At 42.9% G+C, this 72,089-nt stretch overlaps 1 protein-coding gene across 1 annotated transcript; it reads left to right on the top strand.

The window, feature by feature from the left end:
* Nucleotides 1–25,877: 25,877 nt before the first annotated feature.
* On the top strand, nucleotides 25,878–71,912 carry LOC104460678 (probable guanine nucleotide exchange factor MCF2L2; the record flags this gene model as incomplete). Its single annotated transcript, XM_010079016.1, has 10 exons — nucleotides 25,878–26,019; nucleotides 42,229–42,312; nucleotides 51,854–51,968; nucleotides 58,029–58,123; nucleotides 59,329–59,444; nucleotides 64,802–64,918; nucleotides 68,129–68,278; nucleotides 69,318–69,442; nucleotides 71,004–71,118; nucleotides 71,793–71,912. Coding segments are annotated over exons 1-10 (1,179 nt in total), but the record flags the coding sequence as incomplete, so codon positions are not given.
* Nucleotides 71,913–72,089: the final 177 nt, after the last annotated feature.

The following is a 72,089-nucleotide window of genomic DNA, read 5'->3' as shown; positions in this document are numbered from 1 at the left end:
AATATACCTGGCACTTGAGCATTTTATCAACTATGTGTGAGCCTCAGGTTCAGTTCAGCAATAGAAATTCCTGTCTGCTGCATTAACTTTGCTTCATAACACAGCTTTTTGTTTCATTACCTTAGCAAAAATTCCAGAAAGGAGTAATCAAACTCAGGCTATACAAGGACTAAAAATTACACTTGCTCTATTCTATTGAATTACATTCACTCACCATCTTATGGTCCAACAGATCAAACTCAGGTGGTTGTGATGTCCTCTCATTTGCTTGCCTCCAGCATTTCCCATGGCAAAGACTTGTGTTCTTCTCTACCCTCCTCAGTGCTCCTCAAATGTGGCCCGTAGAGACTGCTAGTCTAATGCATAGAAAGGGAAATTTAGCTTTAAAATGCTAGTCATTAGGTGCGTGCTGGATTTGTTCTTATGTAAGACTGGTTAAGAATATTTATTTTAATTTATTAATCTATACAACCCATGATGCGTTGGTATTTAAAAACTGCAGTATCCCAGTGGCAAATGCCTCATTACTGGTACTGATTGAAGGCAACCTTCTTCATTCTCATCGTAGACAGGTCCTTCAGCCACCCTTGAACCCTGGTATCTTCCAAGTACCTCAGGTCTAGTTTCACAGTTTCTAGTACAAGCAGATCCAGCAGCTCAGTGAAATCACACTGCTACTACAGCAGACAGGAGGTAGAAGTGGGAGCGTGTTGTGGCATGGGTAGGGGGGTGAAGACTGCATCTTTTGGTGGCGGGGCAATTTTTTGGCAGCTTGAGCTGATCTGAATGGGAAGCCTGGTCCCCTTCCTTCCCAGTCTTCTTATGCCAGCATTTGTAGGTGCACAGCCACAGAATGAGGGTCAAGAGCTCATCTGGTGGGAAACCAACATGTCAGGGGTTAGGGACAGTAGCAGGGCAGAAAAATTGGTTAGGGAGAGGACATCTGCCTTTATAAATGACTCTGCCTTCTGCCGTGGAGAACTGCCCATGCATCCATCAATCTAGACCTTCAGCCAGTTGACATTAATGCTTCCTGGGTTTTTTTATGACACTGAAAGTGGACAAGTGGCTTCCTTAAAATAAACTAGATGGGGTTTAGGAAGTAATCTGACCCTAATAATAAGAGGATCACTGCCCAACAGCTTTGTCTAAAATTCAGGTTTTGTTTTAAAAGAGGAAAGATGCTAGAAAGTGTTGAAAGACATGATTGCAATAGGAATAGGTATATATTGATTTTCTTAACAGTTTAACAGCGAACATTTATCTAATAACTTTCAGCATTGGAAGACTTCTGTCAGAATTATGTAAGCAACACAGAGCAGACTGAAACTGGAGGTTTTCACTGTCCTAGTTGCGTAAGCAAGAGAAGGTTCAAAGCAAGAAGGCAAGAATGTTGAAAGGTATGAATTGTCCTTTTTTTTTAAGAAGAGACAGTAAGTAGGACAGTATTCAGCTGAGCTCAGGAAAGAGGGACTGAGGGATATGGTCATTATATATAAAGCCATGGCTAAGATGACTTCTCAAGATGCAGGAACCAGAGGCCTGAAATTGAACTATCAGGCTTCAGATTTAAAACCGAAAGAAGTTGGGTCTTTTTCACACAACGCATATTTAAATTGCAGATCATGTTGCTACCAAACTTTATGGCTGTCAAAATTATAGATTGTATAAAAAATAACTAGACAGATTCATGAAGAGATGGAGTATTAAATATGATCAGGTAAATGCAAACTTAAGCTCAGGAAGTTCATGAACTACAGACCACTGCAATCTGAGAGGGGAATACCGGAGAGGGACTCTCTCTTTAAGTGTTTTTCCTCAGGCTATATTAATGGTCCTGCTCACAGATGGGCTACTGCCCTGGTCTGTGCCAGGACAGCTGTTCTGAAGCACAGCCAGTGAATGATTGATGTAAATTATGGTGACAAAAAGGTTTATGATGGGGAAGGAAGAAAGGGAGAGGAGAAGAGAGCTTTGCTAAAACTAGTGTCTTCAGCAGCCTCTTTTCCTTCAGAATGGATTCTAGAAGCAGCTGTGCTCCTTTTCAAGTAAAGTAGCTGAAACAGCGTCTGAGGCAAAGCAGGTCAGGCTTTGCAAAGCTTAGCCAACAGGCTAAGCATGAAGGCCTTGCTGGGAGAGCTGTGTGTGGGAGGAAAAGGGGGCATGCAAGTTTCGGCAGAGGAGCCCGGATTTGTCACAGGAGGTAACTAAGAGGACAGTGGAAATCCAAGAATAGCCAGCGAAGCACTGGCACTGTGACCCTCTTAAAAGCTAAGCAAAAGCATTGTTGCCTGAAGTGTTCCAAAAAGAACAAAAGTAAGAAAACTTGAAATATGGAGTGGTATTTTCCTTTGCTACATGATTGATGTTACAAAAAGGAAATGACACTCTGTGTGCCTTCTTTGTAGGTATGCATCAAAGAAGTATGTGGCTCATTTACCAGTTTCTTCTACTAATGGAAATGTGTTGCAGATCTGAAGTACTGCCATAAACAGTCAGAGGTGGTGACAGTGTAATTACCTTTCCTCATTGTGCCAACACTGTTACAGTGCTTCCCAGCAATTAATAGATCCCCAGCTTTTGATATGGGGATCTTGCAGTCTATAGGCAAAAGTTAAGGAAGAAAGAGGTGTGTTACCAAAGCAGCTTGTTTGCAAAAGAAGAAAATTGCGAAAGAGATCCTAAACTTTTCTGTTGTTCCGTCAGCCTGCCTTTTTTTTCTGACATGAAAGTGTCTTTAGATGCTCCCTGTACTCCAGAAGGTTGTGATCTTGTTCTGGAAGGAGATTTGCCTGAAAAACTAAGAGATGGGTGAGCCTACAAAAGTTATGTAGGACTTGGAAAATTGAGATAATCAATACAGTGAAGAAGATAGGCTAGTTTCATGGATGGATCTAAATCTTTAATAGCCCTTCAGTTTCAGTTGTCTGAATACTTTTTAGTGACACAAGAAAGAGATATATAGCTATATAAGATGAAAAAGAAGGAAAGATTAGATTAATCTCTCTATATATTTTGCTGTGATAGTTTTCCCTTCCATCTGGCCAGGCCATAGGATCTTGTAAACATTTTTTGTTTGTGGTGTGCAATTTATTGTTTATTAAAATTGCTTACAATGCTTTGGACTCAGCTGTTTGAGTCGGGATCTAATAAATGGCTAGTGATTTGTCAGGCTGCCACTCTATGGAGAAATAAAATTCTTCTGCCTGTTGGCCATCATTTTAATAGTGGAATCATGGTGTTCAAACAGCCCCTGGCCCTGCTTTCTGGCGAGATCCTAGCTCGTGCCTGAAATGTGAATCATCATCGTCTGTACCTCTGGCACATGTATATCAGCAAGGGCTTTTATCCTTCAGAGGGGAAGTCTGTATTTGTAGTAGTGAAAGCGCTGGCTCAATTTCACAAATATCTGCAGCACTGGAAATTGTTACCATCATAGTGATGGACTAAGTTGCTTCAGCATCTTTGAGCCATTCCTCAAGTGACAGGCACAGGGCTTTCATCTCTCTGTCTCCAAGAGATCCCTAGAGTCCAGGCTCCTGTTTTTCCCCTTCTCAACTTGGGTCATGAACTATGGATCACCAGTGCTTTTGCAATGTTTCTGGGTTGGTCGAGACCCTGTGGCTCTTCCATTTGGGAATTTGTGATGGCAGTACACAATATGAACAGCAGCCTCTTTTAATGCAGGCACTGCTGAATCTTGTCTGTGTGAAGAAATCATCCTGTGACTGATAAAACTAGTGGAGTTTGCTGTCCCATGGCTCCATCCTGCAGCCCAAACCTTCCCACCAAATAACACCAATTTCCCCCTTTTCGTTTTTTCCCCAGTTTTCGTTATAACTCACATCATAGGACACCAGCCTCAACTCCGGCTGAATCCTGTGTAACCCATCCCACAGCATAAGCTGGGCAGGGAGCAACCACAAAACATAATTATTCAGTCCCTACTGCATCCCTTCCCCTTTCAGGCTGTGCATGCCTTGCTAATTTTCAGTGATCCTGTAAGAATGAATTTCTGTCTCCTGAACTGGATTGCAATAGACCAACAGGTTCAAAAGTTATTGAAGGTATAGTGGAAAACTGGAAAGTGGACTAACATAGCAAGAACAAATAATAAGAAAAAAAGGATCTTAAAATAGCAAGTGTACACGTGTCTGCAGTTACTGATGCTGAATAACAATGTTGGTATAGGAATTATATGGCCTTAAAATAACTGAGAATAAATTTAGCTGGAAATCAGACAAAGGTTCTTAGCTATCTGTGGTGTTCTTGAACAGCCTTACTGTGGGAGTAGTGAGAGCAAACCATCTACACTGCTTTTCAGTGGAGATTAGTTCATTTATGAATGGGATTATACAGTGTGTCTGCCTGCAGAAAAAAAAAATAAAGAAAAAAGAAAAAAAATCTATTAGGTGTCTGGAAACACAGTGACTTTTCTAGTCCTGTGTTCCAACTTGCAATCTGTGACACTCCAAGATCAAAATAAAGCATCCCAGATCTTTCAGACACCTCCAAAGATTATGTCTGGGTGTCAGTCTGCTTCCCATATGCTTTTTTTTCCCCGATGATGGCATCTCTTCAATGGTTGAGGGAATCCTTTTAACATTAGTCATTAACTTTACTGCCCAGATGGGCAGTAAAAAGAGAATCTCAGAAAAAAAAATGTTTTTTACTTTAAACCCAAAAGGTTGGCAGGTGGGTGGCTCTTAAGTCATCCTCCTCCTCCTCACTTGTCAGGCAGACTTGCTGTTAAACTGACTCAACAGAAGTCTGCAAGAAACCTCTCAGCACAGTTGGTCAATCATCCAAAAATGAGGACAACAGCACAGATACTCAGACTGGCTTGTAGGTCAGCCAGCTGATTGTAGGATTTTCCCATCACAGAGGCTGATAAAACCTTTTGCAACACCAGGACTGATGCACCAATTGTGCTATAAGGTTCAACGAGCCCACGGGGGCATTTTACAGCTCCAGCTTTGTGTATACATGATTTCATGTTCTTTGGCATGTTCATGTCTGGAAAGGTGGACTCAAACAGAATCCCATGGGTAGGGAAATCTAGAATTAGAGCTGAATCCATTCAGTGGCAATAGATCAGGTCTTGCAGGTAGCTACACCTTTCTCTGTTTTATTTCTTAATTTTTAGATGCGTAATACATTTTCCTGTTTCTAGAAGTACCTTGCATGGAGGTTCAGGTAGGATTCAAAGGAGGTGCAAAGAGGAAATGGGGACATACAAGTCTCTGGCATGCCCTGCCCTGTTTCACTTTCTTGCCTGCCTCGCTTTTCCTCTTCTCAGAGCCCAGCTGGGGTCTGTAGCCGAGAGGGCTGATGAAGCTTTCCTGTAGCTAAGCAGTGAGTTGCCCTATGGCAATCACACATCCAGGCAATGCTCAGCTGTGCCCCTGGCACCCAGGGGCAGCTGCTCCCTGCAGACCTGCTCTGGCGCACTGAGGTGTTCCAATGCCTGTCTGCCCACGAGCACAGCTGAGCTCTGTGGCCATGATCACAGGTGATTCAGCACTCAGGGCTAGTTAATTCACCCTTCTTGTACACATGCAGCTGGAGAGGGTCCTGTGGGCTTGGTCACACCAGGATCCCAGGGATCCTGTTCATGCAGGAAGGCAACAAAGCCTCTGGTCACAACACCCCTAAAAACCCCACTGACCCCCTCTCTCTCCATGTATGCAGCAGCTCCATTTGTCAGGCAGGGGGTTTTAGAGGGGGAGGAGGGTCTCTGAGGATGTTGGGGGCTTCCACATATGGACAGCTTGCACTTACAAGGCGTCTGGGCCCCAGGGGCCAAAGGGGAACACTGGCAGCTGCGGGCGGGTTGTTCTCCACTCCCAGGCACGCTGGTGAACAGAGCGTTGCAGAGCATCTGCTGCTGTTACAGCTCTCTTGCCAGCTCCACTCCTCCCGATGCCATTCCTACCTCCAGGATTTTTCCCTGACTCACAGCATCACCATCCAAAAGTCTCCCTGGAGGAAGGTATCTGCCTGCTGGTTTGTCTCTTTATCCTTTGCCTCATCCGCGGGAGAAGGAAGAAAAAAAGCCATAAGAAATCAACTCCCCTGCTTCTTTTTCCTTTTTTATTTCCTCTCTCCTGCTCCCTTCCTGTTGTCAAGGGGAGTAAAATCCCCTTTTGGAAGGAGCTTTTCTAGGTCCATGCATGGACGGCAGCAAATTGGAAGAGGTGAGCAGCCGGCAGAAGATGTGAGAGCTGGAAGGGCCGTGCCGTGGGAGTGGTCCTTGCTTTGTGTGCAAGCGAGGCAGTGAGTGTGCAGCCTCCCACTCTGGGTGCATCTTTTTTTGGATGCTGTGCAGTTCCCTGTGTGAAATGCTTTTTTGGTTAAAAGAAGAAGAGATGTCACATCAGGAGCTCACCCAGCGACTGACTACGGTTATCACCCATGTGGGTAAGACATCTTTTTTTTTTCTTCTCACTACATTTGTGTAAATTTGGGGTCCCTCTTCCCCCAGGAGGTGCTGACGCTCTGTACAGGCAGGAAGCCTTTGTGTGACAATATCACACCTGTGCATGAAAACCCCTGGCTTTGGGCAATTAGACAGCCTTTTATTGGTGGTTTGTTTTTCATGCAGTTCTCTGAAAAGCAGAAACAATAAAGAACAGCGAGTGTCCTACCTGTGAACTGATCTGTGTAAAATACCCAAGCACAGTCCTTGCAGGGAGGTAGTGGAGAAAAGGGGATGGTGGAAGGATGCTACAGCAACAGCAGTGCTAACGTGCTTTGCATTTCCTTGTGATACTGGAATAGCAGCCCATTCTCAAGAGTCTTTTTTATTGCCATTGCTGTTTCAAGGATTCTGGAAGGTGCTAGGACAGGATCCCAAAAGCTCTTCTTTATGTCAGGCTTGATTTTACTATTTGCTAACCTTCATATGCTGGTGAATACAGGTAAGGCTCTGTACTATGCACTGGCATCCCTATAGGTCTAGGCTGGCTACCCACTTGCTGGCATTGGTGACCAAACTACAAGGAACCAAATAACCTGAAACTAGCAAGACAGTAGGAGATGCCGGTGATTAAAATATCAACTGAGAAAAGCTTTTGGGACCCTTTTTTGTTACATGCAATTGAGTTAAAGCAGATTGTGGCTGTGTTGCATCATGTAAAGAGAAGATTTTTAGTTGAATTGCATGGGAGCAAATTTTATAGCTGTCAGTGTTCATAATGGATTGTGTGATGTGAATGCCAAAGACGTTGTACAGGTTCCTGAAATGCCTTTGTCATTGACTTTGCTCAATCTGTATATGAAACAGAGTGTAACAAAAAATGTGGCTTTTGGAGAATATAAAATTAAGATTTTAGACCAAAATTCTTCTTGGGTTTGATATTAGCTCTAGCAGCTGAACTAAGTTTAAGAAAGCAAATGCAATTGTTACCTTGCCTAAAGAAATAGCACAAGAGCAGATTTAAACTGAATGCAATTCTTAAGATCAGGTCCCATCTCTCCCAGCTCTTCTCCAGGGGTCATGCTTGGTGCTCCTGGTAACCTCAGGAGGGACTTTGTATGGGAGACAGAGTATGATTGCCAGCAGAGCTTGCAGTGTCAGCTTCTTTGACCCAGTGATGCCAACACAAGTTGCTTTGCAAGTGTACGAATTCAGATTGGCATAAAGTCACGTGTATTCAGATTTTTATTATGAAGATTTGGGATTCAATATGAGGCACGCATAATTTTTTTTTTTTTAGGAGGAGTATTTCAGTGGAGCCAAAGAGATTTGTGCATCTCCAGGTTTTCCTGTTAGACAATGCAGGTCCCTATCACCCATGTTGAGGACCCTCCTTGATGTCAGGAGGGATGTGTTAGAGGTAACAGCATTATGTTGGCATTTAGCAATGTAGGAAATCATTATGGACACTAGAAAGATGTTAATGAACCTTTCTGGGTCATGTGGCTGAGGCTGGAGAGTCTCATTGGTTTCCTGGATGTCAAGCAGCAGGTCAGTCCTAGGAAGAGGAATAAAGCTCACAGATCTTGGCTTTTTTCCGTTCCACGCTGAGGCGAGAGCCTAGTTCACCAGGTTCCAACAGGGAAGGATAATCCCACCATTTTCCCAGCCATTCAGGACCTAGAAGTCAGACCCTACTTGTGGAGTCTGCCTGCCTTTTTGTAGACTGCTCATTTTTTATCAAATCATATAACTGCAAAAAGCAGCTGTACAAAAATGGAAGCAACTAATGTTTACAAAAAAATTGTTACTGGCTGAAGGAAGAATGTTTCTTCCGAACCCGTTGATGATGCACCATATTTATGAATCACACCTTATAACATGATTTGCCTTAGCTGAATCAGCAACAGCCTATGGAAACAGTAATTCCTGGGCAGCTGTAGGGATCTGTTCAATGTTCAGTGGGAATCTTTACAGCTCAAACAAGGGCTCTTATCCTTAGCAAACTGAGGGGATCCCTCACTATGAACATACTTTATAGTGTTTCCTGTTTTTGCAGCATCTGTCACCCTCATATTACCTCTTGGACTGATGGCATTCAACATGTCTAGAATGTGAGGGAAGAAACTTATTCACAAAATTTGCAAAAAGCCAAACAGTAACTTGATGGGAGCATTAAAAATAAAGTCCTTTATATTTGCAATAAAACCTTTATGGGATCATTTTGGTCTGTGTGAAGTAAATGACAGACTAGTTTATTTTTAATGTGTCAATAAGAGTGTCACAAACATAGTTAATTGCCTGGAGCTCCACTTATCTGTCCTGGGCAGAAGCTTTGATCTGTCATTAGCTGACTCATGTTGTGTTAGACAGTTCATGTGCTTGTAAAAAAGCCTCTTATCCTGCTACAGACTTCATAAATTTAGCTACCTGCTTCACCCAGGTTAAAATTAAAACATTGAAGTTATTTACCTACTCCACAATAGGTATCTTAACTTGGTACTTTTCTAGCACCATGCACTCTGCCCTGTAGCACATCTTTACACAGTGTCAAACAACAGAGGACCAAATTAGATCTCTTAAATAGCCCTGTGCTCCCTCAGCCTCTCTGGGATTATTCCTGATTGCCCTGGTGTGGGTGAGGTAATGGGGCCACGACAGGTGGCTAGGACAGGAGCAGTTTGTGAATGCCTGTAGGCTTTCTGCTTGCTATCCAAGATTTAGCACAAAATGCTACCCAATCTTGCCACCAAAACTGTGTCAAGACTCTTTTTTTAATTTAACCTGCTTTCATTAAACTTGATTGTGGGGAGGTGTTGGGGAAACACTCATCTCGTCTGAAAAAAGCTTGTCCTTTGGGTAGGTGGGCAAGTGGCAGCTCTTCTGTGATGAGGAGGGAAGAAGCTTTGCGGGGTGACATCCCTGGTGCTGACAGCAGGATTGTTTGCCTGTGGGAACGATACAGCTCTTCCAGCTTGCGAAGCCCACCAGAATATGCTTTTGTGCACTCACCACCCACCCACACTTGGCAGTTGGGTCCCAGAAGTCTGATGCCAGCTTTGCTGTGTGGGGGCAATGTTCTAAGCACACTTACGCACACAAGCACCTCCACCCAGTGCCCCATTTTCCATAGATTTTTATTCTTCAAATGATTTTATAATAAGATGGAGCTGCCAGAACTGACGTCAGCTGTCTTAAAAGGAAACAGTGGAGCTTGGCTCCTCTCTGTTACCAGTAAAGAATTCCGCAGCACATTAGAGGCAGGGTTTTCTTAGAGGCTCCCCTTAACTTCCAATTAAGTTGTAAGAGCTCTTCACAACTTCAAATGACAACTGGATCCAGATGAGCTGTCTGTCTGTATCCCTGGTAGGGGAGACACTGATCTGAAATTGCAGAAGGCAGTACATTGCACAAATTTTATATACAAGGGAAAAAACATACGTTCATGTCAGTTTTCATCTGGTTTTACACACTCTTATTTGCCCAATCTCCCATTCTATTTAAGCAACTTGATGGAGACCGAAAGGAAAGTCGGTGGCAGAACTTCGTTTAGGATGGACATGTCAGGACTTGTACAATCACTTAAAAATCCTGGCTGTTAACCATGGTGGGTCAATTCCTACCACTCTTGGTTTAACCACCAACTCTAAGGAGCAGTGCAAAATACCTCAGTGTGTGAAGAGAAGCTGTGCTACAATTTGGGACAGGAAGTGAGGGATGATACTGCATCCACTTGACTGAGAGGAATTTAGGTCAGCAGAATGGAATAACCCGAGCTGGCTGTTGTCCGAGGCCAATGGCTTAGCATCACAAGTCACAAAATCTGTTTTATGCTGCAAAGCCACAAATAATCTACTATGTCACAGCTGGATAGACAATTACAATGTTTCTGATCTGCGTCTCTGTACATCAAGAACACTCAAAAGAGATCTTTTAAGAAATTAGCTTTCAAGGTACCATATCAAATAGGCTTTCTGCTACTTCTATGCAAAGGGTTAAATCAAGGCAATGGAAATTTCCCTGCCTGCAACAGAAAATTCTTCCCTTTGTTTTAGAGCATTCATGCATTTCATGAACTCTTTTCGAACCACTGATTCTACAGCTCTGTCCTACTTTCAGTTTTCTGGTGAGCAGCTAGGGATGACTGGTCTTTTCCACCAACCACAGCACACCAGGTTTTCTTAACCAAAAGTGAGATACAGGCGTGGGATGTCCATCTATCACTGCATTCCCAATGAAACAGGACAATAGAAAACTGCAGAAATGTGTTTGCTAAGTTTGCTTGGGATCTCATGCTAATGAGAAGTGGTAGTTTGGAGTTCCTTTCCCCATTAAACTACTTCTATTAAAAAATTGACCTTCTGTCATGTTATCTACTTCTTTCTCCCTGTACCCCACTAAGGCTTTTGAATTGTTGGCCAATTTTTACCAAATGTGGAGAAGGGACAAAGGTCATAAAATATTAAGTTCATGCAAAATATGAAAATAGTGACAGAACAGAAGAGAAAGATGCAATTAGTGAAGAAAAGGCTAATAAGGTCTATCAGACTTCAGAGAATCCACATGGGAAAGTGGAATGGGGGAAAGGAGAGGTAATAATTTAGCTTTTTCAGTTTTGCAGCTTAAAAAAGCTACTTGTTTACATTTTTGCTCCTGGATTGTGGTTATAAATTTTATCCCATTCTATATGGCTTATTCTGTGCAGCTGTTTCACTGGGAACTGTTTAATAAAGAACTATCTAAAAGTGTTTAGTTAATGCTGCAGAATTTGTGCCTATAAAAAGTGGAAATCAAGCTTTCACAGAAACCCACGAAAAACATACAGATGTGCCTAGTGCACTCTCCAAAATGTGGAATATTACAAGTACACTACTTGTTTAAAGCCCACATTCTAACCTGGTTTGTTGTGGCACAGTCAGAAATAAAGACCATAAGAAATTGTTATGAGTTGGGGATCCAAACCACTAGTTTGTCTTTGTTTCAAGGCAAAATGTTTATGCGATAGTTTGGCCTTGAGTTTAGGGAGACAGAGGTGACTAAAGAGCTTCCCACAATCAGTGGAAACAGCAGTCTGTGCTAAGGCTGCTCCTTCTTTCAGGAAAGAACAGCTTGGAGGTTTTTTTCTTCTACTTTCCATCTTTTACTTTAACTGAATTTTTTTTTCACATGGGATGTGACTCTGACTCTATCATCCTTAACAGAATTCAAGAGAAATTTAGAAAAATCGTGCAATGTCCAGGTGTGTTACCATTTATCATTTCTCTTACAGCAGCGTGCAATAAGCAGCGCCATGCAGAGCCCCACAGAACTGAAAGGCTGCTTACAGCCCTAGCTGTTTTCTCATTTATTGACATCCTCCCCAAAACTGGCTGTTAAACTCTGAGCTTTCATTCTCAAGCTAGTAAGAGACCAGCATGTTGGGAAGAAAAGGGAATGGGAGGAGCTGTCATCCACCATCTGCTTGCTGCAGGGTTTTCACACTTTCTACTTACACATTTTGTGATGGCAACTGTTGGAGACAGGATACCAGGCTGAATGGAATTGAGGTGTGATCCAGTCTGTCAATCTGTAGGTCACTGTTTGTTTCGAAAGCCTCCACATGGCTGCTGTTAAATCTAATGCTGTAGCAGTTCCCTCTGTCCTTTATTTTCCATCCTACCCCAGTAATGGCTTGTAGGTGTTTGTTTCTGGGAGTGAATGCATGGAGGAGTGTTTAACATGTGGGAAGATGACTGAAGGAAAGTCAGGTGGCAGAATGTCAGTTTTGCTGTTAGTACTGGTAGTGCCCATGGTCCCTTCCATGGCTGTGCATGCTGGGCGCTGGGTCCTGTGCATCCTCAGAAAGCTCTACTGGGCTCTGCAGTTTGTGGCTGGGACAAAGTATCTCAGTTGCAAGGAAGTCTGTATGTCTGCTGTTTAGATGAGGTCTTCTCATGGCTTTCCTGAACCCACCTCTGTCTCAGGACTGTATTTCATACGATGTTAGCTCTCTATGGCAGTTTTAATACAGCAGCAAACACGAACTTCTGATTTCCAGAGCAGGCATTTTTAAAAACTGCGTGGTGTTTTTCTGTTGGGTTTTATTTGTTTGATTTGCTTGGGTTTTTGTTTTTGGTTTTGGTTTTGGTTTTGGTTGGGGGGGGGTGGGGAATGGGAGGCTTGGTTATTAAATAATAATTTTTAAAAAAGAAGAAGGTAGCTTAGGTCACAAACTGGGGGAAAATTACTTCTTGCAGTATCATTCAATGAGCTACTCAGACTGTGGCACTTCCCCTTTTCCTCTTAAACACCCCAGAGCAAACCCAGGGCTACCTGGAAGAAGGAGGCAGGGGGACCCTCCAGAGGAAAGCAAGTACAGGAGGTTTCCTTCTGTGTGAGGTCTCTGGGTCAGGCACAATGAAAGCTGCTGGTGCTCACAGAAGTCATCACTTGCTCACAGGGAAGCAGTTGTGACCATTCTGCACTGCTAAGCCCCAAGATTAAAAAGCAAATAGGGCCAAAAGGAGGTAGAGAGGAGCCCCTGTCTGTTCCCATCTCTCTGTGGCAGAGGGAAGCTCAGATGGCCTTGATGGAAATTAAACTGAGCTGACATCTATCACAATTCCTGGCAGCTCATTAAATAAAAGGGCCTTTTCCCACCACTTGCCTCATCTTTTATTTAATTGCTTTTCTCACCTTCCATATGGTGCCTGAATCCAAGAGATCCCCTGACAGGACATCTCCTTGGGGGAAACAGGTTCAGCACATGGGAAGGTACTTGCAGCACTAGGCCCTCTCAATGAGTAGAGAATAAGCGAAGCCATTTCATTGCTGTTACTCCTTTATCCATTCTTCTGCACCGTGTTTGAGGCCTCTCTTTGCCCCTGAGGAATGACTCAGCATTCAATGTAGGATGAACATTTCTAAAATAATTAGAACATTTCTAAAATAATTTTGACAGGACAGTGTCTGGTGCATGATACTAGCCCCTTTTGTATATTTTCTCCTGTTTTCAGTGCTGGGCTTGTGTTCAGGCATTTGGGAGAAGATAAACCATAAATGTTTTGTGTTAACGCTGATGTTTTGTAGCCCACTGACTGAGCCTCTTGTACCTCACTTTAGAATTCAGCCCAGTAACATTTGGATTTCCCCAGGTGGTTAATTGGTCAGTGACTGGGAGAAATCTGAGTTCTCTACAAAGCTGCCTGCTCCTACTCACAGGAGGAAATGCTGGAGAACGATGTGAAATGGATAATATGGTACATGGATTGTTATTAGTCTGTCAGCTTTGGTGACTCACACTAACCAGCGCAGCAGACATGGCCAGAATTGAAACTGAGGAACAGGAGGGAGACAGGGAGAAGAAACAGCCAACTCTTACATTCATAGATGGAAAAACATAACTTGTAAATACCTTAAGTGATTTCTAAATCATGGCATGGAGAGAGGTACTGCTCTGAGAGCAGAAACACTATAAAGAAAAGCTTGTGAGTTTAGTGGAGGAAAGGACAGCAGGCTCCACTTCGGCATAGGGGCAGATGTGTAGGGGATAATTCGGTTGAGATCACAGTAACTTCAGGCTCCACTGTCATGTAAGTACAACATAGATAACATCTGTGAGTCCAAAGACATAACTGCCTCTGAGGAATGATTGAGCTCATGTACTGGAAGAGAGCCATGTCCAGCATGTGAACTCAGGCTGGTGTAAGTTTGAAGCACCAGCATTTACTCAAGGGTGAAATACATTTGTATGCATCCACTTCTTGTCATTTGCAGTGCAACATTACAGAAGGCTGACACCTTTTCATCAGAGGCCTGCAAATAATTCTGCATTAATGAACAGTCCTTTATCCTGTTTTCTGTTAGAATATTCCTTGCAGTGTATTAGGGAACGAAGCACTGAACTGAGACAGACAATCCCAAACTGCAGTGGACCCCAAGATTTGATTTACAAAGCTGCTGTGTTCTGTCTCCATCTTTTCCAGCCATTGGAGGGACCTGACAGTACAGAACAATATCCCAGACAATATGGCCAAAGGAAAGACAGGCTACCACGATCAAAAATCCATGCTGTCATTAAATGATTATCTGTTTTGTTTACTAGAACAACATGCACACAATAGCTCAAAAACAGCCTTGCATCTGCTGTGCACTGTATTTGGAGCGTTCTTGAAAATGTGTTGTTCCAAAATCACTGCTGTAATGAAATTTGAGTTCTGAGTCCTTTAGGTAGTCAAGAGCTAAACAAGCACAGCCAAATCCTGATTTTCCATGCCTTCATAAAGATACTCTGCCACCATTTCCGTATTGTTACCCTGCCTGCCTCAAAGATGGATTGTGCTCATGATTTGGCTCTGGTATAAGGTACTACCATCTAGTACCCTCTTGATTTGAGGACCTCAAAGGTCCTTGATTTGACACCTCAAGGCAGCCAGCCCAGCCCTCCCTTATGTTGGCAGAGCTTCCCTGATTCCAGAGCTACATGAATGCATCAGAGATGAAGTTCTCTGAGGACTCCGTTGCAGTAAGTGCAGGACTATTAAGTGAATGCAAAGCTGACTCTCTGGAAGCTTAAACAGAGAAACAAAGGTCCTTTTTGGGATGTTAGTCCAGCTTTTGATTTTAAAGTCACTGATTCCTGACCTGGATTACTCAAGCATGGGAGTAAAGGTTAAATTGCTGCTGAAGCCAAAATCCTTTGAAACATTGCAAAGAGGTGATGGGAAATGATCTCTCATCAATATCACAAGAGAGTGGTTCTGATCCAGAAAGGTGCCGAGAGCTCTATTTCTGTGTGAATAAATGGGAAGCTGCTGGCACTCAGCACTCTGCAGGACCAGATATTTTTGTCTGAGTGTACTCAGCTGTAGCTTACCCAGCTGTAGCCCCTGCTGCAAACAGGTTTAAGAGGCAGCACAGTGCAGGCACTGCCTTGGGAGCTGAGACTTATGACCTACTGTCAGAATTGCCCTGAGTACATTTGAGGAACTCGGCTCAGATCCTGTAAGAGCTCAAGGAAAGCCAGGCTGAGAGGATCTTGAAGTCAGATGCCCCACATCCACGAGCGCAGGCTATAATCTCTGTGCTTCCAGTTACCTCCATCTGTGTCTCAAAGATCTTGGATGGAAACCAGCAGCTCTTATCCTGGGACTGTTTATGCACCCACCTGTATCACCTAATATGTGAGCCCGACAGTAAGGCTTTCATAGTATCAATCCATACATTAACACCATATGTTACAGACTTCATATGAGAAAGGCTGGATCTGACACTTCCGCAGTGCAGGCTGTTGCCTAGGGCAACGAGATATGAGGGGCTGCAAACCATTTAGCTGTTGCTGTCTCTGCATGACTGTATGATTTCCCGTTTCCCTTGGGCAATGAATTCTCTACAGCTGGCTCTAGATACAAGAGCAGTTATCTGCAGTTCCAAGACATAAATACAAGCAAACAATGCTAATGTACAGCATTTTGGTCTGCCTGGCAACAGCTGCTGACAGGATCTGATCTGACTCTCCTCATTCAATACACGCCTTGAGCTCCAGAGATTTTGTAGGAGTTATTCCCAGTTAACACTGGAGAAGCACTTCATGATTCTGGAACGTGGAGCGGTGAAGAAAATTTAAAGCCAGAGGTGGTATCTTTCAGTATTTCAGGAGACTGATTGTTGCCTTTAAATTCTGAGACCTTTAAGGTAGCAGCCATATTTTAATTATACACAGGTAGAGGATTAGCCCATAGTTACTGGCATCTCCAGTTATTATTAATGGAATATCTATAGTTTAGTTAGGACTTTCCAGGGATGTGCAAGTGCTGACAGACAGGCACTGGGTGAAATTGCTGCAGCAAACACATGCAGTAACAATGTTAAGTAGAAATTAGATGATTTGGATGTGTGAAGTTTGGATACGTTGTCTGTTAATTATATATGTTACAGCCTTAACACTTCAAATGCATTTTTGTTCTGATATGGAGTTCATATTCTAATAGAATTGCTGTGGCTAGACTTGCTATCAGGAGAGTTTGCCTTTTGTTAGCAATCGATAATCCTTCACATAAAAAGTGTGGCTATAAATATTTTCCCCTTTTGAGTCTGAATTTTGAATGAATGTTACCCATTACACTTTGGTTCAGAGGTCTCTGAAGCCAAGGCTTAATTTCTGAAGTGATCAATATTGATGTTTGCAGCATAAAAGCCAAATCTGATGACATACATAGGAGCCATGCTATTGATCTTGCAATATGTAGAGAAAAGGTTATTTCAAACAGAAATAGCGATGGCTGTAGTATGACCCTGAGCTGTAATTGGGTGCATAACTAATCAGAAAGCTCCCGGCAATTGCATGCCAGTAGTTGGTACAGGAAGGTTGCTGGGAAAATCTGATTAATCCTTGTTATGGTGATCAGCTTATTTTGTGAAAACAAAATTCCCCATTTTTTAAAAGAGACATTCAGTGCTACTCTCACCATTTAATCTGTCTCAGATATTTGCAACGTTATCAATGTCTAGTATATTTTCCCCTTCCACACTGTGGAAGTCAGGAGAGGCTTCATAGCCAGCTTTGAAGTCAAAGTTCAGTTTGAGATAAACTTTTTGGTCTTTTTTTTTTTTTTTTTTTTTTTTTGGTAACTCATAAAAATTGTACTTTCTGGCTTTGTTTTCAGCTTGTGGAGAATGCAGTTTCAGCAATGTGCAATTGTCATTTTGGATCATGCTGAGTTACACTCTGGCTGCACAGCAGAGCCTTGTGTATGGTTGTATTTTGAATGGGAAAAGAAAACTAGCAGCCAAGCGTGCTTTGAGGAGCAGTATTGTTTGGACAGAAGCACAGAGGAGTTTGTCAGTGATATTTTGGTCCCATTCTACCCCAGTATCTGCAATAGCAGCTCTGTACAGGCCACACTCTGCCTATCCTACTCTTCCCTTCAGACCTGAAGTGCCACCACCGTGCACGGTTTCCCCAGTCCAGCCCTGGGAAGAATGAGACATGACACACCCGCAGTCATCCCCTGCATCCTCCTCTGTCCAGCAGGATGCCAGAGCAGGGCTGCTGCCTGGGGAAGGGTGTGTGTCTGTTGGTCTCAGGAAGGCAGCTGCGCTGGAGCAGCCTTGTCCACCGCAGGGGAGACGGCAGCAGAGGGCACGTTGGTGCCATTTCGCACTACAACTTCTACTGTCAAAGTCCCTCAAGGACAGGGTCAAACTACTTTATCTTCCTTTCTCAGATCAGCGGAAAGGCAGGGTGTTCAGAGTTGGGCAGAGGACCCTCAGTCCCTCAAGTCCCTTCTCCAAGAGGTTTTATGGCACGGCAGGGTTTGGTACTCAGGAGTTACTTTCTGTTGATGCAGGGTCCGGTCCAGTGAGATTCGGATGGTCCCCATCGCTGCCTCTTTTGCCACTAGAGGGCACAGGAGGGTGTAGCCATCTCTGCACAAACCTCATAGGAGCAAGGCCATCTCTCTTCTCATGCTACAGTAGCAGCAAAATACGAAATGCCCGGACAGCATGAATTCAAAGAAAGGCGTCATCTCCAGAGGCAAATCGCCTGTGAGATAGGTGCTGAACCTTTGAAAATTTGGGTACACAAGTTGTCTATTTAAGCTTTTAATCCAAACAGGGATATACTAAAGTAGGACATCACTTGACTACATGTATGTAATTCTTGATCTCTTTAGGAACCAAAGTCTAAGTTTTACATAAAAGCCATTTTCCTGTTTAGGAGTAATCTCTGGAAAATATAAGAAGGAGCCTATTCTTATGGCAGCTTCTCTTTCAGCAAATGTGAGAACCTGTTGTGATTTTTTTCTTTAAGCAGAACATCTTTGTATTTAAAGATTGCCCTCAGTGTAAACTGATTCAAAGGGCTCTCAAACAAGTGGGAGATGTATGGATGTCTGCTTTTAGCACATTTCTCCCCAAATTTTGGCTTTTGTGGGGCAAAACTTTAGGTGAAATTATTCCTGCATTCCCTCAAGCCTTTTCAAATGGTTCTCAGATGTATACTTACATAAAACAAACAAACAAAATTGTTCTTAAACTATATCTTTTTATTGGCAACTAAATGGGAAATTATCTGTTTCATGGGAGTAACCATTTCTCTGTGCTGCCAAAGTGTTCAGCTGAGAATCGCTAGAGAAGTACAAAGCATTTTTAATGCTATATTCCATGAAGTGGACTTCTGCATATTGGGACTAAGGTCCATAAACGGATGTGGGATTTATGTACGTTTTATTGAGTTAATCTGTGGTGGTCAGCAGAAAGCATTTGCAGTGGGGTTTCCTGGCAGAGTAAAGAGCAATTTCTTATCTCATCAGAACACTGCACCACTCAGCTTTAGGCAACTGAAGTCCACAATGCTGTTGCAGTCAAAGTGCTGTCCTTATTTTATGCTGGCTGAAGGTCTAGCCTTGTGCATACAGTGTTCAGCACATCCCAGCGTAAGCATGCTGCATGTCCCAATAGCAGGACGCTAGAGTTGACAGGGAAGGTCTTTGTGCGTTAGTGTAATGTTGCAGAGAAACACTTGCACTGCCTCTTGTAGGACAAGTTATCTCAGAGGCAGCTCTGTACTGTTTCTGCATCTGAAGCTGACTTACCAACATCTTTTTTTACTGTGTGGACCTACTTGGCTGTTAGTATATGTGGTCCGTGGATGATTTTAGGCTTGCTATGAAAGGAAATTAAGCTTTTACGCTTATGCTCTGTCTGTCTATCCCAGCTGGCTGTTTTCCATGTAATATTAGCAGCTCTTGCCTGGTTTTGACAAAGTATTGGAACTCTTGGTTTCTTGTAAATCTTGTGAAAATTGGTTGTGAGAGAGCCGATTGTTAATTTACCCTACTATTAGACACTACAGAATCAAGGCAAAGTAGGGTGATGAAAACCAGTAAGTGTGCTGGTTGGGGAGGAGAGGAGAGGAGAGGAAGAGGGCTGGGAGTGTGGTTGTGTGTGGTGAGGCAGTGTCTTGGCCTCGCTATGCTCTGATGCTTCATGCAGTGCTCTGGGGGGGAGAGGTCAATGCAGTGTACGTATGATGCACACTGATACGCTGATGCTTCATGCAGTGCTCTGGGGGGGGAGATCAATGCAGTGTATGTATGATGCACACTGATAAGCATGCTAGCAGGTTATACATCTTTTTGTTTTTCTGCTACACAGCAGGCTTTGGTGTAACTTGGGAAATCACCCTGTAGATGGTGTCTTTCTAGAACCTTAAATCCATTATAGCTGATGGCTTAGGGACAAAGTTGGGGCAAATAAACTGAAAACAGCCTAGAGGTTCAGGCTGTGGGTGGGTATGAGGAACGAACAGCTCTGCAGCATCAGGCATTGAGGTGTATGCAAGTGTCCAGATGCCCTGTGTGATTGCACTTGTGGATGCACGCAGAGAAGAGTGCTGCAGCCTCTCACTTGCAGGTGCACAGCATTGAGAACCTACCCTGTGGGCAGCTCCTTCAGGACAGACCTCTGGTTTCTAACAGCAGCCCTGTCCCAGGAAAAAATGTGTACTTGACAGTTGCCAGGCCAGAGGGCGTAACTCCTCTTTGACTGATTTTATCCTGAGTTCCCTAGAAGGATGCAAGACTTGCCCTAGGGGATGCGGAAGGAGTGTGTTTGATGTGTATCTGCCAGCTGAGAAAGCCCAATCAGTCAAAGCCTTGGTGTTTGGAAAAGTCTAGATAGGAGCTCCTTTTATCTTGTGGACTGCTCAGAGTAACTGAGTGAACCTCAGTGCACAGACAGGCAAACAGGAAAAAAATCAATAGTCTCTAAAGCCCAGTGTCCCACTCTACATAGTAACTGATGTTGAGTGTTTGATAGATGGCAATAGAACACTAGAAATGCCTTTACTGTACATTGTAATGTGAGAAGCTGTTTCTTCCTGTTCTGCTAACATTTGGCATGAGTCCAAAAGCCTGGAGTATCAACAGCCCTTGTGATTCTTACAGATCCTATTTTTATCCCTGTGTCTTTCTGGTTCTCCTTTATCTGCTTTAAGTTATGAATTTCAACAACAACAAAATTCTGCTTCCATCAGGGAACGTGCACAGCTGCTCGTCAGGGAAAAAAGCTGTCCTAGTGGTCTTGGCTGTGTGGATCCAGCAGCTGTTCTGCACTGCCGGTCCTCCGACAGTGGTTGGTTGCAGGGAGAAAGAGCAGCAGTGCAGTGCTCTGGATGCCAGCAAGAATGAGGGTTACCGTCACACTGGAGGTGACTCTGTGTCACTGGCCAAGTACAGAGAGGAGAAAAACATATTCCCTTCTTCATGTCCGGAGACCTTATTTTCCAGCACTCATGCTGCTGCTGGAGGGCAATGGCAGAGAGTGTGCCTGCACACCCTCCTCTCACAGTGTGTGCTGCATTGGTGGCAAGGTGATCATGGTGTTTAGGAGTGTGGCAGAATGGTGGCCTGGCATGCCCAGTTTGATGGATCACAGCCTTCTCTGTGTTGCCTAGTATCTCTCTCATCTGTTCCTTTTTCATTTACTTGTCTTTCATTTTATTCCCCTGACTCTTTGAGCCAAGAGCTATGTTTTTGATATGTGTTAGACAGGAAGGCTCTTAGCCTCACTTGGGTCCTCAGGCATTTTCATGATCAAGACTGGAATAATCTTGCATCCAAGCCTAAACCCTGGATCTAGCTGCTCTTTACCCCTGTGCCAGTTACAGAATCGTAACTTTGGGAATCTGTTTGTTGATCTTGCCGAGCAGATGCCTAGCAGGACAGAAAAGTGCTGATGTGCACTTAGCTGCAGAGGTCAAGAGCCTACATAAAATAAACCCTGCAGGTGCAGCAGCAAGTCCTGCCCACTGCTTGGCCTATGGAGATTCCACTCATTTCCTGGTCTCCTGGGCAGCTTCTCTAATCCAGCAGTGATGGCACTGGCTTTTTTTTTTTTTTTTTTTTTTTAAATAATGATGGTAATGGTCCTTGATTAGCCCTGGATGCCTACACAGCTTCAAGATGGCAATAAAAGTTCTTTGGCTGGGTTGTCTTCTGATCTTCGCTATGCTCATTCCTACTTTTGGCAGCTTGTGTGGGAGTAAATGTGCACCACCAGTGGCAGAGTTCTTGTTTCCCACTGCTGAAGGTGACCAAAAGTGTTTTGCTAGTCAGTTAGGAAATCACTGTAAGCAGATCAGTGTAATGAGATTCTGAAGCCATATGGCACTGGAATTAGTGCCCTCTAGTGCAGTGACTGCATGCTGTAACCGCAACAGTGCTGTACACTAAAAGTAATTTCAAGAGCAGAGATATTTTGCTCTGCTTATTCTTTAACTCCTTGGGGCTTAAAACAGTGCCTGGGATGTAGCCCTTGATTTAAAAAGGAAGAGGGGGGAATGCTGGTCTGCTTTTTATTAGTTGTAAGAAAATAAATGGAAGTTAATAGAAAAGACCAGTTTCAGTTTCCTAGCTGAACAGTGGAACGGATGTTACCTGTAACAGCACTAAGTGTGCTCTGAAAATAAACCTTCACATCAAGCTCCTGAAATGCCTCATGGCTTATGAGATTCATGGTCTGGATGGTGGGGAAGGCAGAAAGAAGGTCACGGAGGTATATGCAAAAGGAATGGTGTGTTTCAGCATAGCTATAAAAGAACAGTTCAAACTTCAGATAAAACATCACATGAAAAACAGGACAATGTGAAGATGGGGTTTCAGGAACAGCAAGGGGTTTCCCCTTAGCCTCTCTGTGTATCAGTCTTAATAGCAGCACTGGATTTAGATCCCATATTTCTCAGCCTTGTAGAGTATTCTACAGAGGTGGGGAGAGCTGCTGGTCTTCATCAAGAAAAATCCTATTTATTCATGATCTCACTGTTTGGTTTTTTTTGTTTGTTTTTAAATAATTGGTAGATTGGAGAGACAATTTTTGAGTCTTGTCTACTAGACTTTCTTGATGGTTCTTACAAGCCTCTAGGGATGTCTGTTTCCCCTCAATTGTTTTAATGACTGTAGGGGTAAGTTGCAAACAGGGAGCATTTTACAGTATTTTCTAGCTGCCTCATTTGCACCTGCAGCAGAAGCAAACTTCTCTCCCTTCTTCCTCTGGCACATAAATGCCAAACTCAATTCTTGACTCTTCACAAGAAATTATGCCCATTGTGCCCAGTATCATTGAGATCCAATGTGTTCATTGCATGTTTCATGCTTAACAGTGATACCAACCCTTGGGGCACTGCTTTTTTGGAGCAGAAGTATGTTATTTCACAAGAAGAGATATGGGACTGAAACTGATTTAACTGAGTTGACTTTAAATTTATGACAATCCTCTGGCCATACAGAAATGACAGCAAGCACCTCCCAGCAAGCTCCAATTCCAAGGTGAATTGGTATTTCTAACGAAACTAGGAACTAGTGCAGTTCCTCAGGAAGTTTTGGTTAATGGCATCTAAGGATATCTGGGTGTTTGGTTTGGTTTTGGTTTTTTTTTTTTTCATTTCTGATGACACTTTCTTACATCTATTTACTTGCTTATTCATTGACAGACCAACCCAGATGATGTTGCTAGGCAATGCTGGCAATTCATGAGCAGAAAATGTTCTCGTAGCTTTTCTAAACATTTTGCTATGGTCGTCTGGAGCAGCGGGAAAGTAACTTCCCTCCATTCTGTCCCAAGGAAGCACGCATGCCATTTTCTGTAGTCCACTATACTATTCTGCATGTGAAGAACAATAACTTGCTTTCAGACTGATACCTTTTAGCTAATGGAGGAAAATTGTGAAGCATCAATTATCCACGCTGAGTGCATGTTTGGTAACATGTTACTTTTTTTTGCAAGCCAGCCTCTCCAGCAGCTCCTGTGCAGATACATCCAGAGCAGTATAGAAGGGGTAGTTTGTGTGGTAGGAAACAGTGCAGATCTCGTAGTGCTCCCATGTCAGAGCTTTCTGATAGTGTCAGGAAAAGCTAGCCTGGCTGCTGGTGGAGTGTAAATGAAACAAAACGTACAGAACAATAAATAGATCCTTCTGTCCATCCATGCTAGCCTTTGCAGCATAGCACTCAGTCCCTGAGGTGATCCTAATGTGCCCTGTAAGCTAAAGTCAGCTTATGTTTTGTCTAGAGCTGGGTGGTGGCAGTGGTACCCCCAGGCATCAGAGATGTGTATTTAGCATTTCAGTGTTTCCTAGGGGAAGTGAAAGATTTTAGTTTTCCTGGTGTGTGCTGTGGCAACCTGTGCTTCAGACACTCACACCTAGAGGAGATTTCTTGCATCCCACTTCCAGCATTGTCCTGGCTGTAGGACTGTTGTAATTTTGACCCTGGCTAGCAGCAAAACACCACAACAAGCATCAAATCTCCCCCTTGGAACAGAGTCTCTCACAGATCCTTCCTGTTGCTAAGCACGGGGATACTGGTGGCAACAACAGATGCAAGGGAGGATAGCAGAAGTGTATTGTCACAAATGCTGGTTTCTCCCCCACTGTGTATCTATGTATGTGCAAGGTTGAAGTGCCATTATTCTTTGTATGTCAGACATGCACATGAAAATTGTCAGAAAACTTATTTTCCAAGGCAGCTCATGTTTGCCTGTGTATGGAAGGACACCTTGAGCTCCTGTAATGCAAGAAAAGAGGATGGAAGAAAGGCTTGAAGAGAAAACTTTTGGGTTATGTTTCTAGTTTTCTTATCTCGTGATGACAGTTTTCTACAATTTAATTCTGCCTTTTGCGCTCCCTGTCTGTAAAATATTGCAGTCCCCTGGAGATTTCTCAATTGAAGCTCTAATAAATATTTTAAAAATGCTAATGAATCAGGTCACCCAACAGCACAATATGTCCTTGTCCTCACTTTGCAGGCAGGGTTTTGGCAAAAGCAAAGAGCAGGAGGGTGACCAGCTTCATGCCAAGGGGCAGATTTTGTGGGGAGGAGCACAAATCTTTTACTTTAGGAGTGGAGATCTCCTTTACAGCTTCATTTCATCAAAAGGAGAGGTCTTGAGACTCACTGCTTTTCAGGCCTGGTAGCTGTTTTACTGCATGGTCAGTTTGTGTGTGCTGGGTTAGAGAGATGAAACAGCTTACAGTGTGGTTGGGGAGCAGTAGAGCTGGCAGGGGAGAAGCTGCAGAAGTTCGTGGAATGGGGAGGAAGAAGAAGACCCGAGTTGACTTCCATACGGTTCAGCTTACAGGCGTTCATCCCTGCCCATGTGGGTGTTCACCATTTTAGTAATGGCATCATGTGAGGCTTTTTTCTCCTGGGCATCTTTGTCTCCTCTAGTTCATTTTCTAATTTGTATGAATTAGGGTTCTCCTTTCCCACTCCACATCTAGGGATCAGCCGTGATCTGAGAGAGCCGTGAGGTGAACACTGGATGCGACAATGTAAAGTGCCAACAGGCAAAGACTCTCCTGGCCTGTGTATAAGATCCTTGCAGGAAGCTTGTTCTGTGGTCAGGTCCCTGCAGTTGAGCTCTGGATTGCAGCTCAGCCCTGATTCATTAGGTTCTCATTGTATTGTTTGCACTGTCACCAGTGCTGGCTTTGTGCCTGTTCAGGCATCTCCTGTGCAGTTCCCACCCCAGGGAAGGCTCCTTTTTATGTCACTGCATCAGGATTGAGTGCTCTCTGCACTCAGTTCCCCAAGCACTAGTTTCTTCAAAAGACTCTCTGACTAGTGATTTGTATTATAGTAATTGTTAAAAGGGAAAAAAAGTAAACTTAAATATCCAGCACCTTCAAAGAGATATTTCTAAATGTATGTTTCAAATCTCTCATTTTGATATCAAACTGATGGATCCAACTTATTTTTCAAAAAATTTGGGTGGGCAGAGCATATCTGCCAGCAGTATTTCCCTCCTGTCCTCCATTTGCTACTCTGTTCATTTAGATTATCAGATCTTATGGGCAGGGACTGTGCACAGCAGCAGAGGGCTTTCCTGTACAGTTGCAGCCTCCCAGTATCACTGCCAGACATATGAGTAATTGGTTGAGCAGCTCTGCAGAGCAGTCTCCTTGCACCATCCAAGCTGAAATGCAGAAGTAAAAAAATCCATTCTCATCGATGAAGAATCATAAAATCGTAAGCCCAAAAGGGACAAAAAATAATGAAGAAAAACCTTTTCTTAAAGAAAAATTCTTTGTGGACATATCTGGCGTGCTCTTTAAGAGACATTCTGTGATCTTTCAAAGTGCTTCTGGGATCTTCTCTCGTCATTGTCGCTTATAAGATAGCTTTAAATTAATGATAAGGAAGTCATTCAGGGCATGGGCTGTGCTGAGGTTCACAGCTTTCATTCTGAATGAGAGAATAAAGTAAACTGATATTGAAAGCAAGGAGCGAGAAACAAACACAGTCAGTAAGCCTATAAAAGTCTTAGCCAATTGCAATGGCGAGCATCCTGCTGGCGAGGGTGACCTTGAATGAACTAAGTGGGATAAAGTCACCAGCCTGGACTGACGGCTGAAGAATCAGGCTGGATTCCAGCAAACTGAGGGAGCAGATTCCTGACAAGAGTCTCCTGAGCTGTGGCAATGGCTTCTCGGTGTCGGAAATGTGGACAACAGGTGCCCAGGAATCCACCTTTCACTGCTGTCCGGATAACAGAAGGAGAAATGAAATCTTATCATGATTTCATAGGAGGATGCATTAGACTGGAGCGCATGGCAAAGAAAGGTATGTGCAGCATCTTTAAAAGAAATAGCATCTTCCCTTAGCGGCAGCTGCATTGCATTCCTAGGAGATTTGCAAAATGAGATTATTTTTCTAACTCTTTCTCTGAGGAGTCGGTGGTAAATAAAGACAACTGTCTGGATTTGGATATTAACTCAGATATGAGTGCATCACTTGGCTTGGCTGTATATTTCTGGGATATTTGCAGTAATTTGACCTAGAAGAGGTTAAAATGAATGCTAGACTCATTCTGAATAAATATTAATTTCACTTGGGTGTTAGACACTGAGGCTTCTGTGTATGTCTGGAGCAGGTATTTGCTGTGCATGTAAAATACTTTTTTGAAATGAAGGTAAGGGGATGGGGCAGTGGGCTTCATGACACAGCTGAACCTGTCATCCTGTGCTCCTGAATTACTGTGTAGAAGGTCAATATCTTTCTTGCTGTAAAGATTCTGGTCTCACTGTATTCGTAACAGAAACTCAGACTGCATGAGTCAGTCTGGCTACAGGGCAGTATTCCACTCCAAGTGGGTTGCTAGTGTAAGATGCTGGTGTCCTGGCAATTTGTGCTAATTGCATGTTAACTCTGAAGTGGAGCGATGGTGGTCGAAATCTAGGCTGTTGACTGTTTAGTCACATTTCAAGATTGCTGAATCATAGAACACTTTTTCTCTGCATGTCATATGAGGGAATGATTAACCAAGGAGCCCTTTGGTTTGCTCTGTTAACTTGAATAAAAACTTAGCAAACCTCAAATTCAGAAATTTATAATGTGTTCACTAGTACATGTCAAAAAGAACTCCAAAAACAGGAAATATGATTGTACTTACAAGTTGAATTGTTTATTATTATTTAATTAGCTCTTCAGCAGAGAGTTGCACTCAGCCTGGTAAATCGAGAATATTCTGCAGAAAAAGATGTGGACCAGAAGCAGGTCATCTGCTGGCAGCTACTGCTTACAAATTGGGGTTTGCAGATGCTTTCTTTAATAGGGCTCTGACGCACAATGCCAGGGTTTGAAAACTGCAAAGCCACTCCATTGTACCTCTGCTTCTGTCAGCCGTCTATCCGTGCTGATCTTTGGGCTCTGTGCCTACCTATGTGTTGTTGTATTTGGCTGACCTTTCGGTAACACCGATGGTTCCAGTTGCGCCCTTTGTAACAAGGCATTCTGAGTTCAGCGTAGCATGGCAGAAATGTCTGGTATCTGAGTAAAAGACAGAACAGAATTAATTGAAATTCCTTCCTGAATCTTTGATCAGGTGCTTCCAGGTTGCTTACAGCTTTGGGGGCCCGCAGGCCTGCTGGAGGCAGAGCTTGGGCATCAGCTGTTCTTTTTCTTCCTGTAGGTAGAAAGGGGAAGACACTGGTAAGAGCTTTGCCATGGTTACGGTTCCCAGGGAAACACCTTCCCTGCCTCTCATGTTGAGAGATGACCTGACATAGTATTATGAGTGGAAATCCCTTGGAAAATCATTTGCTGCTAGAGAACAGATAGTATGTCAACTAGTCTGAGCCTATTGCTGTCTTCTGAGGCAGAAGCATCTTTGTGCTTTTGTTTTAACTCGGACAAAAGAGGCCACGGGAGGGGAAGAAGTTAGGTTATTGCAAGGGACAAGGTGCCTTCAGCTGCATGCATTAGAGTTGTGTGAGCTGTGAGAACACATCAGTGACAACTCTGCATGCAGTGACCATGCTAGAAGGGGGCTAAGGAGCTGGCAATGTGGCACAGGAATTCATAATAACAACACTGCCTGGGTTCTTTTCTCCTGCTCTGAACTGACTCTGACCCTGTACTCATCTCTGTCTTGTTTTCACCTTAGTTTTCTTATCTGTAAAGTAGAAGCAGAGGGAATTACCTGCCTGATAGTGGATCCTGATGATGTAGCTATGCCCATCCTCTGAAGATTAGGCCACTTTCTCTTTGCAGGAGGTGCTGCATAAGCACAGGGGAAGGAAGATGATCTGTCCAACAGAACTTGAGCTCTGCCTGCCCCATCTTGCTAGTCCTTTGCTACTACCAAAGACAAACTCTCAAGGTGGATGTATGCCTTTTCCTTAGGCTGATTCTGTCTGACCAGAGTGGCAATGCAGCATCATGGATCTCTGTGGCATGTTCTGACTTGACTCTCACTTAGGGGTACCCTTTCTGCAATGTAAAGATTCAGCTGGAGTGTTGTAGAGGACTAACCGGCTGGTGCTTACCCAGAGCACCAGGTACTCCAAAGTATGAAGCTTTTTTCACATACAGACCACATTTGTGGAGCCCTGTGAATATTCTGTGGCAATTTTATCTCTTGTACTACATATCATACCAAGAAGGGATGGAAGGCACGCAGGTACCTACAGCAGCAATAGCAGCCACGTGGGTGCAGTCAGGCCCGGGGTAGCCTGCAGGTAAGCTGCCTTTCCCCAGCAGTGCCGCACAGCAGGCAGCGCTGGGCCAAGCTATGCCAGTTCCTGCATCATGCAAGTTCAAGGCTTCCTTTGCATCATTGTGATTTGTTTTGATGTGTGGTTAAAAGTATGTTTTTAGTCTCCTGTTCATGTAAAGAGATTAAAACAGTGAATGCTTACAAAAAGACAGTGCCACTGTGAGGGGGCAGTTGAAGGGCACTTTCTATGGCCCCATGGTGACTGCTTAGAGCTCCAGAGCCCTGGCTCCCTGCAACAGGCTGAGGAAGGACCTTCCTGTGTGAGCCGGCCTATGGGTGCTGAACCCTCTGGGGTCTGATGTACAAATGGCACTGTTTTTAGCAGCAGTATGTGACCTTGAGACTCTCTGGGAGCTGCAGCTCCACGGTGCTATAACTGACAACCAAGAGGAAGGAGTCCCCAGAAAGCCAAGCAAGAAATGTGGCAGGGACTCCAGTCCAGCACTGGTCCTCCTTGTAGTGCTCTCAGTTCCTCACAAAAGAGACACTGAAGCTGAAGGCAAAGCATAGCCTCTTGTAATGAAATACATCATTCTTGGACAGTGGCTCATGTGCCTTTTCAGCACTAACGTGACTATTTGTGTCACCCAGCTGCTGCTTCACATCTTTTATGCTTGAGGACACCTCCTGCCAAAATGTCCCCTCTGTCCCCAGATGCATTTAATTAACTGCCTTTTTATGATGCTCAAGTCCTCCAATGGGACCACACAGCTACCGGGGCTCAACAGGGATGGGTGAGCATTTGCTGGTTAGGCTATGTTTCTGCATGCTGCGGAGCCTGAGGCTGCATCCAGATTATATATTTTTAAGTGAATAAATGTGTGGTTTTTATCTGTGCTCAAGGCTGGTGGCTGCGTAAAACAGGGTAATGAATCTGCAGACACTAAGGAGTATGCAGTTCATTACTGAGGTTATTCAGGATTTCAATGTTGCTGCAAAACCAGACAGGATGCTCCTTGCCAGTAGGATGGGGACCTGTCTCTTGCACTGAGTATTTCTGATTTTGTCCTTCTGTAGGACAGAGGAATGCTGCAGTTCTGTTTGTCCAGCAATCATGGACACTTGTTCCTGGTCCTGCTGCTGTGTCTCTCTTACTGCTGGAAATGAAAAGCAAGTCTTCATATCTATCTGTTCAGGGAGGAAAAGGGATGGAAGTACTGGAAATGGTTTTAGAGCAGTTAAGGATTTAAAGATAGATAACAGCTTCTAGGGTGATATCTCCAGAAGGATATCCCATCTGAATGATATCAGGCTGAAATTTCTTGGACTTTTTGCAGCTTCTCCACCTTCAATATTAAAATAAATAAGAAATTTTTTGCTTTCCCACATGGCTGAAATTTCTACAAAGGTGCTGGCTGCTGGGGAAAGGGACTCTTTGATGTGAAGACTGAAATCTGCAGTGTAAGTGGAAGGTGTTTCTAAACCTCTTGAGACTTGGTCACAGTGCCTCTTCCTGCATTGCTCAGAATTTTTGTTGGTTTATTTATATTCAACAGCTATTTTTATCTTTAATGTAAAATGCTACCTAGGGAACCTGGGATAATTTCATCTGTCTCTCACTGCAAAGAAAATAGCGAAAATAAAATATTCTGTTTTCCATAGAGCTTTTTCTAGACAAAGATCCTTATCTTAGATGCTTGTGTCTCTTTTCACCTTTTCCCATTGATACACAGCCTGCTCTGCTGCTATTGAACAATACTGAACCCTGTTTGCCTAATCAGAAAAATCCATAGAATGATGATGAAAATAGGAAAGGCATAGCTTGATTTCCATTTAAAAAGAGTTTTGAGAGATAAGTAGCACTGAGAAGATCAAGAGAACAAATTCTCAGAGGGCAAGTTATAGCAGGGGCCTCCTGGGTATTTATGTTTTTCCTTCCTCCCATGATACCAGAACAAGAAACAACTTGGCGAAATGGAAAAGCATTAAACACAGATAGACAGATTGCTGTAATTGGTAATGTTTTGTTAACTTGTGAGACTTATTGCCACAAGATAATAGCTCCGTTTGCTTTTTTTTTTTTTTTTTTTTTTGCCTAACTTGTAGTGTAAACTGTCTGGGGAGATTTCAGGGGAAAATGGTGCTGAATGTAGTGGGAGGTTGAAGAGTGTCTGTGCAGGGCTCTTACCCTAGTTATGCCTGCACATCTTATTCTCCAATTTCAGACAGTTTTGCTGCTTCAAGCCCCACTTAAAAACACACTTTTACTGTGCCAATATGTTGATCTTACATACAAATTGTGCTCCTTCTTTACTATCTGTGTTTTTCTGTGGATTAGCCTGCCCAGTGAGGTTTCTAAGACATGGACTCTCCTCCTTCACCACCTGGACCTTATCTAATAGAATTACTGGTGTTCAAGTAGAAAAGAATGATAAATAAAGTTTGTCTGTAGCAGCCCAGCTTCCTCAATGTGAGTGTTTGGGCCATGCAGGTGTCTTGTTGCGTAATTTTTTGATCCTGTTGGTTCATTTCATTTCTCAAGGGCAAAAAAAAAAAATTCCTCCAGGCTTTTACAACAGACAAGAATTACTGAGCAAACATTTATTTTTTCACCTTTTTCTAAGCCAGGATGTCTCAGCAACTTTTTTCTGCACAGAGACAGCATTTTATAAATTTTCAGAACCTGTTCCTGTGAGTCATTAAATTGGGGATTGCTGAGTTCAGGCTATTTGTCTAAACTCTTGAGTCACCACCTTGACACAGTGAGTTACTGTGGGGCCTCTAAGGAGCAAGGGGTTACATGACTGAAGATCTGATTATCAAATTGGGATACTGTTAATTAGTAAGGTCATCCTCTGCTGGCATGGGGAAAGCTGCAGTGAGATGGGAAGAGGTAAAGGAATGGGATACTCTGTTCCATTTTCTCTTGACTTTACCACTAGATTCAAGAAAGGAGATCTGCCAGAGAAAGGATGAAATTGAGGACAACTATGAAATTTTAAAGTCAAAACCACAATAAGAATCAATGGGCTGGAAATTAAAGTGAGAGCTTTGAAACACAAGCCAATTTCTTTGTGTTAGGCCAACTCCAGGGAAGCAGTGGATTTGCTGTTGCCTGGAGTCTTAAATGTAAGATTAAAGAGCTTTCTAAAATGCTGGTTTAATCCAATTTCTGTGAACTTCTTGTGTGTTCAACAAGTCAAACACAATGAACCTAGTGGTCCCGCCTGGTCCTGCAGTGAAGGAAACTGGGGAAGATGATCTCAAAGTTAGAGGCACTCAGGTATGAGCCTGTCCTTGTCATGCTTTTGGACAGCCACACCCACAGGTGTGAATGCATGAATGTGTGGGGTCAGATGCTCAAATGGTGCAAGTTATTTCAGTGAAACTGGGGTATATTATAGCAACTGAGGATCAGGTCCTTGAATTTTTTTTTTTCAAAGTAAACTTCCATATGTACTGCTGATGCTTACTAGTAACAAAACCAGACACATCAGTATTGCTGTATTCCACATGCTGTATGCTGGTGGGACAATATTTGGATAGTACAAAATACTGCTCTACTGAGAGAGGCACAACTAAGCCTTTTGGGCTTGGCAAAGACAGTTTACAGGTGCACACTGAAACTACCTTTATTAGTTATGCAATGAAATAATGTCTGACACTTGTAAATCTAGCTTATGAAACTGAAAGTGCTGTCTGATGTGCCTTCCTTTGAGCATGCAGTGGACTGAGAGGAATTTCTTGGTGTCTCTTCTACGGTGATTTCATTCCTCTCCTCTCAGGAGTCAGCATAGGTTAGCCGTTTACGTTCACTTGCAGAGTAGCAGTTAGTCTTCTGAGTCCACAGCTGGATCTGCTACATCTGCAGCATCCTACATGCAGGGTTAAAACGATTTTTGGAGTGAAAACGTCTGGCACATTTATCAGCCACTCACATCGATGTGACACTTGTCCACAGTGCCTAGGCACTTCTTTCCCCTCTGCTCCAGGGGAGGACGAGTCTCTGCAGGCAGGTTGCAGCTGCTGCCCGGGAGAGGGCAGAGCACTGCCCCGGACCCCGGGGGAGCTCGGGGGGCATTGGCGGTGCCGCCCGGTTCGGAGTCCCGCTGGTGACAGGCTGGGTCTCGTTGTGTAACTGGGCTGTTGTCCGTTCGCTGTGTGCAAGCTGAGCTGGAGCTGAATCTCTCACCCACGGTCTTCCCTCCAGAGAGCAAAACGTGTCTGGAATGGGAGACAGATTTTGATTGTGGACATTTATATCAGTATAGGAAGCAGAGAGTAACATTACATATGCACTACAGCGGGTAAATTCCTTTGTTCAGCATGCAGGTTAGGAGAGGCTGGGGAAAGAAAGTGCAATGTGAAAGCACACTATACATCTTGCTGCTCTGATAGTCTACCTTTATCCACCTAGTGTCTGTCTGTAACACTACAGGTGTCTTCAGCTCTCATTTGTATCTGGTACCTGGCATGGTGATGCTCTACTTTGATTTGGCATTTATGTGTAACTACATATAAAATCCTGTTAAGCTTGCTCATGCTATACTATAAACATTATGATAATTTGTGTTGTTTGGCTGATAGGGGATGGATGGAAACACTGGGGGTGTTATCTTTAAGACAGATCCTCTCCAGTAGCCTGTCTGTACTGACACCTTTGATCTGCTCCTCATTTTACAAATGGGGAAAACTGAGGTTGGCTGGTGACCTGGATTCCTCTCCCTGTGCCTCAATTTCCCCATCTATAAAATGAATGACACTTGTCTCTTTTTAGCCTGGCTGACAGCAGAGTATGTAGGAGAAACAAGATGTTACTGGTGCATCATGCATCCTTTGGGACAGCTGCTCTGCTGTGCCCTAGGTAAAGAATGACTTGTATCTAAAATTACTGAGCTGCTGGGGTTTGTGGTAGGAAAGGGACAATTTTATTGATAAACGTAATGCTAAAGTGATGATCCAGTATTGCTTCAGACAGCTGTAGATGCCATGTTACCATTGTCACACCAACACAAAAACACATGTGTACTTTCTTCGTGCACCATGCAAACTTGTGTCCTGAAGTATTTGTTGAACTAGATATGTAGAACTGATTACTTCCCTGTCCAAGAGCTGGCGTCAGGTTTCCAACCAAATTCCTAGGTCTCGTGCAGTCTTCTCCTTTGTCTTTAAATAATGGTTCTATGCTTTGGTGTGCGGGTGTGCCCTTGGGACAGTACTCCAAGACAGCTATTCACAGCAGCGCTGTTGGTTTGCCTTGGCCCTGAGTACTCTACTATTTAAAGTTACTGTAATAAGAGCCCTTTCCAAGCCTTAGTCTGAGCAAGTGAATCTGTTCTGTCTCTTGTCGGGATGTACCTTTATTTGTGCAAAGCTGTGAATGCCTCGAAGGTGTCTAAGGGTCTGAGTGGAGAGCTGTCTGGGAGGGAAGAAGCCAGCTGTGCCTTGGGGAGGGTTAAAGCCTGGGTACGGTGCGTGTCAGAGGTCTCTGCTGTGGTTTGAGTTGAAGCAGTTACTAAGCAATTTGTGCAGTCTCCTCCAGGAGAACGTCAGCTCTTTGGTGCACCGTTGGTCAGATCCAAGACTGCTTCCACAGAAGGCTGCGTCTCTCCATCCCTCCCCTTTGCCTCGTGTGAGCTCATTACCACAGCAGAACTGCAGAGACGCCAGCCTGCGACACAAGGGAGGGCATGTGCTTGTGAGTGTGTGGGGGTCTAAAGGGGAGGCGTCACTCTTTGCAGTGTGTTTCTGTTGCTTTTTCTAATGGGCATCTGAACTGAGATGGTGGTGACAGCTTGGAGAAGGGTGCTGGAGGGTTGGCTGGGTCTCCTTGGGCAGAGAGGTCGGCTGTGAGCAGTGTTTGTCGTGTTACTGAGTTATATATTGAGTGCTGCTGGCAGCAGTGGTGGCTGCTATGGCTCACTGTTTGTCTCCAGTGGCAGTAATGAGGGAAATATTTTTGAGTTAGCTGGCCTCTGCTCAGGAGTGAGCAAGAAAACAGTCCTTCAGCTCCTGAGCCGAGTGGTCCCTCAAAAATTGTGTGAATAGGCTCTGAAATTATTTTGCTGGATGCAATATTCAGAGCAGAGCCAGTGGCTGGAATTTTTCTAAGATACTGTTTCAGCTGTGAAGCTGCTGGCAAGCCCTGGGGAGGAAGGAATGAAGTCTGCCATACAGTCTGCCGTATCTCTTGATTAGCTCAGTGTCCAAGTATTGTAGTGAATGTATTTTAGCTTTGCAGTTTGCCACATGCGGTTTTTGTTAGTCATGATGGATTTTAACATGACAGTGTGGAAATGTGAAACCTTCTTTTGTTGTGTTGTGTTCTCTGAGCAGGAATTTGTGTTCTAGCAGTCCAGCATTGTTGTGAAGCGCAGATTTTGGGAACAAGATGAATTAACTTTTCTCTGGCAAAAATTAGAAACCATCAAGAAGTTCTTACTACAGAGGGACTAGGCAAGGGGCTGTGCCATGCTGCTGTAAATCTGGATTAATTTCTTGAAGCTGTTGCTGAGATTAGACCTTGGCCTTTAATGCCTTTTATTAGGGAAGTTTCTGTTTTGTGGAGAGCAGGATATAACATCACCCCCTATAACATCCCAGTGTGTGCTCTTTGAAATCAAGCCATGTCTGGCTCAAAAAAAAATTTGCTGAGCAAATGCTGTGGAGTGGTGTGTTTCTTTAGCTCTTTGCTGATTAGGGATAGTTCATAATGTATAGTGAAGATTTGTTAAGAATTTCTTATCTATCTCTTACGATTTCACTGAAATATTATAAGAAGTGTCTTCAGAACAGGATGGGATACGAAGTCACCTAAACTGAACAGTGAGAGTATATGCTTTAAGAATTTTATATTGGTTTGTATAATTTAGCTTTTATGAGGATTGTTAATCCAGGATTTTTACATGTGAGCATAAATGTATAGTGCATTCTGACAATAAGTAGCTGTTGAAATCCTTGAAGTGTGACCATATAGAAATTAGAACACACCAATGTATTTTTGTAGAATGTACCAACAGTAAATCAAAATACTGGCTTATTTTTACTTTCTTCCCAGTTTACTTATGTAGGAGAAACATTTTTATTTTTTGATTCAAGAATGAATTTTAAGACATTTTCTTTAAAAACAAACAAAAAAATCCCAGGCAAACAACAACATCAAACAACTGTTTTTCAAGAAGTGGTTAAATGGGAAAAAATGGCAAAATCTGTTTCTTCACCCAAGGAAGTCTATACCAAAACCTTCTGAAGTTGAAATAAACCCTAGAGGGTGCATGTTAGCAGCAGCACCACTGCAGAAAACAGTAGCAAGGACCCATCCTGCCTGGGTTGGTAACAGCCTTCTCACCAGTTTGACACAGAAGTGAGTAATTGTCTTTTAAACTATAGACAGGCCTACTTGAGAACTGTCAGCTTCACTACTCCTAAGTCTGGGGGTTCCCCAGGCTCAGATTTTAATACTGTATCTGGACTTCCTGGCCATCTGCTCTCATTTTAGATTAATACACATTTAAATGTTTAACAAAACAGGACTCCAAGCATACATACATTTCCTCTAGTTTCAGTGCAGCTGCACATGGACTAACTTTGCCTTAAGCACATCTGAGGGGTCTGCTTAATTAGCAACCACCTGAAAGCTTGGATCTAAAGCCTGGGGAAAGTTTGGGTTTGGATGCAAAATAACTGTGGTTCAGTTGCATTTCCAATGTGAAGAAGGAGTATGCTGGAGTCCTTGAAAAGTCCTTGCAGTTTGCTAATGGCTGGTGTGATGTTGAGGGTAAGCTAGAAGTTTCCCTTTTGTGTAGTGGCAATGTTGACCTGCAAATAACAGGGAATTCTAATTTTCCCCAGTGTCCTTGCCTCCTTGCTGCCTGCCTGTCTGTAGCCCTTACCTTCTTACTTGGACAGCGTTCAAATGCCTCCTTTGGAGGTTGCCCCTAATGAGTGCTTTGAGCCTCTCTTGAATTTTTCATTCAGTAAAACTTCAAGCACAGGTGTGTGTTTATGAGTTTGCATCTTTAGGGTGGTAAGATTTTCCAGTTACTGCAGTGGCCCAACATACCTACTCAAGACGCTGAAAGTGAGGAGATTTCCAGTTGGAGGGACATGATTTCAGTTCTTTGATATAAACAGCTGTCCTTTCACCCCCTTCCAAATCAGCCACAGTAAGCTCCTGATGTGTACTATGCCTGCCTGTAAAAACAGCTTGTTAAACTAACGCCATAACCACTCCTGGAGCATGGGAAAGCACAATCACTAAACAGGTCTTTTCAATCTGTGACCTGTTTCAATCTGTGATCAATCTGCGATCTGTGACTTTTCAATCTCCGCTCCTGTAATTTTATATTAAAAGTGAACATAAAGTTTAGTCAGTGAGGTGAACTGAAAAATGGAGTGATCCAAATAATTTGAGCATTCTTTGCTGAATTAGTTAAAATTGGAAGAAATGTTTAATGTGCCTGCAGAGCAAAGCTCAGGTAAAGCTGTGCATCCTTCATTTGACCAGGCAGAATGCTTTGGAAATACTGATCACAACTTAGTGTAATGAAATGAGAAAACTTCAGATCTACTGTGAAGATCACATCAGGCACCAGTTCAGCTTCTGCGCAGGTAAACACTGAGGGTCACGGGTTTTTGAGCTCTGCAGAGAAAGGTGTGCATTTCTAACCTTTCCATCTTTCGTGGACATTGTTTGGGAAACCTTGCAAGGCAATTCCATCCACACCATGGCCTAGATCTGTGCTCTTCTCAAGGGGGTAGAGCATATTGGCAGCTCTTGTTCCTAACCTTGCTTGTCCAGATTTCTACTACATTGGTGTACACACAGTTAGGTTTGCTGTTACAGTTAACAAACAAACAAACAAACAAAACCCCAAAGCTACAAGGTTTACTTCCAAACATGAACCAGAGTTACTTAAATATTTTAGAAGAATCTTCTGTCTTTGGAAGTTAGTTAGCAAACTTTGCTATGAAGCATGGTTTTAATGAGAACAGAAATTGCATTTAAACAAATACACGCTGTAGATTTTAGAGTTGTGCTTGGTTAGCAAATGATCTGAGCAAAAAGATGACACCAGTCACCTACTGATGCTGCATGTTGGCTTTTGCTCTAAGCTGATCTGATTCTCTGCTGGAAGAGGTGTCTTGGCCTTGCCATTTCCCACCTCACACCTTACTAGCAATTGTACCTTTCAAGCTCCTTTGCAGAGAACTAACCCAGATAAGAAGCAATCCACTAAGAAAAAGATTGCTTCACTTTATTTACAATACTTTTTTTCCTGGCTTAGTTTTCAGTTGACTCAATGTGCGTTAGCAAAAAAGGAGGTGGTGGGAACGTGCAGAAGAATAAGAGAAAGGATGGGATTTCCTGTCTGTTATAGCTGGATTTTTAGTTCCTCTTTAAAGCAGTTTGTAGCACAGCCAGCTTGTGTCAGTAACTGATCTTGCTGTTTCCCTGTCTGGGCTGAAAGAATAAACCAACCTTTTCAAAAAGTAAACAAAGGCTACAAATGGTGAGAAAGAGAAATAAATAGAATCAAAAATAAGAAACCTAAACCAAGAGCTTCTTTCTCTTTGATGTTCTTTTTGGCCTTCAGGAAGGGAAATGTTTTGCTTAAGGGTTTGCATTGGGAATTCTGGTGGGACAGAGTATTTTCAAATCCTTTAGCCTGCTTGAGACTTAGCAGTGAAGACAGGCAAATTTGTCGCCTTAGTGTATTTAATTCTTGAAAGCTAACTTAGCTCTGCTAGCCTCTCAGCTAACTGTTGTTGTGCATCGCAAGCAGACACAGGACTTGGGAGAATATTTGAACTGTAGGTACTTCGCAACTTTCAAACTCTGTGTGTTGCCTTTTAGTACTTTTTAAGAAGAATAAGAACACAAAAGTGTCCTTTCGTGCTCTTAAAATTAAATCTCTGGCCTTATGCTTAACCCTCTCTGATTTTCCCCAAATACACAATTTTGATTTGAATGCTGTGAGGGTCATTTTTGACTGCGAGTAGAAGAAGGCTAACATACTCTATGATTTTAGCAAAAAATTATTTTCACACTCAGCTGTTTTCCTTCCCTGTGAATTACATATTAGGCTGTCATTAAGAAGAGATGAACTTTGCTCTCAAATTTGTAACCCATTATTCCAAGATCAATGACTTCAGATGGGGGATTGAAGCAACCCCCTCCCCTAGTCAACAGAAGGCCAGGCAGTTACAGCATTCAGTCACTAAAAAATGAAGAAATCACAGTGTCCTGTTACGGCTGGTTGCTTTTGGTTGTCTTTCATGGCCCAACAGGCACTGCTGTGTTAATCTCGTAGGTGCAGTCCAATCTTTCACTCCAGCGGGTCATCTTTCCAACATTGTTGGAAACCATTAGTTGTCATTAGCATGTAAATTAGTTTCTCTCTGCTCAGTGGAGAGAGGAAGAAGCAAGATTATATTTGTTGTTGCTCTTAATCAGTTGCTGTTGGTGTAGCTCTGAAGGCGGCAGTCCGTGGGCTGTGCTCGAGACCTGCTGCAGGAATACAGCTGTGGTGAGAAAGAAAACAGGCAAGTGTGTGTGTGGGGAAGCTCATTTTTGAGTGAGGAATTATGAAGCATAACTGAATGGCTTTCCCCTTAAAGATTAGATAGCACAGTTGCAGCTAGCCCCTCTAGAGATCTGGGAGGGAGGAGAAGCTGTGTCAGACAGATGGCTATAGTAATTGCTTTTCTTTTTTTCCCCCTTGGTAAAAAATGTTGGGAGGCAAAACTGTAGGGCCTAATTCTTCTGCAGTGAAGGAACTGAATTTATAGCAGTTTAAGAGGAGAACCAAGAGTAGATGAACTGATTTGTTTCATGTTTTCCCCCTCTAGTGTCACATCCTTATTCACATTTTAATTGTCCTGGCAAATTCAATTAGCTCAAGTAATGAAGAACTGCACGGTATATGTATCTCTGTCTAGAGATTTGCAGGCTTTGTCCTATTTCAAAATCAGTTGCAAGTGAGTGCCCTGCTGATGAAAAGGTCCTAATGGCTGTTCCAGTCCTGGAGAATGGCTTTCTTTCAGCACCTGCAGAGCAGATATAGCACAGAGAAGGGCATACGCTTCTTGAGTGGAAGAGACCAGCCCTGCTCCAGCCTTGGGCAGTCTTTGGTCCCTTTGGCCTATTTGTTATAGAAGCCTGGTGAAATATAGTCATGAGGGTCGTGTTGAGAGAAAGGACATGAGTCTATTTTCCCCAAGCAGATTTCAGAATAATGTCAGTGATATGCTGGAAGATCATTCGCCATGGCACCCTGTGTAGCACAGGGCACCTCTCCAGGCAGACATGCATTGCTTTTAGCAGTTCTCCTGTGGCGATCTAGGCTGATGGGGTGGTCCAGGCAACCACTGTACTGTGGCTGCTAAGAAGCTGTGTAATGCATCAGAGCACAAGGTTAAGTTGCCCTGATGTCAAGGCAGAGATGAAGCAGATCCCACTCTTAACTCCTGTTCTGTTAAGTCTGGAGAGAAAGGCAAACTCTGAGCTGGTGTCAGGATGTATTTGTACCTGGCAGGATGACCAGGATCCCTTATCTTACAAGTTGTGTTAATCAGCCGAGAGCAACAGGGCTTTGTAAGGTTTCTTGCCTTCCCTAGCAAAGGCAAACTCTCTTGGTTCTGACAGGGCCAATTTTGGAGGTTAAGTCATGAGTCTGCATGTCAGATGCTGTGGTGAAGCTGTGCTGGGATGTAGTTTTGATTGTTGCAGTTCTGGTGACTTGGGGTGGGGAGAAGATATGGTGGTTTTCCTACAAAGGCTGTATCTACCTGTGTTGTAATCTCTACTGCATATTCACGTTTTGACTGAGAGAATAAGCCACAAATCTACGCTGGCCCACTATGCTTTTTGCAATAAATTGTTCTCTCCCCTACCAGCAGACCCCACCACTTCAGGAGATCTGGAGTCCCACTGGTGTCTTTTATGTACGTGCTGTACCTGACACAGACTCAGATCTTGAACTCTTGGGCTCTGTTCAGGTTATGAGAAAGGTAGTATAAAATACATTTGGTGACTAGGAATCACACATTCAAATAAGTGAGCATAGTTCACACCCTGACATGCAGGGCTCTTGGGCTATAACTGCGTGGCTCAGTGCTCTGCAGACAGCTGCTTGGTTACTTGGAGCAGTATATCTCTGCTCTCAGTGAAAATAAACCACTCTGTGTCCAAAACTAAGGCTTAGGTCTGATAACTCAGTGCAACAGTGTAAATACATGACCAGAGCAGTAGATTGAAATTACAGTAAATGCTATGAACATCACTGAAGCCAAGCTCTTTAGCTGTGATTCATTAATCTGCTCTTCTGGTTGCTCTTAGCCACCCACAATGTCAAGAATCAGAGAAGCTGACAGTGGGCTGCACAAACAGGATGGAAACGAAGTTCCCACATCAAAAACATCACTCATTCTAGTTTGACTTTTTCCCTTTCTAGTTCAAAGGGAGTATTTGCAGAATCAGCCCCCTTGGGATTTTTTTTTTCAATTGCTTGGAATTATTGCCTTGTTTTGTGCATCAGCCAAAATCTATGCAACTTCTTTCTGTATTGTGTGTCACCATCTGTCTAGGAGAGGGCAATGACACAAGCTCTTCATTTACTTTGTCTCAAGGCATTAGTGAAATGTTTGAAAACGAACAGAAAAGTTTCCAAGTGACATTGTGTCATTTAAAACCTATAATCCCTAGTTCTGGAAAAGATCAGAGCAGATGTCTGAAAGCAAGACAGAGATGGTATTTTGGGCAGCAGACTAGGATGCAAGAGAAAAAACTGATTTCTAACCTCTCTGACCTCCCTCTCTATTTCTGGACAGTTTGTTTAAAACCAGGTGCACCAAAGTATTTCAGTGCCTGTACTCAATGAAGATTTTGATGCTTAAATAGGACAGCTACCTGCCTTTACTCTGATCTGTGGTCTATCTGGACCCAACTTCCTTCCTTCCACCTGTTGTCTGGGCAGTTAGAGGTGAGCTGTACAAAGCCAGGACGGGTTCTTTTTCTGTAGCTGTACAGTGGCTAAAGGCCGAATAGGTGCTATTGTAACATAAACCTTGATCCTGCCAGTTGAGCTGTCAGATATTGCCCAGTAAATGTTACTGCTCTAGACTGGGGTGAAGAGTGGGGAGAACACTTGGGTGCACCTGTTACAGAAAGAGATCAAATTAGCTCAATGTGAGATTATAGTTCCTGGTCACTGAATAGATCACACACAAAATGCCCCAGCTGCTTGCCAAGTTATTTTTTTTAACTTTTCAGTGTTTACTTCAAAAGAACAGGCTTTGTTTTCATGAGAAGAAAGCCTTGCAGCCCCTGATTTCCTCCTTTTACTATGTATTTGCTTGTAGCGGAAAAAGCATCAGCAAAGGAAACTGTTCTGGATTAGCTGGTTACACAAAGTCCTCAAGCAGAGACCAGGGAACATGGCACTGTGTCTGCAATAGACTTCACTGTTTCAAAGACTGAAAAGCTGCTTTATGTGGGAGGCCAAATGCAGTGGCTTAATATGGAACATGAAGTAGTAAGGAGCAGGCTGTCAGCTTGAGCAAACCTGTGACACGTTCTGGCAAATCTACTGGAGCTGGTTTATGAAAAGCTCTCTCTGAAATCACAAGGCAATAGATAAAGTAAGTAGGCTGAAGATGAGACTCTGTAAGTATCGCTAACTTCTCCATGACAGTCATATAACATCTGAGCTAATAGTCAAGCCAGGTCTTTTCCTTTGAGAGTCATCTTTGTTTTGCTGGATAGTTAAAGGATGGAAAAATTGTCATTAGGTTTTTTTTTAACTCATTGAAGATTTCTGTTTTCCCTTGCACAGATGAGATCATGCAGCAGGAGATACGGCCGCTGGTTGCAGTGGATATCATAGAGCAGCTCCACAGGCAATTTGCTATCTTGTCAGGTAAGGAGTTGCTGGTAATCACACTCCAGGATTCTCCTGGAAATGTATTGGAATCTGTCATGCTGACTGTCACCCTTCAGCTCTGCACAGCAGTTGCAATAGTATTTTTATATTGCTAATGAAAAGTGCTGTTACAATCAGACATTCACAGTGTATGGAACTGATAAATGCCAACTTGCTGTGCTTGTTTTTCTTAAGGCAAGTTAATTTCCCATGCTCTCCACAATGGGGTGGCGGGTGGGGGGAACAGATTGAGAGGGTAAGAAATTAAAAAATTCTTTCTGTACATATCTTTGCACAATGTCCAGGCATCTTGTTTGTGGGAAAAGATTTTGGTCTATCAGGGAGCTATTCATGACCTTCCCCCTCTTCCTCATTTTCCTTTGTTTTAGAAATGATTCATTTCTAAAGTGTAAGGTTCTACTGTTTTAAAGATTAGATTATTACATATTCCTTTGTTTGCCTGAAGTTTGCAATCACACAAAGTGACGCAGTTCCTGCTCCAAATAAACAGCTGATATTGAAATATTTGCCAAATTATTTAATACACTTATTTTGGATACTCTAGAAGAGAAATCCTTAACTGGGTCCTAAAATGGCCTCTGCTGTTGACTGTATGGCCTCTGGCAACTCCTTTTGTCTCCATTTCTACCTGTTCGGCAAATAAGGAAATGAAGAATTTGCTTTCCTTCTTCCCCATAAACACACAGTGAAGGATGATGAATTTGCACAAAATACTGAGGGGTCATACTAAGGCACTCTTGGACAGCCTGTCCCTCTCTGCTTGGTGGAGAGGAACACTGGGTACACAGTGCAGAGAGTGCACAGACCCAGCTCTGCAAATGGTCAACTCAGCAGGCCCAGTCCTTTCTGCATCTTCACGTTTTTAAGGACACTCCAAGCTGACAAATGAAATCCAAATCTTAAGTTACTCAGAATTCTTGATGGTGCTCCAAGTACTAAAACTTGATTTTGGAGGTTTCTGCCACAGCAATGTCCTGGAAGCATCAGGTGGTCAAGGAAAGCTGACAATGGGGATCCTTGTCCACACTTTGTAAGCAAGAAAACACTTATCAGCTGGTCTCTCTAGAAGAGAGCTGGTCTCTCTGCTTTCTTTTGCCGCTCAGCAGGCATGCAGAGCTGATGAAACCAGTATTATTTTCAAGGCCTTTGATTTAACTGATATATGAATGCCTGAAAACACTTAAATCAGTGTAAAGAACATCATGCATGTTGAGAATTCAGTGCCTCATGGGCAATGCCTACCCAGGAAAATGCGGAGGACTGCTTTTCTTAAACCCCATCACCTTGCAAGATTTGAGACCATTAGTAAAAGCTGTATATAGCATGGAATGAGCAACTTGGGAAAAGTGGTTTACTAAACAGGACAAAAAACCCGTTTCCAGTTCCAACTAGAATATTAAAACATGGCACAGAAATGTCAAGGGTAAATATAAAAAAGCATTTTCATGTTTCTTTATGGACTCATCATTTCAGCAATGCCTGTATTCTCACCTGCTATTTTAGCAAATTCAGCTCGTCACATTTGACCTAATTCTCTGATTCTTGGAAGCGATGAGAAAGATGTTTAAATAAGACTATTTAAACCTAAGGTGCTTAAAGACTTTGGAAATAACTCTTCATAGAAGGCAGGGCTGAGGGGCGTGTTTGTTAGGGATCGGCAAATAGCCGGTTCATCAATATACAAGTACTGATGACAAATACCAAAAGTGAGTGAAAATGTCTTTCATGCCCCCATCTACACAAATAACAAATCCCATTTGAAGAATTTTCAGGCTTATCTAAAATCTCCTCAGTACAGTCCAGAAATAATATCTTAATAAGAAACAGGGCAGTATAGTTCATAGTTTCTAAGTTGATTTCAGTCTAAAGTTTACAGCTAAATTTGGAAACCTGGGTGCCTCCACTCTGAAATCCCCATGGCAGCCTGTAAAGAAGGTCATGAACATAAAATCATTTACTCAGAGGTCCCTTTAAGCCCAGTATCTTATTCTGTTGGTGACGACTTGTGGGTCATAGGTAAAATATAACAACAGGAATCTTCCTTACTGTCCCTTTATTGCCTCCTGCAAACTGAGGTTTAGGTACAAGTCAGAAACGAGTATACTTTTCAAAAATGCATTTCTCTAAATAAGTGTAACTTTCTTTTTCCTCTAGCAAAAGATTGTTTTTTCATCCAATGAAAACAGATCTGGGTGCTCTCCTGCCTCAGTTCACTTCTTAAAGTAATTCGCACATAAATGACCTCATTTGATTTTGATTTTTTTTTTCCAAGGCAGCTCTGCAGCTTTTCCTTAAAGCATGCTGCTTTTCATTAGGCACAAGCAACCACAAATATTTTGGTGCTTTGGTGCTTGCCTACATGGAGACTGAAATCATCCTGATGTTTAGCTTTTTTCCTGTTTTTCTATGCTGATACGTTCCAGCTCAGTAGCCACTGTCTGAGAAAACCCCTCTGTTCTTTGGCCCCATCACTGTGGGCAGTAAAAGACACTCCCAACTTAGTTGTAGAGCATTTTGGCCATATAATACATTTTTCTGAATAACTTAATTAAAATAGTTCATGCTGCTTTATTCTAGTTGGGGTTATTTCTGTTCTGCCTCCAAAGGGCAGCTAGCCACCTCTTCTGTGCATGCACATGCAGAGCTCAGAGGATGTTAGCAGTGAGTCTGGTTTGTGCTACTCCAGTCTCCAGCTTTGTTGGGCTCTCCTGTTCAGTCCTGTGGATGCCAAATCCATTTGTCCAGTGATAATGAAAGTAACTGGTTGACTGTTGCAGTTTGTTATAAATGAATATTTATTTGGATAATATCAGCTTTTTATTAACAGCTGGCTCCTAAGGCAGATGAAGTGAAACCGTAATATCCCCTCGCAGTAAAGTAGAAAAAAAAAGTAGTATGATTGAAGTCAAAGACTCTTTGTTTTCTCTGGACATGACTCATTAGAAACAGTTTCCTCTACTGTTGCTGTGTACGAATGTCTTACAAGAGGATCTGACTGTCTTGCAGTTTCTGAACAGATGGTAGGAATTATGTAGCAAGCCTAATAAGTTTGGTGTTTGATTGTGTCAGGGTTTAGTTATAATGAACATACTGGAAACTGACAGCATCCTGTTTGTCCTGGCCCTCTACCTACTGGACTAACCAACACTGTACTGTCCATGCCCAGAACAGAGAAACTCTCCAAAGCCTTCCCTGGTCCGCTGTGGTCACGGAAAAGGCTGCAGTGTAATGTGACAGTGTCCTTAATCGCATAGTTCTACTTTGGTCATCTCTTTTTCCATGTGCTGATCTAGCCCTGCTTAGCCTGTGAGATCTGGTGGGGGAGTACTGGTTCTTGTGGTTAAATTCTAGTTTTGAAACCACTGCTGCCTCTTTCCTTTCCCTGAAAACTGAACTCCCAATTATGGGACTACAGCTGTGACAACATAGGAGTGCACAGCTACGTGTGTGTGTTTCCTGTAGCTGCTTAGATCACAAAGCTGGGTAGCACTGCAGACCTGGCTACTCTAACATACACCAGTTTGTACTGACGAACGGAGAACCACTGGTAAAATACTGTTCCTGTCCTGCTGACAAACTAATAACCCGATGTACCAATCTGTTCTTGGAACTACTTCTAACCCCTCGCCTTTTATCTGCAGCTTCACAACCTGTACTTATCTGTAATTACTCTGTCAAAGAGACCAATCTGCCATTTGCAGCAATAATGGATCCTGTTACTAAATCACAGATTTATTAGACAAACTTGTCGTGAAGTGTATTAGCAGAGATTCATTTTCTTTGTGTTCTGCTCCTGTTTAGTCAGTGGACTTCAGTGGATGGAAGGCTGTATCTGAAAATGGTAACTGACTCTGAAGCCAGTTTATTTAATTTCCAGTGCCTGGAGGGTATTAGGCCATCTGCTTTCTGTTTAAACTGGGCCTTTTGGAAAATCTGGCCTGACCTTGCCAAAAGGACAGTTTGGAGTGTGTGTAAAAATCTAGACCCAGGAAGCATGATTTAACTTTAATGAGAAATTCAGCATTCACAACCCTTAATCAACATGGAAAAACAAAACAAGAGAGCATGAAAAAAAGCAAAACCTGACTGAGGCAGTGAAACTTCAGCCAAAATATCACTGAACCCTTCAACTGTCTGACCCAGGAGATGAATTGCAGTCAGGTCTGCTGTGACTAAGGGAGCTCTCTGCCTGTGGGCAGACCCAGGCAGTTAGCCTGCACGTGTCAACAAAATTTGAAAGAAAACTTTCCACTACTAACTGATGAGTTGGTGTCTGTGGCAGGCTGGGGAGGTGTGCACTGCAAACTTGCAGACAAGCTTTTGGAACTTCTCCTACTCTTAGCCTGTTTGTGTGGGGGTTTTTTTCTTTATTTTGGTTTGATTTCTTTTTTCCCCCCCAAGGGATTCATCATATTTGGTAAGCTCTAGTTAGATGTTACAAGTTTAATTTTTGTTGTTACAAGAAGAGCTACTGGCCATGGAATAGGACTTAAATGTAGCCCCTGAGTGTCTAAACCATGGATATTTTTGGTCCCTGGACAAGAGGCATAGGTGGGCTAGAACTGGGAAGTGGGAGCTTCCTAGGATCCCCATCGTGTCCAGGAACTTGGCCTGCAGTTGTGATTGCTTCCTGCTTTTACATCAGTCATACCAACGTGCAACTCCAGCTGTGAGAGCTCTCAGAATTCAGCACTCACACCTCATTTGTCAATCACACCCTTTACACTGCAAAGCAAAATGAAATTTTCTCTGTTGCCACATCCCATTTCCCCCCAGGCATATTCCTCCCCCAAATACTTCAGCTGTTTTTGTTGCCACAGCTGAATTCTGGCCTCATCTTTACTGCAACAGCTAGGCAGGCTGCATTGGCAGCTGGAAAGTCTATCTAATAGGAACAACTACCAGTGCTGCTTTGTGTCTTGGGGCTTGGGAAATTGGCACATGTAAGAGTGAGCGATGGTCCCATTACCATGCCTTGTACTGCCCTGTTCAGCAAGAAGCTGGGGTGGAAAATAAGGAGAGTGCCCAGGAAGAGGAGGAAAGTGATGCTGTCATTCTGAGTGGCAAACCAGGCAGAAGGTCAAGCTGACTGTCATCTTTTCCTCGTAAGTCTTGCGTTTTTCCAGGCAGTCCAGCTTTCTGCTCCTCCATCTCCTGCGGATGCTGTGTGCCTCATTTGTGCTTCAAGTTGTTGAGCCTGATGCACCTCTGTGTGTGACTCTGAATGCAAATGATTTAACTGCTTGCTGATAATTTACCTCTGATCATACATCAAGATCTTTAATCAGAATGCGCCTGCCCCTCCCCAAGCAGCAGTGGGTCCATACCTTGGACACAATGAGTTTGGGTTGGACGCAAGGCAGGTTGCTATCTGTGGACGTAGAGAGCAGGAAGGAGATGGACCTCTTGAAGGAAATAGATGGAGCTGAATCAGGGTGGCAGCATGTGTTATGTTTGTGGGTGCTGTCTGGGAAGGGAGCTCAGGTCTGCAGCAGGAGATGGTAGACAAAGTCTGGTTGAGTTTTCTCTGCAGGAAAGACTCTGGGGCTAGCTGTGACAGAGTGGCCTGGGGTCAGACTGAGGAGCAGTGACCCATGGGAGACTGCCAGAGATGTCCTGGCCCCCCTAAGGCAGGGTCAGGAGTGACCTTCATGGTAATTCGGCCAGGGGATAGCCCTGACCCTCTCCTCCTGCCAGCTGAACCTCTGACTCCTGTGGCTGCTGCTTGCAACGACCCCTGCCCCCCTTTTTCCCTGGCCTTGCACCGGCATTTGGATCTGCCAGGAGGTGTTGGAAGTGGTTGGGTTGCTGGAACAGTGCTGCAGAGTGGCATCTAATGGCACCTGCAGGAGCTGCAAGTCAGCAACACAGCGGCCAGGGCATTGCATGAAGACAGCTGCCAGGCATGGCCGTGCTCATGGTATCTATTTTTCAGTGTACCTTGTTTCTCCTTCTGACTGCACTAAACTCAAGTTATTGCTCACTTCTCCCATGGGGCTCTTTAGCTCAGCTTGTGCCTCATGCTCATGCCACCAAGCTCCTTTGCTCCTGGCAGTCCTTGGCCCCCTCATCTTCCTGCACAGACACTGCTGAATACAGCAGACGTGCCTCAGGTAGCCATCATGTAACCTTCTCAGCTTGGTCCTGTGTTCGTGTGGCTCTCTCTCTTTGGCTCTTCTTTTCTGTCTCTCTCCTCTTGCCCTCACTTTCTACTTAAACAGTCTTTTTTTTTTTTTCTTGACAATTTTTTTCTTTTGGTCTTCCATAGAGCTGCTGGAGCTTGTTCTGTCCCTGTGTGCCTTACTTATGATGGATTGTAAAATTTTGTGTTCAGAAATTAGACTCTTTCACAAGTGATGTGCAGGAGTGTGGGAGTTATGCACAGTCCCAGGAAGTGCAAGGATCGTACACAGAGAGTCCTTGAGGCCAAATTCTATAGACTTCGTCCTTATGGCTGTGGAACTGACTGAAGACTGTCCATGTTGGTTTTTAGTTTGTGCTCTCTGCCCTTCCAAGACATTGAGTAGCCAGTTAAAGTATTTTCAGGCTGGGGGAAATCTAGTAGCAACACCCTAGAAAGCAAGGTTCATGGCCCAGGAAAAAAAAGGGCTGCGGCTTGTCAGTTCACATTCTGCAGAAATTTGCATACTGCAGCAGATCTTGGTTTAGTGTCAGGAAAAAACCGGCATTAACATTTAGATGTATGGAACTGTTCTCTTATCCAGAGGAGAAAGTTTTCCACACACCCTTGGTATATAAGGAGCTTCCCTTATAGCCCTTAACATCTGCTCTTGTTACTGTGCTAGATAAATTGATAAATGGGTATGGATCATTTTCCCTTGTAACTCAACTGCTGCTCAGGGTTCAGCTCTGGATCGGAACCACCCGTTCCTAACATATTTGTATCATTGCCTGTCACCCAGCACTTAAGACATTCTGTTTCTCTGTGTCATAGTACTTAACAATTTCTGATCACAGAACTCCCTCAAACTTCACCCTAAGTTCATGGTATGGCAGGAACTGAGAGGTTCCATGTTTATTTCCTTGTCTGAAATATAGCTATATTCAAGAACCTTCTGAGTGTTCTTCTGTTTTGGTTGCACCACTAAGTGCTTCATTCACCTTGGAGAATGAGATGGAGCCCAAGAGCTGTTGAGGATGTGTGGCCTACAGAGAGGCAAGGAGCTCTTAGTTGACTGCCCAATCTGAAGCTGCTCCTAAGCGTCCTTCTAGATTTGTTGCCAGTGGTGAAGGGAAGTGTTCAGTCTGCTTACATTCATTCCTTGGATGGCTTTTTGTAGGACAAGATCCTATGACAAAAATACAGACCCACATACATACAGTGATTCTATGATTCTATGAGACGGGGCAGACAGGTTTCCCATTTCATTTTTTTGGCCGTTACTATTTGTGTCCAGGAGATGTCACTAAGAATCTGTAGCAAACCATCCTAACTGGGTACCTGCTGGATGGAGTTCCTGGTTTCTAGGCTGCAGCAAACAGTCTGGGCAAAGTCTGACTAAATTTGCATGACAGCGTATTCTATGTCACTGCTGAGTGCAGATAGTGCAGCTAGAGTGCCCTGGGATCAAGCTGCCATGCATCAGCATTTGGCCTTATCCCCAGGTTAATGGGGAGGCCGTGGCTTTGCTCAGCATGTGAAATCAATTCCAGTGCAGTGTGAATGATAATATTCCTTCTTTGCATTTTGGCTGAAAGCCTTTTGAATCTCTGTAGGCCTGTTTTCTCCTTAGCAGGGTAAGTTTATTGGATGATCTAACACAACTGAGAAATTTTCAGATATAATTAAAGCAATAATCAATCTTCAGAAAGAAAAATAGGGGCTGAAGGTAGTGTCTTGACAAAGGCACCATGTCACCAGATGTCAAGAAGGAAAAGGATTTCCTTGTTCAAAATCCCTGTTTTTTAGAGCTCTCACTTTTACTTTATGCAAACATTGTGTTCCTCAGTATCCCAGCCCTTCATGGCTGGACAGCAAAGAAGGGACCTTAAATAATCCAACTGAGCCTGGGAGGTTTGGGCAGAGGCAGGATCAGGACTGGCAAGGGACTGACCACTCTAGAGAGAAATAGGAATTACTGGAGCACCTCTTTGCAATAACCACAAAACTAGGAGCAGGAGTAACTGGTTTGTGCCATCAGCTGTGGTTATCAGCAGGGAAAGGCAGTAGTATATGGGAGCAGCCTCGAAACAGGGTTCATTTATGGGGATTTACAAGATACTTTTGAGGAATGAGGATTCATATTTTTCCCCTGAGTCTCTCTTTCCTCCTATACTCCTAATGGGATAATTAATTGGATACTGTCCTTCAGGAAGGTGATTTTCTGTCTCCATCTCACAGCTTTCCCTTCACTAAAGGGAAACCCAGAGACCTTGGACAAGAATCTTCTGCAGGTGATAAATGATTAGGAAAACTGTGTGTGCTGCAGGACTAGGCTCGGTATTGGGTTTGTAGAGAATTGCTCAGCCTAGTGCAAACAACAGGCTTTGAAGGCAGAGAAGGAGAAAGACTCAGGGAAAAGCATGTCCTTAATGGCCTAAGCAGCACTTAACAATAAGGTACCTGTAACAAAAGCTTTATTTCATCACATTCCTTTGTGTGCTGCTGCCTCATTAATCTTCTCTTGGCTCTGAGTCCAAGTTCGTGAGAAGACTCCTGTTAACTTCTGTGTGGTTTGAGTGACGCCCAGCTTTATGAGCAGAACCATGTTAGGATTGGTCCTGCAGGTAAACAGGGTTTGTGAATCACAGAATCACCGAATCACAGAATGTTAGAGATTGGAAGGGACCTCAAAAGATAATCTAGTCCAATCCCCCTGCTGGAGCAGGAACACCTAGATCAGATCACAATGTGATGTGTACTGCAACATCCCCTAGAGCTGAGCATTGTGTCAGGAGGACTGTAAAGGGACTCAGCTCCACGCTTCCCATAACTTCTCTTCTTGACCTTGCTGGTTGTGGCCTTCTCGTCCTATTTAATGGAGGTTTGGTATAAATAAATGAGATAAGCAAACTCATTGATTAAATACTCCATGCACTTTGAGTGTTTTATTTATTAAGGAAAGACCTAAGACTGGATTGGTCCTAGTGTCATGGGTTATGTGTGTGTATTCAAAGCTTGTGTGCTCTATTACTTCATTTCCTTTAATGTCTAGAAGGAATCAGAGAGTAGTGTACCTCCACATAGGGAAACGTTGTAATATTATCACAAGAAATTACTTGGAAATAGGAAACAAAGAACCAAACAAAACAATCAGAATTACGCAGAAGATTTATGAAAAAGCTGAGAATAAACAACAGAGGCTAGAATCTCAGCTGGAGTAAACTGAGGTAATGAAACTCCAGTGGGCTATAATATCAAATGGGAAACTGATCACGTGTACTGGATCTGTGTGCTTTTCAGTGAGGGATATGCCAGTGTTTCCCATTTGAGTACTGACCAGCCTGTCCAAAGGCATAAAATGACCCTCTAATCTTTACAACCTCTCTTTTGCAGGAGGAAGAGGGAAGGATGGGGCACCCATTATAACCTTTCCAGAATTTGCAGGATTCAGTGACATACCTGATGAAGATTTCCTGAATGTGGTCACATATCTAACCAGCATTCCCAGGTGAGGCTAAGCACGAATGTCTTGATTTCCTAGAAAGCTTTGCTTCTTCAGGGGCTCACTGCATTTAGTGGTGGTACCAGGAGGTACCAGTGACACGGTGTCCATCCAGTCGGTATGAAACTTTCCTATGTACATGAGGCCGGAGTAACCACTTACACCATTTGCATGGGAAAGCAAGCTTCACACAGGACAGGTTTTCTGTTCAGGGCTTGAACTGGGTGAGAGGGGGTGTAGCTCTGAAGAGCAGCAGTAAAGGTAGCAGATCACAAGGGAGCCAAGAGGGGCTGTTTGTGAAAACTCTCGGAGGCACTGAATGTAACAAGGGAAGGGTTGCACCTGGAAGGAGCCAAACTTACATAGGTCCTGTTACTGCTTATTCCCTGAGTGTATCTTTCTGTGCAAGCTTTCTCTTTTCTCAGAAAGCAAGCTAGGTGCCCTGTTGACAGGATTCTGGCAAGCACCATGTGCTTTCTGATGCTTCATTTATTGGGAGATTGCTCTACAGCTAGGATGTTTTCCTTGCTGTTTGCCTGCAGCTGTGCAAGGACAGTGAAACAGACTCACTTCCAGTGCTCTGAGGAAACATGCAAAGGCATGGCTGCTGAATTACTTTTTGTTTATCCAAAAAAGAGAGCTTAATATTTTTTTCAGTCCCCTGATCCTGTCTACGGACCATGGCTGTTTGTGCTAGTTAGAAACACAGTAGGGATTTATTATTTCCTGTGGTCTTGCCTATAAAGGTGCTTAGAGGATGATGAGGGGAAAACGTGCCTCCTTCAAGTCTGAGTAAGAAGTTTTCCAGCTCCGCCTACATGTATTCCCCATACTGAGTTGCCAAAGCAAGCTGAGAGAAACCACAAACTGTGAATTTAACAGCTTCATTGTTTCACTCTGCTGTGTAGGGCTTTTGTTCTGCCAGGAGAAACTCTGTCATGTATTTCTTCACTAGCTTCAGGACTAGGAGGATGACCAGCTTCAAGGCTAATAAAACAGCAATAGTGGCTGAGAAAAACACAAAGCTAGTTTTCCAGTTCCTTGTGTTTGGTACGCTGGTGGGTGATTCCCAGTAATGTTGTCACCTGTTGGGGAACTAGCACGTTACATTGTCAACATGATAGACAGAAATGCTTTATGCTTCTTCAGCCTGTGTGAAAGCCAAAAGTACAGGTGGGTTCAAAAGAAATTCAGCAAAATTTATGAAGGATAGCTCCGTCAGTGGCAGTTGAACACAACAGCTCAAATGAAAACTCTGGTGAAGAAATCTATATATTCCTTAATGCTGGGACTTGGGAGAGTATACCAAGAGAAAGATTGTTCTTGTCACTTTCTTTCTGCTTTTGCCTCAGTATCCATTACCTACCAATGCTGGAGACAGGATATTGGGCTAGATGGACTTTTGTTTTGATTGAGTTTATCAGTTTTGTTTTAGAAAGATTGACTGCATTTCTTGAGTCACTGTGTGAAACTTGCCACCCCTTATATAGATGGTGAGGGACAAAGATATTGATTTAGAAGAGGAAGAACCTGAGCAGCAAGCTTTGGTTGTGTGATTTATGACATAATTATATGAAGGACAATCTTCATGTAGCATAAGTAGTGGACCTATTTGGGCGCAGCAGTGCCTTGTTAATCTGCAGCTGGCTGGTCCATGCACAGAGAGTGTCTCTGTCATACATCTCAGCAAGCAGTACAGGGACTGCATTTGTTACTTTCATCAGCACTACTGTACTGCATACTACTGTGTGTATTACAACAGTGTTTAACTCTTCTGGAGTTACAAAGGGTATGGCCATGAATCAGGTAAGATGAAGTAAGTCTGAAAAGCAGTTCATTCAGTTTATCATAGAAAATACCTCCTTCTTCATAGTTCAGTGAAGCAGAGAAATCAGCATCATTTTTCAGGCAAATGTAGAGAGAATATGTCTTTTGTAGTGTCTGTTTCTGCATATCCTGTACAATAAGGTTCGTGCTAGTTGTGGAGATAAGATTTGTGATCACAAATGACATCATTCAGTGAGTTAGTAAATTTCTAAGTCCCTCTGGAATGATTGATCTTATGTGCCCATATGACAAAACATTAAAAAGATAAAGATGGACAGCAAATGTTATTCAGACGCACAGGCATGCACTTGTCTTTGATGTTGCTGAGCAGATTTGCTTTACTAGCTGAGGCATACCACAGTATTTCAGGGTGGGCTGTAAATAAAATTTGCATTTCTGGGCTTTAAAACATTAATTACACTCCAGGATGGGAGATCAGCCCTGGGAGATTTTTGTAATCTGATTAATTTTCCCTCTGGTTCAACGCCTGCTCGTGAGAGTGCTCCACCAAAGGGGACTACATACATACACATCCACACACTTTGAGTGACATGGTATATGCACATGCATACCTCTGGGCATGTACACTTACAACAGATATCTCCAGAAAGCCTTTTTTAACTTGCTTTATTCCATGGCCAGAATTCCCTTATCTTCCAACTGACATGGATCAACTACTTTGATAAACAGGTGTCCTTCTCTCTTTCTGAAAGAGGTCAGGAAATTCAACATCTCCTGGCCTCCTCAAATCAGTGTTTAAGGGCTAACCTGAATTCAGAGCTGAGGATGGAACAGCTCTGCTGACTGCACACATTTCATTCAGGGAAAGGGAACCTCTCTGCCAGGCATCTGTAGATCTGGGAAAATATGCCAGAATTTAATTTGGAGGTAAACTTGATGTTTACCTGCTGTGTAGGATTTTCAAATCCCTCTTTTCACAGAACTGGAGAAACACCAATGCATTTCCAGAATGAGGGTAGAGGTGTTACAGTACTGACACTGAGAAAACATTGATAGAGTGTGTGTGTTTGCTTTTAAACAAACTTCCTTCCTCCGGATACACACGAGTGGGGTTTCTCAGCCATACATCCACTTGCACTGATGCTGCCATCTGGGCTAGGTGTCTTCCCACAGCCGTTTGCCTGCATGCATCACTTAGTGACAAATGACATTCAGACCTTGGTATGCCCTTCTTTTCAGCTTGTTGACTGAAATAGGATCACTTGCTGACACTCTCTCTGTTACCCTGGCTAAATTTAGGTGTTAAATCAGCCCTATATAGTTAAAAAACAACAACAACAAACCAAAAAAACCTCCACCAAAAAAACCCACACCAAACCAAAATTCAAACAACAAAAAACCAAACATAGAAATACTATTGGCTTATCTCAGTGGAGACAGTTGATACCATCCTGAACATCAAGATGAAAAGCAGGGAATAACATTGCAGAAGGCTGAGGTTTAGCTTTGCGTTAGGTTTACAGGCCCATTTTGATTTTTCTGTTGTTCAAAGGTGTCTCTCTTGTCTAGATCCTTGTTGTGTTGCATCCTTCAACCTGTGGCAGCCAAGATTTACAGAGCTGTACCTCTGAATGGTTTCTTTGCTGCTTGCCTTTGTGTGGTCTGCCAGAGTGATTTTGAGTGATGTCAATATTCTCCCCCACTTTCTTCTGTGCTCAGCTGCTTTGCTTTTTAGCAGCATGTGATTTTCGCACCTTGCCTCCCCACTCTTTTCCTCCTTCAAATCATGTAATTTTTAATTCTTTATTTTTTTACCCATTTAATCTCAGACAATGTAATAAATTCAATTATGTATATGATATATATATATATAAATGATATATACTGCAATAGGTACCTGCATTGCTTGCTTAATGGCCTCATTCTCATTTTACCCTGACAAATCTCTCTCAGATCTCATGCCTTGGCTTGTTCTTTGTACTCTTCCAGAGCTAGGACTGTACCTGCACTGTTTGTGTAATAAAGTATTCTGGCCTGTGCCTTCCCCTGCAGCCCGTGTGCCAGGCAGGGCTGGTTGGCAGGTTTTGTCCTTGCCAGACAGCTGCAGTTACTACACCTGGTCTTGCAGGGAGAGAGCTGCGAGTAGCACCCCACCATAGCTAGAGTGCACACTCAGTTGTATTTTGCTCTCCTTTGCTCTCTTCTCATATCTAAATCGAAAGCATTACCTAAGTATCTATTTAAGCTTTCATTTCCTCAGTCTGCCTCTTTAACTGGCCTGCAACACTCTGATTTGCGGTGGCAATGTTCCTATTCCCATATGTTCACTATTCCCAGCTCTCCCCACCCCCATGACCGCTCTTGCCAAGCCTAATTTCATGAGAAAATTCCTTTGCTGCTTCTCTTGCATTTTCTTGTCTCTATCTGTATTTCCTAAGCTCTTGTTCCTATTATCTATTAATTTAATTTTTCTTGTTGCATCTGATGCCTGGATGCATTTCTGCTGTTACATATCCCCATGCAGAACACCTTAAAAAATGAACTGCTTGATCACGGACATATACTTGAAAAAACAGCAAAGGGCCCTTTTTAAGTGACTTCTGATCTACATGTTTGAGGGGCTTTTAAAAATGGGACTTAAGAGTTAGTTCTGAGACACAGAGGCAAGTTTTACTTGGCACAAATAGTTTTCTGTTTGTTTAAATCACAGTTGTTCTTGTTCCTTTTGTCCGATGCTGTTTTGTCAGTTACTTCCATTGCAGTTTGCTCACCAAGGTGTGAGGGTCTGATTCTGCAATCTTTTAGGCCTCCAATCTTCCGTGTACACTCCTATTAGAAAGCCTTTAGTCAGTCTCTCAAACCAGGTAGATGGGCAAAACACGGCAATTTCTGGGTGCAGTCAGCTTGTGTGAGTATGGTGCCTGTGGACAGAGTTACTTGTGGTTTAGCTACATCATAAATTTTGTGAAGAACAGATTTTTCTAATTTTTATTAACCTGATATTAGTTGAATTATATATTTCTTTAGACCAACATCAGCATTTTGTTAACTTCAGCTAACACACCTACTTTGTTGGTAATTTTGTTATAAATCACTGGTTTCAACAGAACTGCATGAGAATTGAACCTGATTCTGTGTGTCCACTTATTGTGTGAGAGATACTCAGCAGGTACAAACTGATTGCACGAGTCTAAGCTGAAAACCTAATCAGATGCTGATTCCAATATATGTTTTCTGTTTCTTTGGAATAGAGGCCATATTTTGGTGATCTGTTTGATTCAAATTATGTCCCCCTACATTCCCGTTTTCCTGCTGCTTTAACATGGTTCTCAAAAATTAACACGGCTGTCAAAAATATATAAAGCATAATCAAGAGACAGCATTAAAGAGACTCAGATTAAAGAGACTCTGGTTTGTCCAGAGATGACCGATCCATCCTGCAATAATGACGTTTCTGAAGATTTTTCTCACTGTGTGCTTATTAGCTTCCAGGGACTTCTCTCCAACTCTGAGCACTCTTGGAAGGCAAAGAGTAGAGCAGTCCCCCTGAAGCCCTGAACACCAAAGTGGGATTTTTGAGGGAGAGAGAGGATGGGATGTTTCTGAGGTCTACGCAGATGGGATGGAGCATCAAAACAGTGCCTCACAGATCCTCCTTGAAAAGTACTGAGATGGAACAGTAACTGATATTCTAGCCAATATGTTGAAAGGATACTTTTGAATGACTTGCAACCCTAGAACCAGTTTGTGATTAGCAAGATACAATTCTTCAATTCCTGCTTTGCCTACCAGAATCCTGGGGCATTGTGTACACAGGCAGGGTGGTGACACTAGGGAGATACTGACTCCCTGGAGCTAAGTGCCCCTGTCAGATGTCAGCGTACTTGGAGAATGAAGACTGAAGTGGGGTGTCTAATAACTTGAATTATTTTGCAGAGAAAACGAGATCTGAGGTTTTTGTCTTCAATACAACACAGCGTGATTAGTGATCCTGAACTATTCATATCACCTAGATTTGGCAGCAAAGTAGCATAGCAGCTGAGAGATTTAGCAGATAAAATCTTAACGTCTTGCGTAAGCTGCCTTACGCTGGAAAATTTGTCAGCTTTCATTTTCATGTGGATTTCTGCCAAATATTCATTTCTTTCCACTGTATGTTGCATTTTCATAATGGGCTTAGAGGGTGATCTGACGGAGGCTGTGTTTTGCTGCAGTACTCTTCCTTGGAACGGGAGTATCTCCGTGTAACCCAGCATACTTATTTCATCTGTTTTGCAGTCTGGAGGCTGCCAGCATTGGATTCATCATCATCATAGACAGACGACGGGACAAATGGAGCGCAGTCAAGGCATCCCTGACACGGATAGCAGTAAGTGCTTGCTTTTGTTATTTATCTCATAGAAATTAAAACTATCTCCTGAAACTTCAGCACAGGATACAATCTCGTGTGCTCATTTTTAGCTCCCATTTTCTGGCTGTAGATGCAGATTCTCCCCTGCCCTGAAGCTCATGAGTGTTAAATAAGAGAGGGAGGAAGCTGCTGTAACAAATTACACAGCCTTGTTTACAGTGGAATTAGGATAAATTCCTTATTTGCTGGGTTTGCTGCAATATAAATTCTAGTAATTTGAAGTTGGTTCCTAGAAGAGTATAACAGAGGTACCCTTCTGTGCACTGAGGAGTGATGACGTGGCCTGCTTATGAAAGAAACAGATCCCAAGGGACTTGTGTTTGCGTGGTCATAAGTGATCTCTGTTAGAAACTCTTACTAGCTTATTATATCACATTTGCAAAAGTCAGAGCTAAGCACTGATTTTCAGTGCTAATAAAAGCAGCTGGTTTTATACATCTATTACAAGGAACATGTGCTGTGTGATGAGCCAGCACTTACACATCGGGGTGTAGGATGGAGGGATCACCAGGGCAACTTTATTTCAAGGAATTTAAACAGAGTTGCTTTTCATTCTCGGTTCTTTTTAGCTGCTCTCTTCTAGAAATTTTTATTTTTTTATGCTTGATAAGTTCAGAGAATTGCATGAGGGATGTAGGCTGGGTGTTGCAGACAGGGCCATGTCTGGTGAATGTGCTGAGTGCCTGCGTGGGGGGAAAATATGTGAAGTTAAGAGTGAGAAGGTAGGTCAGCCTGGGGAATTCATCTGTGCCACCAGCGTTTTTCACTGACTCCAACATGGGTGGCCAGTTTTGCCCTCTAGTGTCTGCAGCCTAAAAAACTGGTAGAACCTATGGTGTGGTAGTGAAAGGGGTCTTGATGCAGTTCAGATCGAGGGGAGGAAAGCACGAGAGCAGAAACTTCAGAGCTCTGTGCTAAATCGATATCAGAAAGCAGTGTATAGCTGGGCAGTAAAATCCATGGGCCAGTCTTTCTGTTGGCTTTGGAGATGGTGACAATGGGCACACGCTGAATGGACCAGCTGATACTATTAGCAGCTGGCCTGAGCGAGGTTCAGTAAGTCCTACCTGCTTTGCCCTCTTTAGGAAACACTTGGCTGAAAATGCCCTTGGCCTTCCTGTAAGGCAGAGTTGTTCCTTCTAATAGTTCTATATTTCTCGCAGGGAGCATTTCCAGGAAACCTGCAGCTGGTGTTTGTCCTGCGACCCTCCCGCTTTATCCAAAGGACAATCGCTGACATTGGCATTAAACTCTATCGAGATGACTTTAAAATGAAGGTACCGGTAAGCATGCAGTTTTTGGTCTGTGTGTTTTCTTTATCTCCATGTCTGCAGTTCTTAGGTGTCAGTAATTTCTCATAACCCAGTAACTGAAATTTGACTGAAAGTGGCAACTGGGGACTTTTACCTTGGTCTGTGTGGTGTATGTAATAATAATGCTGAAGAGTTAATTACCAGTGGATGCTTCACAGTATTTAATGGACACGTTCCCGTGTGGAATGGTCAGTCTAGCTATAAAATGTGACTTGGTTTTTAAGTATTGACATCTTAATTCAATGGAGCCATTCCCCTGATGTAGGCAGAAGTAGATCTTCTCACTCCAGTGACAAACATAAGTATTTAGGACTACAGAGCAGTGACAGGCTAGGGCTGAATTCTGCACTGGTTTGTGTGTTACCCATGGGACTGCTGACAGTGCCCCACTGAAGGCTTGCATAGCATTGCCCATTCTTAATGCCTTTTATGATCCCCATGCCCTCAAGATTCAAAGCTTGTTTTTCACTTCTTTTTATGCGTACTTGGTATATGGTGTGGGTTGATGAGAATGTGATTTGAAGCAGGTTATCAACCCAGAAAGACATTAAGTTTTAAATTATTCTATGTGAGCTCTTTTGGGAGTTGTTCCTAGTTGCGTGTTTGCATGTAGTTTCAAAGTGTTTTAAAAATAAACTTGAATTATGATTATTGATGGTATTTCATCCTGGACCAGACTTGTACTGTGTTCCACAATGACTTTATTGGAGTAATTTCATATGATTGTTTTGGATTTTGTTTGTGGTTTTATATTGTTTTGCAAAAGACCCATGGCTCTCCTCCAAAGAATTCTAGCTCTGTCAATACCTAAGTTTGAAGTTCAGATGTTTAAGGCACTTTATGCTTCTTTTGAGGTAAGAGACAGCAGCACATTTATTACAATGCAAACAGATCAGGAGCCATGAATATTCACTTGGTCATTGTGGATTAAATTGTAACGCTGACTGTAGTTTGGCAAGGGTGGCTTTTTGGTAACAAAAATGCAGAATTGATGTAAAAATGTATGTTTGATTACAAAACAAAATCTTGTGATTTTATAGCACCTTAAAAAGTGGATGTTCCTGTATTTAATAAGCCACAATCTGTTACCATAGCGACTGTTGTACCAGCGACTGCAGCCCAGAAAGGGACAACTTCATCAAGGACTAGTATTTGACGAGTGTTACATTTCAAATCCAACTTCAAAATATCAAAGTTGGAAGGGAGATTAATTCTAGGCAGGAGTCAAGCACTGTGTTAAGTATTAAATAGTATCTTACCTCTCTTACAGGCAGGAAAATCAAGATATGAGTTTAGTTTGGGGTCATTTGGATATTCAGATTTTGAGCCATCTTGGATATCTCCACAGAGCTCTTAGAAAGCAAACTTAAAAAAAATAAGAGCATGATATGCTTGCTGCTAGATCTGCCTGCCTCCTGCCCAGGTATCTGCAGACAGCCTGTCAGATTTATATACAGCATGCCCACAAATGCCTGATGCTATTATAAGCTTCTTAGGGTTATGCTAAAGGTGTCCGAAGTTCCTGGGGTCTGCCATGCTCTCTGGAGAGGCCTTTCACCTGTGTTTGTTTGTTAGATGGATTTAAAAACACCCTCTGGGCATGCCCCTGTGCACCCCAGTTTCAGAATGTATAAGTTACTGAGAGTGACATCTATTTTTCTCCCTTGAAAATGACATCCTACGTGCCAAGCACGAGAACAGGGCCACAGAGTTCTTGTCCCATGGGAGATATCCTTACTCAAGGAATTAGATATCACTACCTATCTTTAATACCACCATCATCTTTTAAATTGTTTGCAGGATGTTTGTTCATGTTGTGCGTTTGGCACTATGACAGCATTAATGTCATCATGGCCATGGATGGGCTGCATTTCCTGTCACAACTATAAGCGAGTCAGGGCCAGGACACGAGCATTCAAAAGGGACTGCAAGAATATGGTGTGCATTTGTTAAGGAAACATTTGTTACTAAGTTTATCTGAGCTATCAGACTGCAAATATGTTCAGTAAAACAGATTTGCTGGGTTAAATCAACACTAGATTGAGTAGAAGCCAGAAGATCAAACAGGAACAGGAAATAAAGGCTGAAATAATGAACTAGACACAATAAGGAAATGCAGGATCTATGACTTACTGACACCATTACCCAGGAACAAGATACAGAAATACAGGAGATACACCAGGTTCCATTTGAGATAAATCTGGGAATTCAAAAGAAACACCCAGAGACTTACCTAAGGAACCTCCCATCATGGGAAGGGTATTAAAGCATCTTCATAGCATACACAAAAGGCTGAATGATCTGTCCACAGCAGGCACTTCTTTGACCTTTGTAGACTGTGACTTCTTTCAGATGGCCTAACCCATCATGAAGCAACCCCACCGCGGCTCTGTGTTCCATGCTGACCTTCCTATGCAGGCCCTCCTCTTCTAAACTGCTGCTCTCCTGTATTCTCCAGCTTACTGAACATGGCTGTGTTCAGTCTGGCAAGAAGTGCAGGAGATGACAGTGCTCTGTAAGATTGGTTTCTTAGGTGGATGTTGGATTGCTCCCAGGCTTTCTCCTGCAGAGATGCCTGCAGGGCAAAGAGTCATGCCCTGTTGGGTAGCACTATAGCTGGCAATATTAATAGACTTGCTTTGTGGCTCATGCTGAGTTAAAACAAACATCTTCCCAAAAGAAAAGTGCATGACACTGTTCCTCTGTAGTTTCAAGGGAGTTTGGAGTATCAAAAGATGTCCAGCTTGTCAGCGACATCTCTGATGGGGAAGAGCTACAAAGCAGTTGAGGCTTACTTTCTCAAAGGTGACTTGCAATTCAGAAGTAGTGCATAGACTTCACGTTCCAGTCTGAGGCTACTCCAAGACGATCTAGTTTTTGAATTTTCTGGCTTTGATCATAACAAAAGAGCGTTTGGTAACATATTGAGGGAAAACTTTCCCTTTAGCTTTGTCTGAGGTACTCTGTTCTTTCTTTGCCTCAGTATCTTCACCAACAAGGTCTCCTGGCCTCTGTGTTTAGAAGGAGAAGATGACTGCTGGAAGTGAAAAAGAGTAGAGTCAGGGACTACCTGAGAATATTCAACCCCATACAGGTCCATGGGACCAAAGGAGTCTCCCACAATATTCTTGTATCCAAGTGGTTCACTATGACACCACCTTACGATGTTAAAGTCTGGAGGGGTGGACAACTAGATGGATTTAAAAACTAGGTTCGTAATTGGGCTCAGAGGGTGATGATTAATGGGTCATACTATACATGGAGGCAGACAACAAGTGGGGTGGTGTAGTGATATCTGCTGTGACATGCTCTGGTTTTATCAATGACCTGGAAGAGGCTAAACTGAGAAAAGCAGTTGGTACACTCAAAGACAGAGCCACTGGAACATAAACTCAAGGAATGAGCTAACCAGTGTATTATGAAATACAAAAAGGACAACTGAAAAGTCCTGCAGCTGGGAAGGACTTCCTTCCAAAAGGACTTCCTTCCTCAAGAAGGAAGAACCCATGTTATTCCTTCTCAACAGCACAAGTGTTGTGTTGTTGACAACAATATAGGCTGCAGCCTGACTGGGGAGCAACTCTGCTAAAAGGACCCAGGAACGTGGTAGATGGCAAGCTGTACATGAGCCAGCAGTGTGCACTGGCTGCAAAGGAAGCTATCAGAATCCTGCATTAACGGGAACATAGCCAGCAGATTGAGAACAAGGGATTAATCCCCCTTTACTTTGTTCTCATTAGATTGCATTGAGAATGCTCTGTCCAGTTTTGGTTCGCTCAAAACAGAGAGCCATCAAGGTCAGGGCTTGGAGCATGTTCTCTGTAAGGAGACGCTGAGAGACTGGGCTTGTCTAGCCTGGAGAAGGGGAGGCTTGGGAGGGTTAATATGACATAACAGCAGCTTTCCAATCCCTCCAAGCAGGTTACTGAGAGCATGCAGACAGGTTGTGCATGCTCTGTGAGACAAGAGATAACTGACATAAACTGAAATAAGGGCAGCTCTGACTTGATATAAGGAAAAACTTTTTCACCACAGAGATAATCAGGCAGTGGACCAGACTGCCTGAAGAGGTTGTACAGTCTCAATCCTTGGAGGTTTTTAAGACCCACGTGAATAAATTCCTGAACATCCTGGTTTGATCTCACAGCTGACCTGAAGGTGCACAAGTCCATGAGACCTGATGAGATGCATCCACAGGTCCTGAGGGAACTGGTGGATGAAGTTGCTAAGCCATTATTCATCATATTTGCGAAGTTGTGTCAGTCTGGTGAAGTTTCCACTGACTGGAAAAGCAGAAACATAGCCCCTATTTTTAAAAAGGGAGAAAAAGTAACCCCTGGGGAACTACAGGCCGGTCAGACTCACCTCTGTGTCTGGCAAGATTGTGGAGCAAATCCTCCTGGAAACTATGCTAAGGCACATGGAAAATAAGGAGGTTATTGGTAACAACCAACATGGCTTCACCAACGAAAATTATGCCTAACAAATTTGGCGACCTTCAACGATGGGGTTACAGAGTTGGTAGATAAGGGAAGAGCAACCGACATCATCTCCCTGGACTTGTGCAGAGCATTTGACACAGTCCCGCACAACATCCTTGTCTCTAAATTGGAGAGACATGGATTTGACAGTTGGACTACACAGCGGATAAGGAACTGGCTGGATGGTTGCACCCAAAGAGCTGTGGTCAACAGCTTGATGTCCATGGGGAGACTGGTGGCAAGTGGTGTTCCACAGGGGTCGGTACTGGGACCAGTGCTATTTAACATCTTTCTTGGCAACATGGACAGTGGGATTGAGTGCACTCTCAGCAAGTCTGCTGACAATACCAAGCTGTGTGGTGTGGTGGACACGCTGGAGGGAAGGGATGCCATCCAGAGGGACCTGGACAGGCTCATGAAAACCTCATGAAGTTCAACAAGGCCAAGTGCAAGGTCCTGCATGTGGGTCAGGGCAATCCCAGGCACAACTACACAAAACCAGCTTATGATTCTATGAAAACATAGAAATTATTTGATGGAAGTTTGCGTGAACATTATAAATACCATACTTTTGCTCTTGATGCCTATGCAAAGTTACTGCATCCTCAGAGTGCAAGATGATGTCAAATTATGGTTAGTTCAAGAATGGCCATGTACATGTTGAGAAGGCAAAATCTGGTGGAAATAAACTGTGGTTATTGCATGAACAAATACATAATGAGAACTTACTACCTGGGGTGGAACCACAGTTTGGTCATATATGTTTAAGGCAAACCCAGATCCTAGGAACAATGACAGAAAAGGCTTGTTGCTTCTCTCAGTCCATTGTGTTTGGATTCGTTTCAGATCATCATGTTAAATTCTGTCTCTGATCTGCATGGCTATATCGACAAAAGTCAGCTGACCCGGGAGCTGGGAGGAACCCTGGAGTACGGCCACAGTCAGTGGATACATCACCGAACTGTGAGTGTTGGTGTTGTTCTTACACGTCTACACCCAGAATTGTCCAGATGACAAATGTAGAGCAACCACTGAGTAGTTACTCTTCAGCTGCATTTCAGCCTACAGATTCTGCTAGGGATTAATGGAAAGAGGAAATCCATGACTCAAAGGTAAATTCCCCAAGAGTTTGTAATAGAAGTAGTAATCCTTATCTCACTATTGACCTGGACTAGAGCCTAACAACATCATAGTATTCTTACTCAGCAAGGCCCATTGGCACATTCTTAGCTTTTGAATAATTTATGAGATTCATAGGCCTTCAGCTCATGGTTGAAGTTGAACATATGCTTTAGCACTTTACTGAATCAAAGGTCAAGATTCTCACTTTAATGATTAATTATATCCATGTTTTTAAGCAAAGAAAAATATTCAAGACACTAGATTTTATTTTCATTTTCATTTCTGTGCTATGTAAACATGCACTCCAGCTGGGTCTTACTTGGAGTAACCGAAGAATAGTTAATAATTGTAGGAAGGCAGAAAGACTTCTCACTCCGTTGCCTTTGAGGAAACTTATTACGGGTTTGTTTGTTCCCTTTTTGTGTTGGTTAATGCATTTCAGTGAATGCTTCAAAACCCTGTAAACAATCTATTATAGTTCCTAGAAAAGGTGACTGTTTACAAAAACCAAACCCCAAACTCTGGCATATCAGCAGCCAAAATATAATCTCATCCTATCTAAACAAAAATGGGCAAAGCTGGGTCCTGATCCTGGAAAATGAATTCATTTCCTAGAGACTGTATGCAATGTTTGCATCTGTCTCTCTGGATCTGCTTGCAAGATTGGTATGTTAGAGCTCACATCGAAGTAGCCCCAATGTTTTGCAGTGTTCTGGGCAGACTTGGGTTTAAGTCTGTTGTTGCTGACCTTCAGGTTAGGTCTAACATTAGGAAAAAGAGCTTTTTGGAGGTAGCCTTGTTAAGTCAAATCACTTTTGTCACTTCCCTGCTATGATTTTCTGTGCTTTACTGCCAGTATAAAATTAAATTTTACTCTCCTTGAGAACCACCAAATATTTCAGGCTTCTAAATATGCAAACACAGAATCTGAATTTCCTCTAACACTAGTTTGCTGCATTTATAGCTGTGTTGACTACAGTGAGGTTAGGGTTGAGATAGGTGAACAGGCTTACATGTTAAAAGTATCAAAAATACGATAATGTCCTTGCAGGAGGGGTGAGTCTGAAGGAATCATCTAAATGAGCTTTCAAACAGCTAAAGGCTTAAAAAGATGAGGAAGGGAAGTAAAAAGAGGCACAAGAAAGGCTGTATTGTTTAACAACAGGAGTTTACATAAAGCATGAATATATAGTTTGGTAAAATCTACAAATAAAAGTGAACCAGGATTTTAGGTGAGTGTGGCTATGCAATCCTCAGATCTTTTGGTTAAACTTGTTTGAAAAACTTTTACCAAGCACAGAGACTTGAAAAAAAACTCCACAGACGTAACTTAGGTATATGAAACAATTTATTTCTCTTACGCATGGGGAGGGAGGTGGAGCAAGCATGCTGTTAAGTGAAACACTGATAAGCTCACGGTGCGTGGTACAGTCAGACAAGGAATCTCTGCTGGATAAGAGGTTGCCATCAGGGAAATGTCAGCCTCCACGGCACCTTGAAACAGCCTGACATCCAGTCTTACTGAGCTATGGTCTTCATCCCCTTTGCTGCTTCTCTTAGTGTTCTCGTATCTTCTCCTGCCATTGCTTTTTTTCTGAAAGATCTTTAAATTGTTGCTAAATGGTAGTGACACAGCAATCTCACTGCATTGTTCTTTGTTTCTGCTTTCTTATCCTGGAAGGCTGTAAGCCTATGAGCCTTCTTGCCCACAGAGCACATTTTTGGCTTTTAGTAAATGGCCTTTGGTCATGGAAGGCTCTGTGTTGCAGTCAGAAGTGTGACATTTCAGCCAACTTTAATCCAGTAGTTTCAGTGCTAAGAAGAGCAGGCTACAGCTGCTAAGCACTGAGCCAGAGCATATGTGGCTCTGTACTGCTTATGTTGAAAGCAGGCATGAATTTATGGGGAAAAAAGGAAAGAAGGGTATGAACCCTGCTAGCATTGCCTCATCTGGGGCATGTTTCAGGTCACAGATGTGGAATTTAATTTCTTTCTGCACCTTTTGAATCATGATCTACCTCCAGTTTGTTCTTCACTGAGCACACAGCACAATTTTAATGGTCATGGTTGCAAATGAGGAATTCCCATAATTGCTGGATAAAGGAATGCAACTCACAACAATTATGTAGTGTTTGGCTGGGTGTACGAGCATCCTTAGTGCTGCTGACTGACTCAAACCATTGAGTGGTTTAGATCAGAAAGTGTAAAGAATAAAGAGCTAGACAAGACAATACCGTCCCTAAAAAATTGGGGCATGATAATGAAAAAACATCCCATGCAGTTACTTGCTACAAGATATCTTCACATATTAATCACATCTCACAAGTCTGACCAATTTATCCTACTCTGAAAAGGCAGCATTCTTTTTAAGCCTTCCTCATGTCCCCTTTCTTCAGTAAAACCACAGATTTCTGGCAAGTTTTGTGTTGGTGCACCCAAATGATAAAGAAATAGCAATGCTCCAATGAATTTATGCATTTTAACTGTATTTGCAGTAAGTTGTTCTTGTATTTGTGTGCCAATATGAACAGATGGGAGGGAGTGACTGGAATGCATCTAGTAAAGACAGGCAGGATGGAGAGATGCACATTTTCAGAAGTCAGGAGGAAGACAGTTGCTGCTGAGTGAACAATGGCTTTATAAATATAAATGTAAAAAGGCTTTGCCCTATATACTTTCAGAGATTCCTCAACTTAAATAAAGCCTTAATTAAAATTTTAAACAAAGCAGAATTTCCCAGCAAGCATGGGCAGAGGATCTGAAGTTCCAGTCCTGGCTTTGAAGCTGATGCCCTCTGTGGTTTCATTATGTTTGTTAAGCTCTGGGAGTTCCCCAGGTGGTTCCTGGAGATGATGATACTTGCTGGCCTGTGAAAAGATCATTTGTGACACAGGATTTAATTTGTAACTTTTAGCATATCCACCCCAAAAAGGGCAACATGGCCAGCTTGACAAGCCTGTAATCCTCGCAGCACAGTCTGCCTGCAGGACTGAGCATTGTTCAAGGGCTAAGCAAATAACCAGTCGGTGACTTTATGCTCTTGCCTTCCAGGCTATTGAAAACTTTGCAATGACAGTGAAAACAACAGCACAGATGCTACAGACCTTTGGAACAGACCTAGCAGAGACTGAACTTCCCAACGATGTGCAGTGCACGGAGGAGCTCCTCTCTGCACACACCGACCACCATAGCAAGCTGAAGGTGAGTGTTGTCTCACGACAGCTTCATCAGTGTAATATATGAGTTTTGATTTAACAAAATTTTCTGCCATCTTTTGGAAGTCCATTGTCTGGAAACTTCTTAAGAGGAGAGAAACCTGGGTTCAGGAGAGTGATTTGATTCAGCTACGAAAAGAGACTTTTTACAGCTTCAGGAATGGTACAACAGAGAAATGTCACTTCTACTGTATGAGAGGGTGTGATGGGATCACATCTGGAATAGCATGGGCTCCTGATGAAGAATTCATCAGAAAGAATGAATTCACACTGGAGCAGAGGTAGAGAACATCTGTGACGATAGTCCAGGAATAGACAGAATGATCTAACTAGGTCCTGCACATGGGTTGGGGCAATCCCAAGCACAAATACAGGCTGGGAGGAGAATGGATTGAGAGCAGCCCTGAGGAGAAGGACTTGGGGGTGTCGGTAGGTGAAAAACTGAACATGAGCCGGCAGTGTGTGCTTGAAGCCCAGAAAGCCAACCGTGTGCTGGGCTGTATCAAAAAAAGAGTGACCAGCAGGTCGAGGGAGATGATTTCCCCCCTCTATCCTCAAAGAGGCCCCACCTGGAGTACTGCATCCAGCTCTAGAGCCCTCAGCACAGGCAAGACGTGGACCTGGTGGAGCAAGTCCAGAGAACGGCCACAAAAAAGATCAGAGGGCTTCCATTAAAAAGTGTCACGACTCAGCACAGTGTCTCAGCTTACTGAACAATCTGCAGCACACATTCAGTTTGTGGTAGAATAATGTATTCTGCAAGTTGCCTGGTCAGAAATGCATTCTGCTCAGAAGTTATATGCTATTCCTTTCCTCAGAAATATATCTACTATTCAAAGTGAATAGATGTAGTCTCTGCATTTCTAGAAAGCCATATCATCTTTGGTAAGCATTCATATTTTGTTCCAAATATTTAATACCTATGAAGGAATCCTCCTTTAGCATTACAATCTTGTCCATCTAAGAGATGTGAGTGTTTTTAGAATAAGTATATACAATTTGTTTGGCTTTTTTTTTTCCCTCAGGATGAGCTGAAACTAGCTGTGAAGCAGGGGGCCACCCTACTGACATGCATTAGGGAGCCAGTCACCCGAAGCGCCAACAGCAAACTCAGTCCAGATGAACTGGAAAATGTGGCCACAGTAGAAAGGTCAGTGAAGCTAGATTACCTTGTGCAAGTTGCTTATTTATTCCTAAAACATGCAAGTGTAATTTAAATGATTTAAATATGCAGGTTATAAATTCCTATTGGTTCAGCTCTTCAGGATTTATTAGACAGGTAACTCAGAGAAGGGAATAGCTTTGAGGAAGTTGTTTGAACTTGACAGTTTAATTAAGTTAGTTCTGAATTTCTTTGTAATTTTTGGTTGGACCACTAACTGCCTAGCTGAAGATTTAATGTGGGACTTACTGCATAACATATGCATCCTCCAAACTTTTATGCCTGGTTAGAAAGTGGCATCTGAATCCACGTAAGATGAGAGGGTATGTGCTTGTGCATGTCTGTGGAAACACTGGGGGAGGAACAGATGAAGATGATCCTCCAAAACATACTCCTTCACAGCTGCATAGAGAGAGAGAGAAACCCCTATTCCTTCCTACAATGCTAGTTATTACCATAAAGCTTTTAGTCACTGTGTAGAAGTTTCTGCTGTGCCATGTGATGCAGTGGAAATAAAAATGTCATGCTAGTGTTTCAGCATGTCTGCATTCACTGGGAACAAAGCTGCAAAAAGTAAAGCTGAGCTGATATTTTTCACTGAATACTTTAAAATCCTTTAAACGGTCATCCCAAAGGAATTTGCGAATTCATCTTGAATTCAACAACTAGCTTTGATTAAAAACACGTTTTTCAGGGATAGATTGAAAACAGACCTCTGTTTTTGAGAGGAATAGGAGGGAGCTATTGGTGTTTGTCCCAATAACTTGATGATTCCAGCACTCAGTGGGCTCGTAGGAGATCGGGCCTGGTCCCCTGCCTGCCCAAAGACTGCCCATCTATTGACATACAGGATATTCAGAGAAGACTTTAATTTTTTTTCTGTTTAAAATGTTCTACTTTGTAATATAATTAATAGATCGTTGAGAGACTGTGAGGATGACTGACTAGTCTGGTGTCAGACATTTTACTCAAGATGTATGACACCTCAATACTGATTTCTTTGCAAATAAATGTTTCATTGTTTACATAAAGTGAAAGAATGTCCATGGAAGGCATTATGGCTTCTCATCTATTGTTTTTAATGGACTGGGAAAAATTATTCAGTCCTTGCCTATTTTTGATGGGTGAAGAAAATGAAAAATTTGTGGAGTTCTGCTTTAAAGATTCCTTAAAATAATAATTGCATCATATTCAATCTGCATTAGCCTGGGGTGAATGATCTTTGAACAATTAGGTGGAAGCTAGGGAGGGACAGCTGCCTTTGGCTGCCAGCGCATGGAACAGCTCTGTGTTCCTGCCGCAGGTCAGGAGGCAGGACTGCAACTGCCACAGTGGATCCACGTTGTTGTCACTCATCAGTCACATTCCTGCCTGTCCCACTGCAAATTTCATTCTCTTTTGCTTAAGGGAAGGTTGACACACAGCCTTCTTCCATGGGTGTAGGCTCCGCACCATCACCCTGCTCTGCCTTCTGCCATCAATTGGTATAACTTAAAAGAAACGAACTATAGGAAATATGTAAGTTCTTTTCATTCTAATTTCTTAACAGGTTGTTGGCTCAGCTGGATGAAACAGAAAAGGCTTTTGATCAATTTTGGACCAAGCATCACCTAAAACTAGAACAATGCCTGCAGCTTCGACACTTTGAACATGATTTTAGAGAGGTACTTCATTTGTTCATTCTGTCCAGCTTTCTCTGGAAAATAAGGTAAAATTTTACCCATACTGAGAGTATGCTGGCATTCCAAAAAGGAAGTTGGGAGAGAAGCCCTTCATTATCAAATAGGAAATGGATATTCAAAAATTAAACTCCTGTCAGCTATCAGTATCTTACAGCATTTGAATAAGGCACAGTGAGCAAAGTGCCAGTCTGGTAGGCCAAAATATGAAACACCAACTTCTTGTTAAATAATTTTTCATTTATGCGTGTGATGTTACCAGGAATCACTTCTGTGATGGTAAGTGGCCAATCTCACCAGAGTCAACTGAATACAGTTCAGAAAGCTCCACTGTCAGCCCGGAGGCTGGAGTAATACAAATTCTGGTGTAATATAGACTCTGGAGTTACAGGTCTTCAAAACTGTGTGCACCTAAATAAACAGTGGAAGCTTGGCAGCTCTTCGAAGAATAGTTGATCTTTGCTTTATTCCTTGGCTTTTCCATTTTGGAATGAGCTGAAAGACAAAATTTGAGATGCAGACCCTTATAAAAGATGTAGGTGAATATTTAGAAGCCATAGGTTTGTTCTAATTTTATTAATATCTTGTGATGGGGTTTTGGGTGGGGTTTTTGTTGGTTTTTGTTTGTTTATTTTATGTTTTTTGTTGTTGTTTTTTAGGTAAAACTGACATTGGATAATCTCATGGAAGCACAAGCAGGTTTTGCTGATATTGGAGACAGTGTGACTCGAGTGGAGCACCTCCTAAGGGAACAGAAACAACTTGAAGAGAAAGGACAGGTTTGCACTCAATGTAGTATTCTAGCTGCTATAAACAAGATCTTCATCTGCTTATGAATTGTACTCAGTAGGACCTGAAGAGGTTTTCCAAAATATATCTTGGAAACAAAAATAAACTAAAGCATTGTAAACCTGGCAATAAGTGAGTAAAAAAAAAAAATTATATATATATATATA

The sequence above is a fragment of the Pterocles gutturalis genome, unplaced genomic scaffold (genome assembly GCF_000699245.1).
Source record: "Pterocles gutturalis isolate BGI_N339 unplaced genomic scaffold, ASM69924v1 scaffold28653, whole genome shotgun sequence".
In the NCBI taxonomy this organism is placed as follows: Eukaryota; Metazoa; Chordata; class Aves; order Pterocliformes; family Pteroclidae; genus Pterocles; species Pterocles gutturalis.
The sequence above is the reverse complement of the archived record's forward strand: the minus strand, read 5'-3'. Positions and strand labels throughout refer to the sequence as shown.